We start from the raw sequence: 71,938 nt of genomic DNA on the forward strand, positions 1-71,938 counted from the left end.
CAACATGACATCACGGACATTCCGTTCTCAAACGTACGGACAGAAAGAGAGAGGGGGACACAAAACTGTGCATTGGAGCGGCTGCACTGCTCAAAAATAGATACAAAAAAGTCAGTTACGCAGGATACGCTAGACCTAAATGAGGCTACATGTATAGGTCTATCAATTAAAAACTGTCCCAGAATGTTTGGAGAGTGGATACCGATAGGATACACAACTCTACACAATTCTCAATGATCAAGTTCTGGAGTGATCTGTGATGATATGAACAATCTAAAAATCCATTATTCTACTAAATAAGCCCTCAGGCTCAGATGCAGAACTGTATATGGCAAACTTTTAAATGTTCTTAACAATCAACATGAATGCAAAATGTATATTTGCTATGTATGTGATACTGTCAATACTAAAACGCTTTTTCAAGTGCAGCATTCTTTTATGTCAGCACAGGACACATGACAATATTCACACAGGATATTTGATAGAGCCCACAACAAGTCTAGTAGGCTGATGTGAGCGAAGTGCAGGCCATACTGTTGACGGCAGCTGTAGAGCAGCTATTTCCGTTTATACTCAAGATACATCTTCTCATCTGAGACAGGGAGGGAGGCCCAGGCCAGTATAAAATCTTAACCAATTCAAGATTTAAAAAAAAGTGGACTCTGGACTATCCATTAATTGATGGAATAGGTGCTAACCAATGGACTCTCACAAACCATCATTGGCCAATGATCAAATCTTGTGAAAGCCTTCTATGCTACCGACTAGGCGACTACTGTACAAAGTTTCAATCTAGATTTGTACTGCCAATCATTTTATTCACTGGAAAGTAGAAGGGGAGTGCACAGCCAGATAGAGGTAAAGAAATATGAAACACTGGACTTATGGTGACTAAAGTAACTCAGTGTTTCAAATGGACTTTGTCCCGTATGTCAGCCTTAGTGAGTAAAACCACCAGCCTCAAACCTGTTATTAGCTTATTTCCCTACTACATTTTCTTATCAATATCTTAATAATCTTATTAAATGCAGCACAAATAAAAAAGATTAATGAGATTAAGTTCCCAGGTTCAGCAGCACCCTCTCCTGTGTTCAGAGTGATGACTGTGGGCTCACTTGTTGAGCTCTGCCTGGTTATCTTGGGAATTGTTCACTAGCTGTGTTTGCACTCCTGTATTAAAGTTACTTATTATGCTTAAGGAAGATAAATATAGCACTCAAATATAATTTCTGCATATCCAATATATTTAAATCACTCACGTATTCTATTCTTGTTATCTGGTAGACGTTCTATTTTTGGCTGCTGATGTCAAAGAATTGACATGCTGATGTCAAATGATGTCCCCCAAAAATAAATTAAAGTCGGCCACGCCCCTTCCTGGCCTTGATGATGTCAAACGATGTCCCCAAAATGAATTCAATCGGCCACGCCCCTTTCTTGGCCTGACTGCGTGTTGATAAACACACGAGCACGGTTATGATGTTGCAAAGAAAACACGTAAGTCGCAATTATTATTATTTTTAAAAGAACACCCCAAACAGATCCGTTTCAACCAATATATGCACAAACGACGAGCTAAGGCGTTAAGAGTTCATGAGGCAAGCTGCTAACGTCACCAAAACAAACAGTAACCTCTACTCTAAAATCCACACTACATGATTATGTTATGTAGCACAATTGTCTGTTTACAGTGCGCAGAATATATATTTTTTAATTACAGGCCAGGGTCTGTTTGTTAGCAGGGGATGCTCTGCTAACATGTTAGCTGTTTGGCTAACATGGGCTCCAGTGTCAAACAGGCAGTGATGAGATGAACGACGGCTAACGTCCGTTACCTTGTCCTCAGATTGCTGCTGTTGTAGTTCGCTGTCTGTCGTACCACGGTGCCTTAGCTCTGTCATCTTAACGGCTACTCCCGACCCAGTGATGACAGCAAAGGTCCAGTGGTTTCAGAAACCGTCGTGGTTGTTGATTCACAGGATGTATGTCTTCGCTTGTCACACAGACACTTTCCCCCAAACACGTACTCTGCCTGAGATTCCGAGATTCCCCCTTCAATGTTGACTCTCTGACTCTGACGTCAGCTCCCATACCATACTACTGCTCTGTACTGTCTGCACTGTAACCCCTCCCTCTTAAGTGCGAGGATAGAGATGCATTCAACGATTATTTGCATGATATAACGAATCTGGCTAACTAATATGCAATTTAATAATAATAATAATAATAATAACAATAATAAATAATAATGATGATGATGATGATGATGGTGGTATGACTGCTGGTTGCAAGAGCAGAAAGCTGTTCAAACATTACAAACATTACAGGGTCTATGGACCCTGAGCTTGGCCCTCCAAAAATGTGTAAATGTAAATTTGTAAATGTTATACCGAATATCAAAGGTGTTTTGTATGCCATGTCATCTTCCAGCAAACCAGCACTCATCAATAAACACCAATACACCACACATTATGGTAGACAGATAAAACGTGAATTTGTAATATCACATTATATCATTTAATAATAATAATAGCCTGTTGTTAATGTTAGTCTATTATTGTTGTTAAACACGTCCTATGTTTTGTATGCCTACTCACACAGACAAGAAGAATGAAAGAATACTGTACCCATGATAATGGCAAGTGCAAGTTTTAAGTGAAAACTTGTGTCCTCAGACAAGAGAGACTGGAGTATACATTTTGGTTTTGAGGGATAGGGAAAGATAGCTGTGCTGTTTTCACCTTCGACACTAGATGACAGCAAAAGCCCACAAACATTTTTGAGTCTCAAGTCTCAAAGCATTGTGTTTGTGTGTCAGCTTGTCATGGACACCATTTCTGACCTTAGCAATTAGCATCACAGTTTGTGGACTAATTTATGTTGTAGTACATACTTTGTTGACTAATTGATGTTGTAGTACATACTTTGTTGACTAATTGATGTTGTAGTACATACTTTGTTGACTAATTGATGTTGTAGCACATACTTTGTGGACTCTGTTTTTCTCCTTCCCTCCCCCATTTCTGCATGCCTGGCTGACATGTGGATGTCTTCCCACAACCTCAAGTGCAATGCAGAATAGAAAGAGGACACTCCTTCCTGGTAAAGTCCTGCGCCCTGCAGGACCTTTCCATTTCCATCAGCAACACCAAATCCCATAACCACCAAGCTGTATGTTGCTCAGCAGGTGTAGCGGAGGCTGGCCCTCCATTATTTGCCCATGAAAACAAAATGCCATCCCTCTCAATGGCATTCTGCCCTGTGGAGCTAGCTGTATAAATATTTAATTGCAACAGCCGGTATAGTAAGAGCAAGAGAAGGCACTATAACATAACTGGGTTTGCCACCTACCACAGTTTTATTTGTATAGCCAGTTTATAGCCAGTTTTACATAAAGTTGACTGGTTGGTCACCAACACAAATTAAAACATCTATAATTTATGTTTAATCAAGATGAGGAAAATCACCAAAGAAACCACTCTGCAAAGCCAATGTTTTTCAATCAAATCAAAATATGTTTAATGTAAGAACCAGAACCCCTTTCCGCCGTGAATAATAATAGCTGTGTGTGTGTCTCTGTGTGTGTGTGTGTGTGTGTGTGTGTGTGTGTGTATGTGTGTGTGTGTGTGTGTGTGTGTGCGACTGTGCGACTGCGCGTGTGTGGGAGAGAGAGGAGGGAAGGGAATTGCTGCAGTGCTGCATGCATGACTTTGACTTTGCCTACTCATACTATCTGGCATGAGTGTGTAATACAACAGTGTTTGGTTCAGTCGTGCTGTGCTTGCTGTTATCTGCAGTAGTAGTGTGCTGTTCCCTGTATGTTCAAATTTGGCCGGAACTCCTCATATGTTCCTCCGCAAAGCTGGGACATCTGCAATGCAGAAGTCTATATATAGTAGCGAGAGAGAGAGAGAGTAACAGAGAGACACACTGTGTGGGGGTGAAAAGAGTAAAGGGGGGGGGGGGGGGGGGTGAAAAGAGTAAGAGGAGGGGGTGGCAGACACGATAGAGAGGGAGAAATAAAGACAAAGTTGTGAGGAAGAGTCAGAGGAAGCAAGACCAAAACAGTCAGAGAGACAGGTGCAGACAGAGACAGTGGTGGAGACAGAGCGGGCAGTGTTTTAACAGTGTGTGTGTGTGTGTGTGTGTGTGTGTGTGTGTGTGTGTGTGTGTGTGTGTGTGTGTGCGTGTGCGTGTGTGTGTGCGTGCGTGTGTGTGTGTGTGTGTGTGTACACGTGCGTACGTGCAGTCGCGCACACAATAGAGGTATTTGTATAAAACTTTTCAAGATAATAATTTTAAGGGCCATTATTTGCCAATGGCCTACCTCTTATACAAGACATCAAAACATGTCTATTTGCCTTTAACTGACTTGTAACTCCATTTAAAGCGGAAATTTAATTACAGGCTTCCGTTGGACCGTCAGACTCAGCAAGGATAGTGAATGGTAGCTGCTGCTGTTGATTGCTATTTATTGCTTATACGTGTCTTGGGAGGGCAGTGAAGGAGAAGAGTGGTTCAATTATGTATGCAACCTGCACAAACCACTAATAGAGGTCAGCCATGCTACAGCATGACATGGAAACCTGCCTGACAAAGGATTGTCTGTGGTCATCAATGGTGATGCAGATTTAGACTGTAATATGAGAGTGAGCTACTGGGGACAGAAACCCTCAGATGGGGATGGGGGCTGTGTAACATGTTTGTGGCTTAAAGGGATAGTTCAGAATTTTTTAACTTAAGCTGTATGAAATATTTGCCATTAATATAGTGGTTGCAACTGTATTAATTGATTGCCTGAGTCCTGTGGTGGGAGTTCTGCTCTGGGTTTGGTGAAATATTTGTATTGTTGACCTATTTCTACCATATAGTGCAACTTTCGTTCATTTTTGACCCCACTATCACACAGAACTATGTTTTTTGTGTCCATATCACTATGCCCAAAAAATTATGTGATAGAGGGGTCAAAGTTGAACGAAAGTTGTGCAAACATTTTAGAAATAGGTCAACGATTTAATGTGTGGCCCCAGTGCCCCCCACAAAATGACTGGAACTACTTAATATTCACCAATACCAGACCAGAACTCCCACCACGGGACTCAGGCAATCAATTAATACAGTGGCAACCACTATATTAATGCCAAGTATTTCATACAACTCACAAAATTGTGAACTATCCCTTTAAGGAGAGACATCCCCAACATGCCACAGGGCACATTCACACTTCATTATTGCCTTATTAAGCCCCAGTCACAAAATAGTCAGACACGATATAGCCAACACATCTGAAATGCATGTGGCGGAATAAGGCACCTCAATTTCCCATGATGTCTTGTGGGTTGTGGACAGTGCCAGCATGAGTGCCGTTTTTCCATTCGTAGTTTGTTTTACTTACATTGGACTCAAGTGTTGGCTTATTGAAGGAAAACTACAAGCGAAGTGGCTGCCAAGTGGGGTCAACGCACTGTGCTTCTGTCCTATTGGCTAGCACCCAGTCAAAGATCATCAATGTTGAACCCGACACTTCACTTAATGTACGCGCTTCAGCGCTATTTTAGGGCGCGTTCGGAAATAGCGCACTGAGCACACTGTGCAATGCAAACTAATAGGCGAGTGCGCTCTGGTGCGGTATTTCCGAACGCGCCCTTAGTTTCCGTAGGAGGCGAGACGTTAGGGAGCACTTGTTTTCAGGACCGTGGAACTGCAATGGAGGCTCACCGTCTCAAGCGAACTTGAGCCATGAGATGCACCGGCGAGGTAGCTAAAGCAAGTGAGTCGCCGGGCCGAATGTTGCAAAGTTCGCTTCAGCTAACTCAGCGCCGTCCGAGTTATGTTCCAATAGGGGCAAAATCGTAAATCCTCTTTCCCTCTAGTTTCTGTACTGCCGCCATGTCTACACAGTCTTGCGCGTGGTCCAAGTCTTGACACAGCGGAGCGCTCCCTATACCCATGTGACACAAGTGGCGTCTCCCATGACTCGTCTCATCTCCTACAGAATCAATAGTCACCTACCGGACACAACTAGGCAACTGGATTCTCAGCCCCTTTTGTTATTCTAGAATTGAAGTGAATGGGGAAGCTGCTGTATCTGACGCAGACCGATGCAAAATCTGACAGTAAATCTTATAGGTTGTAATACAAGGGTACCGCCATACGGTTTTGTGGTTAGTCAGATAGGCGGTTGTCGAGAACCACATATATGCCCCTATAGGCATATATGGAGATCCACTTGTTCAGTCCCATCAATCCGACTTCTATATGCCCATATATTGTCATGCGCATACATGGAACTGACCGACTTCAAACTCGGCGCATGCATCAGTGAGAAATTTAAGGAGTGTGGTGCCTGCCGTCGAATCATCTCTGGGCGACCGATATAACCATATATGGTGATCCGGTTGTCCAGATTAGGCATATACCGTCCGGTGACATCAGGAAACTCCATAGGCATAGAAGTGACACGGACAGATGCAGCCCAACAACCACGTCAGTATAAATTTAAGAAGAGTACATCCACGCACACTGCAGGCACAGTAGGACAGGTCACTCGTCTAAACAAAATGCTGTCCATGCGAGTTGCAGGGGCTCTAGCCAGAGCCCTTCCCAGGAGTACTGGATGGGTGTCAAAGACACTGCCTGCTTGCTTTGGGATCAACCACCTGCACACACACAGACCACTGTTTGCAAAGACAGGCACAGCTGAGGTGTCTTCCATCCTGGAGGAGAAAATCATGGCAGCAGACATGTCTGCTGACCTGGAAGAGACAGGCCGTGTGCTGTCCATCGGTGATGGTATTGCCAGAGTGTATGGGCTTAGGAATGTCCAGGCAGAGGAGATGGTTGAATTCTCTTCTGGACTCAAGGGTATGTCTCTGAACCTGGAGCCTGACAACGTTGGTGTTGTGGTGTTTGGTAATGACAAGCTGATCATGGAGGGTGACATTGTGAAGAGGACTGGTGCCATTGTGGATGTTCCTGTTGGTGATGAGCTATTGGGCCGTGTAGTAGATGCTCTGGGGAACACCATCGATGGAAAGGGTCCTCTAGGCACCAGCACCCGTAGGCGTGTGGGTCTGAAGGCACCTGGCATTATTCCCCGTATCTCTGTGAGAGAGCCCATGCAGACTGGCATCAAGGCTGTGGACAGCCTGGTGCCCATTGGTAGAGGTCAGCGTGAGCTGATCATTGGTGACAGGCAGACTGGCAAAACCGCCATTGCTATTGATACCATTATCAACCAGAAGTGATTTAACGACGAAACTGATGAGAAAAAGAAGCTGTACTGTATCTATGTGGCCATCGGTCAGAAGAGATCCACCGTGGCTCAGCTTGTGAAGAGGCTGACTGACGCTGACGCCATGAAGTACACAATCGTGGTCTCTGCCACTGCCTCTGACGCTGCTCCCTTGCAGTACCTGGCCCCTTATGCTGGCTGCTCCATGGGAGAGTACTTCAGAGACAATGGCAAACATGCCCTGATCATCTATGACGATTTGTCCAAGCAGGCTGTTGCCTACCGTCAGATGTCTCTGCTGCTGCGTCGTCCCCCTGGTCGCGAGGCCTACCCCGGAGATGTGTTCTACCTGCATTCCCGTTTGCTGGAGAGAGCCGCCAAGATGAATGACAACTTTGGTGGTGGCTCCCTCACTGCCCTCCCTATCATCGAGACCCAGGCCGGTGACGTGTCTGCCTACATCCCCACCAATGTGATCTCCATCACAGATGGACAGATCTTCTTGGAGACTGAGCTGTTCTACAAGGGTATCCGCCCAGCTATCAACGTGGGTCTGTCTGTGTCCAGAGTCGGTTCTGCTGCTCAGACCAGGGCCATGAAGCAGGTGGCTGGTACCATGAAGCTGGAGCTGGCCCAGTACCGTGAGGTTGCAGCCTTTGCCCAGTTTGGTTCTGACTTGGACGCTGCCACCCAGCAGCTCCTCAACAGGGGTGTTAGGCTCACTGAGCTGCTCAAGCAGGGACAGTACTGCCCCATGGCCATCGAGGAGCAGGTAGCAGTCATCTATGCTGGTGTCAGAGGTCACCTGGACAAGATGGAGCCCAGCAAGATCACAAAGTTTGAGAAGGCTTTCCTTACACACATCCGCAGCCAGCACCAGGATTTGCTTGCAACAATTAGGGTGGATGGCAAGATCTCTGAGGAGGCAGATGCTAAACTGAAGCAGATTGTGTTGACCTTCCTGTCCAGTTTTGAGTAACTGCTAGCACTTACTGTTTGATCTTCAGTGTGCATGTCCTTCAGTGTACATGTCCTGTGAAAAGGGACACACCCAGATGGGTACAAACAAATATCAATAAAAAACCACAACCACTCATTTCAGCCAAACAGATCAGCTCAGTGAAAATGTAAGTTATCTCCGCCAGGCCGAAAAGCCGTGAGGCAGATGTGTTTGTCTTTATGTGAGTATTTGGACATATTAGTTAATCTCGTACACCGCTGGACTGATTGGCATGCTTGCACACTCCCAGTATAGGCAGAGGAAGAACCCACCCATGACCCCAATCATTCCTCATCAGAATCAGATTTATTTGTCACAACAAAGATTTACAGTTGTAGGAGTAGGTCAAATACATTTTTTATGCTTATAACAGAACGCTTCACATTTCTGCCTATAACTTTTGAATTGAAACTAGATTCCCTAGAGTCCTTGGATCATGCATAACTTGCTAAATTGGCCAAGGGCGCCTATTCATGCCTAGTTCGATCTGCCCTGTGGCCTCCACCCAGTGGGACATGGCCCTATAGGGGATGCATCCCAGGAAGCATCATAGATGCCTGAATGAAACTCTTGGACAGGGATGGACACAGAAAAGCATCAAACTATAATATGTTTGTCTAAAGCCCTAATATAACCACACCAAAGGGTCACCATGCAACTCCTTGGGTCCAAACGGTTGCAAGTGTTAGGGTCTGTCTCTCCACAGACCATGTCAGCCCTGGCCACTCCCATTTTTCCTTTCCACTCACTCAGTCCCTTCACTCACCTGTCTCCAACTGCCTCGTCAGCCCACCTGTGAACACTTTGCCCATTACCTGCTCCCTATATAACTGGACTCCTCACAAACACAAACTGTCAGAACATTGTCATTCTTCCCTGTCATTCTACCCCGAGGTTCCTGGTTCTTGATTTTGTCTTCTCGAGAGGTTTGACTTTTGGACTATGGTTTACTGCCTTGTACTATGTAGCTTTTCTTACTGCCTTGAACTCTAGAGTTGTGCCATTTTTGGATTCCTAGTTTTCTTTGTATTTTGGAGTTTTGGAGATGCTACTTTTTGATTATCTGCCTTGGATATCAATAAATACTCTAATTTTGAACCTTCCTGGTTTGTGGCTTGCATATTGGGTTCAGTCATTCTCATACCGTAACAGCAAGGAGTTAACGCTAAAACCGTCTCGACCCTTTGGTGTGGTTTGAATGCGTTGAATCACTATGGTCAAGGTGGGTCAACGTGCAACAAGACGCATCACACCGCAGGGACAACGCTAAAACCGTCTTGACCCTTTGGTAACCACATCCTGGACCTTACATCTCCAAGTAAGGTCCAGGGAGTCCCCAGACAAAAAAGAGCTTGTCGGATATTTCCAAGATTTTTCCAATATTTATTTATTTTTTACATTTTGACCCCTAACCCTAGTAACCCAATCTTGTATGGGGGTCCCTGGCACAAAATATTTTCAGATATGGGTCTGTGGCCAAATACATTTTCATCCTTGACATGAAAACATTTGACCGCACTAGTCTAAGATGTCCATGAATGTGCAATGTATTCTCATTACACTGGCTCCCCGTTTTTTCAGCCAGGATCGACTATCTGCTAATCACTCATAACTGCATAAACAGGGCGCACGGTGGCACCTGCCGCCTCACAGCTAGAAGGTCCTGGGTTCGATTCCCACTCGGGACGCTTTGGGTGCGTCATCAGTGCCCATACCCGAGGCGGGGTTGGTGAAAGGGCCTTTCTGTGTGGAGTTTGCATGTTCTCCCCGTGTCCCCTAGGGTAGGTACCCTCACAAAAAAGATGCAGTAATCCTGGTCTCTAAACTTCCTCCCCCTGGCCAGCCGGGGCGCCTGATGGAGTGGATAGGAACTGGTTGGAATAACGTGTTCCTTCCACGCGCTACGTCCAACCAGGGAAACTCCCACCTTCCAGGTGTTAAGGAGCAACTTGGACACTCAGGCATGAAGGAAGCATGAGTTCAAGTCCGTTTCTCTCCCCATGTCCCCCATATATGGGGACTAGGTTGGTGGAGGGTGTGTAGAGCCCAGGATCACATTAGATAATTGACACAGGGGTGAAAAATGGGTTACAAAGATCGTGGGGAAAAAAAGAATTATAAAAATCTGTGAACAGAGGTCCCCAGTAGCAAGTGGTGCACCATGGGGGACCGGGCCTTCTGCTCGTCAGCACCGTGCCCATGGAATAGCTTTCCTATCGATTTAAGAGCACTGCAGACCATGGCATTTTCATGTTCAATAATTGTGTAACCATTGTCGGCAATATCCTTTTGTGCTTGATATTGTTTTAGTATTTGTTTTAACCATGTAGCACGTGAATTCCTTTTGAATGAAAAGTGCACAATTTATTATTATTAGCATTAAATTATCACAACACCCATTGAAATGTCATGATTTAGCAGAATTGTATTTTTTCTCACAATGTGTTGATTTGTTCTTCACCCAGTAGCTTACTATGAGCATTGATATTAGAAGTGTTGTGGATTGTTTTAGCTTTAGGCTGCTATACCAGCCGCTACACTGTTTGAAGAATTGTAACATCATCAGAAATGTCTAGGTTGCTGTGAGACTTATCTTTTTCTTTCATTTAAGAAAAATCACACTCGTGTGAAGTGAGGGGCGCTCTTATCATCACACATTTTGTGCTCAGCCAATCAAATCAGCACATTCCGTGCTACGGACACAGAGACACACAAAGCTGTTGTGATGTAAAGCACAGATACATGTAAAGCACATCTTTACATCACCACATCATTATACTGTACAACACATTCCATGCTCAGCCAATCAAATCATCACATTCGTGGTACACACAGACACACAAAGCCCGGCATAGGAGGGGCTGGCACGGCGGCACCCCTAAAAAAAAAACTCTACCAATGCAAATGTAAAACAGCAAGATGAAATGACTAGTTAAGATGATACAGACTGTAGACTTCCCAGAGTGTGTTCAGTGTGTGTCCTTGCTGGTGACAGCTGGGCAGACGAGCTTCTTTGGACAACAGTCATCCATCAAATCACGGCCCCATCCTATACCTTTGTGTGCAGACTGAGAGGCCAAGATGAATAGATGGAACTATGAAGCTATGTCTGTTAATGACATGGTTGGTGGCCCAAAGGTTATAGAAACAGGCTGACTGGAAAGTCACAAATTCACATTCTCAGCTGAGCTGGCTGATATAATCTGGCCAGGGAACAGAATCAGCAAGTGTGAAGGTGACCTGAGCCGAGCCCACACACTACTCCAGCAGAGCTGCTGTGCTGCTGTAATATTGATATACAGGTCCATCCCAACGAATTAGAATAATCTGAAAAAGTTCATTATTTGCCATAATTTAATAAAATATTGTTTTATTGATGATTGATGAAAATCAAAAAATCCTATCTCAGTGAATTAGAATATTTTACGAGACCACAAAAAAATGATTTTTTTTAAACGAGAAATGTCGACCATCTGAAAAGTATATTAATGTACCGGTATGCAGTTACTACTTGGTCTGGGCTACTTTTGAACAAATTATTTCATCAATGGGGCGTGGCATGGAGGTGATCAGTCTGTGGCACTGTTGAGGTGTTTTGGAAGCCCAGGTTTGCTTTGATAACAGCTGTAAATTAATGTGTATTGTTCAGTCTTTTGTCTCACACCTTCCTCTTGACAATACAACCAAGATTCTCTGTGGGGTTCAGGTCAGGCCAGTTGGCTGGTCAGTTAAACACAGTAATACCATGGTCAGTACCAGTTACTAGTAGTTTTGACACTGTGGGCAGGTGCCAAATCGAGCTGGAAAGGAAAATTAGCATCTCCATGAAGCTTGTCAACATACTGAAGCACACAGTGGTGTAAAATATCATAATAGATGGTTGTGTTGAGACTCTGGACATGACAAAACACAGTGATGATTTAGGCCTGCATGTTATCGGCTGGTGTTGATCCACAGTAGTGGTAGTAGGAGGCTGATCACCTCCATGCCACGCCCCATTGATGAAATAATTTGTTCAAAAGTAGCCCAGACCAAGTAGTAACTGCATACATTAATATACTTTTCAGATAGTCGACCATTCTCTTTAAAAACATTTGTTTTAGTGGTCTCATAAAATATTCTAATTCACTGAGATAGGATTTTTAGATTTCCATGAGCTGTACGCCACAATCATCAATATTAAAACAATAAAAGGCTTGAATTATTTCAGTTGTGTAATGAATCTAAAATATATGAAAATGTATTTATTTTTATTACATTATGGCAAATAATGAACTTTTTCAGATTATTCTAATTCGTTGGGATGGACCTGTACATGTGTACTAAAGAATCTCAGCACTTCTTGAAATGTGTTTTAAGTTACTTCTGTCACTTGTCATTTCAAAATACATGTACTTAATCACATTTTATGTGAAGTGTTTGGTTAATTATACTCATGCTTTGCTATGAACCTATATGCACAATTGTGACATAACAGATGAAAGACGGAAAAACCTTTCTTCAAAGGAAAAAGGACACCTTCAAAGGTGTCCTTTTTCAAGGGTACAGCTACATATCATATTTGAAATTGAAGACACATAAATAGGGAGCATTTGGTTAATAAATGTCTTTATTTGGCTTTGAGAGAAGAACATCACTGCATGAGACAGCAGCACATACAGTCACAGTTTTATAGCAGGACAGTCTTGTAAAGTGTCAGCGCTCCTCATCCACCCCAGAAGAATGTGAAATGCGGGTGAAAATGCAGTTTATAGTTTCAGTTAAGGCAAAATGTATTTTTTACATTTTCTAACACTCAACAAGCAAAATAATCTATCCCATCCCCAGATATTCAGGCTCCTGGAGTCAGACCATGCATTCATGCCCATTGATTGATTCATTTTTCAACAAAAGCTAGGGGGGTGAAAAAGGAAATGTAAATTAGAAAAGCCTTCTACAGCGATATATGCTTGGATCTATGTTTTAGGCTACACTTAATTTCATGTCCCTTCTCTGGGAGTTTACAAAATGTAAACTTGAGAAGAACAGGTCATTTTATTGCAGGATCATAGTTAATTTACAAATGCTTAGAAGAATGGAATGCCTGTTTTCCAAAGTTCAGTTTGGTAAACATGACCAGATGTCTCCATTCTACCCAGTACATATCCTCATATTATAGCTTGCCCCTATCTTATATGCTCCCATATGTCTTGTACTCCATTATTTCCCAAGCAGCTCAATCATTTTCAGCTCTTCCTAAACACTACTACATACAGTATACACCTATCCTTGCAGCCCCATTTCTTTTAACCTACTTACAGTATAAAAACTCTCTTGCCGTCCTCGTGCAAGGCAGGCCATGAGTACTTTTTTCCATCGGACTGCAGAGACAGTGAGGGTGATGATAAGGGGGTTTGGGGGCTAGGAGGGTTTGTACGGATTAGGGGTTGGGTGTGGAAGTGGGAGTTAGGTGGGATTCTGGTGATAATAGCCCTTACAATGCAGCGCCATACATAATGCCATATGTGACAAGTGGCATTTAAACCACCCCTGCCATCTGCAGTCTGGATGGAGTGTCCTTCGCTGTCACAAACAGCTGCGCTTGCTGACTGCAACCATAGTTATAATTCTCTCCCTTTCTCTGACTGACACACTGAAACATTCTAAGTACACTATTACAGCAGATAAACTAAGAGACAGTTGTCTGACTATATGTAAAATGGCTAGTAATGACCAAATATAAGGCTTTCACTAATAATGGAGGTAGAAGGTAGCCATGCAAGCAGGTTTGTAGACAATTATTCAATGCTGGCAGGTTATTTTGGGAATATCCAGCTCATCGATAAGTGAATCAATCCATGGGGGTGAGTATCCATATACAAAAAATAATTATGTGATACAAAGCAGCATTTAAAACTACAGTTTTCTTTCCCGGTGCAAAAAATCCCCACAGAGGAGCTGCAGCATCACGTGCTCCTCTAACAACAGAAAATAGAGGTCCCTCCTATTTTAAAATATACAATTTCTCTGAGTTGCCATTCTTGCCGTGCTATGACTTTACATTGACAAAAAGAGGGACAGAGCGAGCGATGGAGGTGAATGGCTTGGCAAGTTTTTACATTTCCTTATGTCATGGACGTTATGGCATGAATGAAAGAGATGAGATATGTATCAGTGCATATACAGCACAACAACACACCATTTTCACTCATGAGAGGGATGAAGTCTACCTTCTGACTTTCGTTTTCTGGCAGCCTTAACATTCAGGAATTTGCAGACAGAGCCGATTCTACAATGAAATCTATACTTGCAGTACTTTCCAAACAGGAAGTTGGACTTGTAAAGTTGTGTCTTATGCTTTGCACCTGTGTGTTTATCTGAAAGTGTGTGTGTGTGTGTGTGTGTGTGTGTGTGTGTGTGTGTGTGTGTGTGTGTGTGTGTGTGTGTGTGTGTGTGTGTGTGTGTGTGTGTGTGTGTGTGTGTGTGTGTGTGTGTGTGTGTGTGTGTGTGTGTGTGTGTGTGTGTGTGTGTGTGTGTGTGTGTGTGTGTGTGCAATAGCAGAAAAAGGCCTGCCAGAGAATGCCTGGTTGTTAAGGTTAAGAGAGAGTTAGAACATTGGAGGACTGACAGCAACCTAAAACTCCTCCCCCTTCTATGGTATATACTGTAAATCCAAACCTCTCTCCACATCACATAAATCATACTGTTTTGTCAGATAGGAATGATGTTAGAATCTCCTTTTAGTGTAATTTCTCCAAAAAAGGCATATTCCTCCTTAGCCACTAGTAACTTGTCTCTCACCATTCCACAATTGACCGCAATTTAGGTTTCTTTCGGGGTTTTTTTTCATTGCACATTTTGACCATTAATGGAACATTTACTGTAGATTATATATAGGCAAGACATTCCTGACACGGAAACCATCTTGGATTTATAAGGCATTCTGTTCCATCCTGGCATCATATCTTTCATGTTCACGTACAATGAAAAACCATGAGAGAAGCTATTGAGCACCCTGTGCATGAAATATCACTGGTCATCATGATACATCTCAACCATACTACTACCATCTACTAATCTGGCCAGACTATGCTAGAGTGAGAAAGCGGGGAAAGTGTGTGGCATCACATACGATCGATGTACATATGCTTAGTGTGTGTGTGTGTGTGTGTGTGTGTGTGTGTGTGTGTGTGTGTGTGTGTGTGTGTGTGTGTGTGTGTGTGTGTGTGTGTGTGTGTGTGTGTGTGTGTGTGTGTGTGTGTGTGTGTGTGTGTGTGTGTGTGTGTGTGTGTGAGAGAGAGATAGAAACAAAGAGGATATGGATGGAGAGGTGGTAATATAAACATGGACATTATTGTGTGATTTGCTGTGGTGAGCAGGGCATTGTTGGCGATGGAGATAATGATGACAATGACATTTTAACAAAAGCAGTTTAGCTCTTGCTGGTCTTGCTGGACACGTCTCCCTTCTTCTTATCCTTCTCTTTCTCTTTCTCCTTCTGCTTTTTGTCATCTTCTTCCTGATCTTCTTCTTCATCCTCCTCTCCCTCCTCCTCTCCCTCTCCTTCCTCCTTGTCATCTCCCTCCTCACCATCCTCTCCCTCCTCCTCCTCTCCCTCATTCTCCTCGTTCTCCTCATCGTCATCCTTGTCCTCCTCCTCCTCTTCTTCCTCTGGCTTGGCGCTGGATTTCCTGTACGCTCCCAGGGTGTAGCTGCGGCTCGACGAATAGGAGAAGCCGGGGTAGCTGGAATGGAGCATGGCTCCGCCCACTGTGCTCAGACGACACTCCTCTCCCTCCAGCAGCTTCCTGTGAAGATGGAGAGAGAGAGAGAGAGAGAGAGAGAGATAAATAGTTAGTTGGTAAATAAGTTTAGGATTGAGAAAGAGACAAAGAGAGGCAGAGTTAAAGTAACAATTTATTTTACGGTCTAGGAATTCAAGGATTCAGACCTGTAGGCAGCGATCTCGATATCCAGGGCCATCTTCACATTGAGCAGGTCCTGGTACTCACGCAGGTGACGTGACATCTCTCCCTTGGTGCTGCGTAGAGCACCCTCCAGCTGCTGGATGGTATCCTACATACACACATAAAAACACACACACACACACACACACACACACACACACACACACAGAAACACACACACACACACACACAAACACACACACACACACACACACACGGAAATGAAATTCTACCTTTCAAACATTTTGGAGGGTTTTGAGCTCCCCTATGTGTTTCATGACATCATGTGTCATCCTAAATTCATTCCACAGGCCACATACCTGCATCTCTCCAATCTCGTTGCTGTGGCGATCCTCCATCTCAGCGATCTGCCTCTCCAAGGCCTCGTTGTGACCTCTGAGTGCATCGATCTCTAGGGTGCGTGACTGCACCTGCCTGCGGTACTCGCTCAACTCTTCCTTGGAATGTTTGATGGCGTCCTGGTGGCGGGCGGCCGCCTCTGTCACGTTGGCGAACTTGGAGCGGTACCAGTCTTCAGCCTGCACCTGGTTCTTGGCTGACAGCGTCTCATACTGAGCTCGGATGTCTTTCAGAGCCGTTGTCAGGTCCGGTTTGTCATGTCTCATGTCCATCTCCACAGAGACCTGGAAGCGAGACAAACCAAGAGGAATGTGGTTATTGTGTGAATTTGAGATTTATTTGTATTTAAAATATTGTTTTGATGCTCACATTAACCTTAGGAAGTATTATTTTATTTTTTTAGTTATGTTTAGGTTAAGATTGTTTATTGTGCCGGTAAATAGTGGAAATAATCATGAATTCAGCTTGTATTTTCTATTGCCTTTATTTGACCCGCAATAAACATAAGATGAATATGACAAAAAACGGTTAATATGAGCATCAAAACAATCGTTTTTTGTTTTTTTGGTTTTTTTAATTAGCACATATACATTCCATATGGTTGGAGTCGGACCACACACATGGACAAATTACACCATCAACTTGCCAACCCCTTGAGTAGGCTATAGGCTATTTCTAAAATAAATAAAATATTTAAGGTGTTTTTAATTTTATAGTTATAGAAGGAAATTAACATGTATTATGGCATATAAAGCCATGGGATCCTAAATCCAAAATAAGAAATCCACCACGTGAAATTATGTTGATGGTGATGATGATGATGAAATGATTGCTGCATCACCAAGGTGTCCTAATAATGTTTAGAATTATCTGAAGACATTTCTAAACAGCATGTGTTTGTGGGGAAAGAATGTTTTAGTTATAAACATTTTCGATTCAGTATAAGTGGTGTCCTGCTGTGTTGCAGTAAGTGAGATGCAATGCTGAAAGGTGCATGGTGAATTGACACTGTCAGTCTTCTCTGCCTTTCTCTACTGGTCTCTGCTGCCAATAGCTTACATATCAATACCATTACAGAGTACTGCAACACAATCATTACATTCAATGTAAGGCATTCTCAAGATGGGTTTGAAAAGTGTGGCCACTTTAACTCCAAATATACATTATTAAATAATGTATGTGTTTATGTTGCCTTAAATAATGTTCTTCTTTGTGAAAATCAAAAATGTACCTTGGTTTACGCTTTATTAGTTCGATTGAACCCTTAATTGCCTTGAGGGACTAATTTAAGTCAATATATAATTCAATAATATTGACAACTTGAAACTGAAAGAAAGGTTTGTGTGTGTGTGTGTGTGTGTGTGTGTGTGTGTGTGTGTGTGTGTGTGTGTGTGTGTGTGTGTGTGTGTGTGTGCGCGCTTGCTTGCTTGCTTGAGAGAGAGAGCTGTATAGTGCATGTTTTTGTGTGCAGCAGCAGCACTATACACTATAGTGACTATACCCTTGGTTTCCAGAAGAACACAAACTGACCAGAAGTCTATCAAAGCCAGTAAAGTATACGGTGTGGAGGGTCCAAATGAGTCAAACAGTTTGCCCCACAGAGTTTGCAGTGCACTGCACTAGACTAGACCACACCCCAAGATTATGCGCTATACTTCTCCGCACCTCTCTCTCTCTCTCTCTCTCTGCCACTTTCCAGACCACCCCCTCCCATCTCCCACTATTAGGCTCTCCTGCAAACAGACTATCCTCCTCACGCACGTATATGCGACACGCGCGTATATCACCTGGCTGCCTGCATGCTTAACAGCTGCAACACCCACACAACTCAAACTGCAAGTTGTAAACATAAACATTCTGTGCATGGGACTCAGTCTGTGACGTCGCAGACAAGATTCGCCAGTTTAGGGGCGGGGAGGGACAGCTCCGTGGTCCTGAAACGGAACTGCAGTGTCATAAATTCTCCCAGCTGTCACTAATCGCAATGCGCAGTCTGTCGTGTGTCGACGCATAATAATACGTGGATAAACTTGACTCACAATGTCTCCATACAGTCAGACATCAATCAAAGCTGAAATATTAGCTATAACTGCCTTATGACAACACTAACGACAAGAATTGCCACACATTCCCAAACAGAATGGCGTATATTGCAACATGAAATATGGGCTACTATAGTGAAAAGACCGTGGAGTCGTGGACTGCATGTCATGCATGCAGGTGAATCACAACGGTATAGGGTATAGGCTATATACTAATATAATAATATTAGTAAAGTGACGAGATGGGCGTTGATGGATGCAGCAAAACTTTATAGCCTGCCCTATATTATTGTGTATGACGATATAACTTGTATTGATGGGTTTTGTGGTAGCCTATAGCCATATGAGTTGGGTATTGTTGGGATATGTGTCAGTGAGAGGAATAATGTTAACAGGTGTAAATGCGCTGCGATGTGGTGTGATAAAGGTGTAACCAATACCTGTGTGGATTGCAGGGAAGCCTGCAACTCCAGCAACTCCTCCTCGTGAACTTTCCTGAGGAAGGCGATCTCGTCCAGCAGCGACTCTACTTTCTTCTCCAGCTCCAGCCGCGCGAGCGTGGCGTCGTCCACGTCCTTGCGGTAGCCCTTCAGGGAGTTCTCCGCCTCCTCGCGGAGCCTCGCCTCCTCCTCGAGCTTCTCCTTGACGTGCTCCAGCGTCTCGCTCATTTGCACGCAGTCCACGTGCATCTGGCTCTTCTCGTGGGTCAGCTCCTCCACACGCGCCCGCAGCTCGCGGATCTCCTGCTCGTACAGGTCGTGCAGGCGGGAAGGCTCGTTGTGGCGCTGCCGCAGCAAGGTGACTTCGGCCTCCAGCACCTTGTTCTGCTGCTCCAGGTTGTGCACCTTCTCGATGAAGTTGACGAAGCGGTCGTTCAGACCCTGCAGCTGCTCCTTCTCGTTGGTGCGGATGATTTTCAGCTCGTTCGTGACGGCCGTGGACTGCGTCAGGTCCACGGAGTCCGGCACGGACGAGAAGCTGCGTCCCGCTCCCACTTTGCGGTAGCTGGAGGATGTGGGCATGGACGGAGAGCCATAGGCGCGGTGGCCGCTGGAGCTGCGGTAACCCCCCGGGTGGCGAGAGGGGCTGCTGCCCAGGGACATGCGTCCAGACCGGGGGGCATCTCCGAAGATCTTCCGATAAGAACTGCTGGAGTACATGTCGCCGGAGTACATGCTTTCAGAAGTGAAATGGTGACCGGTCCGTTCTCACTGCGCTGTGGTGCAAATGTGTGTGGAGTTTGGGAGTGTGAGAGAGAAAGTGTGATGCGAGTGGTTTTTGGCTAAGTCAGGTGTTTTTATAGTGATGGCGGGGGCGCATCATTTGACGCAGGGACAATGGGAGATGGGGAAACCTGCAAGCTCCTGCAAAAACCTTCATTCCCAAGGGGCAACGAAGTCACTCATGCAGCTCCTGCTTGTAGCCATAACGCATCCTCGCCCATGCACTGCCTTAACATCATTTAATTAAGATGACGGTTATTTTAAACCTTTGCCGATGTCTTTCTATATCATATACATCTTGTAAGGCTATTCAAACGTTCATAAAGCTGCAAATTATTATAGTGCTATGGCCTATATGTTCTGATATGATTTAGGCCTATACGCGTCACGAATAAAAATCACATGCATCAAAGCATGTAGTTAAAGTGGGCTGCGCATGCACCTTGATGGTGGCGGTGATGAAGCACCACAAACTTTGCCACACCCCACACTCAATGATATTTTTTTAAAGGTTGAACGCTGGCATGTTAACACTTTACACCTTGTTGTGCAGTTTATGTCGTCTTTGCAGTCCTAGCAGAATCATGGCAGGATCGATGTACATATGCTTATAGTGTGTGTGTGTGTGTGTGTGTGTGTGTGTGTGTGTGTGTGTGTGTGTGCGTGTGTGGATGCTGCAGTCTGCATAGGCCTACTTCCAAATACAGCCATCCTCACGCCGACCTCCGCAATATCGGAATACTGGATGAGACAGTCAGAGACGCAGGTCTTATTGCGAGTCCCCTACCGATTAAATGTAAAACCTAATAGTAGGCTATAGCCTATATCAGTGCCCAACTGCCCATGTAGGATGTAGGCCAATATAGCCTTAAATAGAATAAACTAGCATGCATTGCATGCAGACGATGCAGTGATATGATACTTTATTGTGTTTATATCACCATATATCATGCGCGCGCGAGTGTGTGTGTGTGTGTGTGTGTGTGTGTGTGTGTGTGTGTGTGTGTGTGTGTGCGTGCGGGCGCGTGCGTGTGTGGGGCGCGCGGTTGGGTTGGTTTGGGTGTGTATTGTGCTGCGGCAAGCAGTCTCCCCATCTCGTTGCTCTGGCTCCGTTCCAGTAGGACACCGACCACGCCCATGTAAAGGATAAAACCCCCACACGCCCATGCCGTCAGTGGACTGCAGGTTTTTTCTCACCGTTCAGTCAGCACATCCATCCAAGCATTAAACATCAAGCAAGGCGTCTCCCTAGCTCTTCATCTTCAGCTCTGTCTGGACAACACAGACATGGACTTAAATTATCATAAAATTAATCCCAACTCAGAACTCAACTCAGGAAGCATCTCATATTGTCGAGTAGGAGTAGGACTATTTGTTTTCAAATAGTCTACACAAAGAAAATAACCAAAAACAATTAAAATGTTCAAATGCAGAATTAATAATAATTCATTATGCTACATGAACTGAAATTGACCGGGCAGACCAGACAGACAGAAAAATAAATATTGGTGAAAAAGACAGACCGTCCAACAGACAGAGACAGACAGTGACAGAAAGTGGCCAGAAATAGACCAGGGCCGTAACGCCCATGAGGAATCACCTGAAGGGTTAACCTTCAACTTCCTTACACCATGTTGATGATGTTTTGTATATTATTGTATATCTTTAAATGTTTTGATGAATTGAATACAGGACCACAATGGAAACAAGCCTTTAGGATTTTTTTTTGTGTTATCCTTTTAGGACATTGTATGATTGTACAATGATTTTATAATGTTTGCAAACTGATAAAGTATTCAATCATGCGGGACTAATTGCAAAACTATTGTGATTTTATTTCGATGTGGGAAATGTGTACAGTGTACGTAACGGATATAGTAAAACATGTGACATTGCTGCTGATGCAGGGCTCTATTTGAGCAACCACGTCAAACAAGAGGTGGATGCTGGCAAATACTGCTGCATGCAGGTGCTGGACCTCCAAAAGGTTTTTGACACTGTGAACCATGCACTCCATACTGGTTAACAAGCTAAAAGCAATTGGTAGTTGATAGCATGCACAACATCAGTGAGCTGGATGCAATCCTATAAGGGGAGAGAACAGATGCGGTGGAGGTGAACGGAACACTGCATGCTCCCCTCTCCTATTGAGCTGTGGCGTTCCACAAGGAAGCATACTAGGACCTTAACTGTTCCTAATATATGTAAACGACTTGACATCAGCTTGTGACTATACAACTTGTTCCTGTTCACAGATGACTTGGCAGTGCTGGTCTCGGACAGGAACAAACTGCATGTTGAAAAGGCCCTCAACTCTGAACTCGGAATCTGCACCTGGCTCGCTGATAACAAACTATCTTTACACCTGGGGAAAACTGAATCCATTCTCTTTGGATCAAATAATAATCTCAGCAAGGCCTCTTCTCAGCGGCAGCTAGAGGCGGGATCAAGGCATACACAATCCCGCCTCTATAGCTGTCGCTGATTGGCCAGGCCGTTTGGTGGCCGGTGCATTGACTGCCTGAGAGTTCGCAGATGGGAGCAGGAGGGGGGGGGGAACCCTGTGTACTCTCTGCTGCCCCATCTGGCGGAGTCAGGTTAAAAATGGCCACCAACGTAATAAAAAAAGACAAACCAAAGAACAAGATTCCTATACAAAAAGTATACAGGATCTCTTCACTTGTATCTCCTCGTACAAGGTTTCTTCAACTATGCATGCACCTCTTGGTACCACAGCACCTCAAAGGCCCTTTAAACAAGGCTCCAGACTTCTCAAAACAAACTGGTCAGGCTACTACTTGGCCTCACTCCCACACACAGAGTACAGCTTAAGTTGCAATGGGTCTGGTCCACAAGATTTGATACACCACCAAGATAGCATGTACCTGTCTAAATAGTCACTTTCTTAATGTCAACAAAGTCCACACCCACAACACCAGAAGGAGTTCAACAAGCAATGTGCAACCCAGATTTGGCACAAACAAGGGATCTAAATTCCTTTCGATCCTATGCCACCAAAATGTGGAACGCCCTACCAACACACATTAAGACTTCAAATCCCTTGACTCCTTCAAAACCGCTCTCAAAGGGCACCTACGGACGGCTGCAATTTCAAACTGTAAAATCTAATTTTTTTAGACTATATTATGTAGACTATATGTTTATTTTTTTTATTTTTTTTACCTCCTCTATGATAGGCTATTATGGTAAATGGTGCATTATTATATTGCACCTTTATCCAAGGTGCTTTACATAGAACTATCCCATTGAGATAGAATAAGCACTTCTGCATTAAATTGTTACAATGGGTAAGTCAACGCTGGTCAACGATAGTGTCGCCACTCTCTTACTTTACTCTGCTCTGGGGGAGCCCAGGTTCGAACTGGCAACCTTGTGGTTACCATCCGGCCACTCTACCCTTGAACTACCACCGCCCCAGATCCCAGATGAGTATTTCCTGTTTTGGGCTAGAAGTGTATATTTGTATGTCTCTAAATGTTAATGAATTGACCATGGTGGAGCAGGTGGACTCTATTGTAAACAAGTGTAAAGCTTTATGGTGTCGTCCAACACTAAACAGTTTTGTCATTTTTGCTTGAAATGTAGGCCTGCCGCCTACTGTAATTCTCCAATCTTAAATACTTCAATCAATCAATCAATCAAAGCAGTGAGCGTGTTATATTGCGTTTTCTCCAGCGCATTAGACATAGGCATTAGAGGGCGCTGTGACGAAAAACGCACCCGGCACTTCCGGAAACCTCTTTCCCACAAAGCAACAAGAACAACAAGAACAACGACACGAAAGAAGTCAACGTCTGCTAACCAGTGTTAGCTGGAATTGTGTTTATTAAGTCTCCAAATCTATACATTTTTCACTTTATTGATCAATTTATTTACAATACCCATTTCCTGCTAAAATGGGTAGGAGTAGGAGTAGAAGTCCGCCAAGACGAGGTAAATAACTAATTAGCTATTGATGTCGCTATCAACCTGGGCTAACGGCACAGTGTTTTGCTAACGCAGATCAGATAATTTAATGGTATTACATTTTGCCACGGGGGAAATTGGACTACATCGTCGAAACTGAGTGTCAGTCGCTGGCTGTCGTTGTGAAACTCTTCAGCTTCGTTGTGAAACTCTTCAGCTTCGTGGTCCAACCAGAATTGAATTGTGGTGATATGTATACTTTTTGCGTTTTTTGCCTGCATTAGGTGAATAATTTATTGTGTCTGCAGAGAGACGACGTTCTCGCTCCACTTCCAGGGACCCGGTCCGAGAGCGAATTCGGCGCAGGGAGAGGGAGCGTTCCCGTTCACGAGACCGGGACAGGCGGAGGAGCCGCTCGCGCTCTCCTCACAGGAGACGTTCTAGGTGAGACAAGACAAGAGAGTGAATTAAAGTGAATTGAGGTTTTTTTCCCAAGACGAGATGAAAAATGTTTTTCACACAGAGTGCATATCTGTGGTCAATAGTCATAAATAATGTTGAAAATATTACATTTTGACTGTCCCTAAAAGTGAATTACTTCCTGTCCAACTAAAATGTAATTCGTGATTACATCTAGGTCTGGATGACTAGCCCCTTTCCAATTACAAACCCTGGGCCAGAGCGTAGGGAGGAGTTTCGCTCAGAACGGGTTATTCTGGTTGCCATTTTCCTGCCTACCAGTAGGCTATAGTAGTAGGCTGCTGCTTAATTATCAAATAATTAAATACAAGCTGTATGGTTTCTTTGATTTGGGTGTCAGCTGACAAAATAACATAACCTTCAGCAACATTCCTAAACACATGTATGCTCTGCTGTCCTCAAACGAGCATGACCGTGTAATCAAAATAATAATGGTCAGATCGCATAGCCTACAGACAGATTATTAATTTACTCTAGAATGAATAAAGAGGATGGTGCCCGGAGGCGCGGCATAGGCTCCTGCAGGAGGTTTGCACATGCTCAGTGTAAACAGGAACTGCGATGATTAAGTGTTCCAGCAGAGGTGCTAGATTAAAGCTCATAACTTGTGATGTAAATAATGAGATCCAGAACAGTTGAGAATTAAACAGCAGCCACCCTTCCCTTTTCAAATGTTTTGTATCATCCACAGCACTTGAATGAACAGTATCCATGTTGCTTTGTCATTTCACAAAAAAAAAAAGTTTGACACATGGAAAATCCACAAAAGAAAATATACAAAAACATTAACATTTAGTGAATGTACGTGTCCTTTATCTTTCAGTCTGTTATACACAACATTTTTTCCACAGTTATGAAAAATTAAAAGCCCCTAAAAATGCTCTTTTTGTGATATCCTTTTTATTATTTCAGTTCCGGGTCAGCAACTCTCATGCACCTTAATACTCTATGCTAGCACCTCTGCTGGAACACTCCATCATCGCAGTTCCTCTTTACACTGAGCATGTGCAAACCTCCCGCAGGAGCCTATGCCGCGCCTCTGTGCACCATCCTCTTTATTCATTCTAGAATTTACTGCGGAGAGAACACATGTTTGACTGATCACTCGTCACTCTCGTGGTGTTTTTCCCCCTCTCCCTGGTTCCATTCCATAAGGATAAATTGTCCACATGTCTTCTCGTCAAGTAAGATGTAAACATTGAGAACTGTTTTGACGGGAGGGGAGGCGGCTATCGGATCAGAACACCCGAACATTTTCTAACGGCGAATAATAATACCACCGTCGATCCAGAGCCATATAATTAGCCTGTCGCTAAGTCCCACCCAAGCCCGTTGTTGGCCAATACCACATTAGCAACGGTTACTAGGTTAGGAAACTCGGTCAAGCTTGAAATGCTGGTCAAAATGGTTAAGCAGTGTCAATAAATATATTTGACGTACAGCATGTGTGGGTTTGTTTATATAGGACATATTTGAATGTTTTTACTTCGAGTAGAGGTCTTCAAAGTTTTTCAGGCCAAGGACGGCCTAGATGACAGATGACGCAGGGACCCACCACTACATATTGCAGGTCATTGCGGCTTAAGAATCCACCACTCCTGAATGGAGTGTCTGGTGCTGGGAGTCTGGTGCAACACACAGGGCCTGGAGAAAGCAGGAGTGGACCTGGTGAGATGTAGGAGGGGCCCGGACAGGAGTCGAGTCAACCCACCGAGCCTAGTCCTTCCGCGCGCCAGACCTCCCAGTCCCGGCAGAGTAGTTTGGGAGCGGCGGACTGTGCATCCCTGGTCTTTCCCTAATGGGACTGTTCGTGGGTAGCTACTGTGACGTAAGTCGGGACTTGATCACCCCGGCTGGGACACCTGATTGAGGGGTATGATGTTGCGTAACCCGAAAACCTGATGACCTTGGGTTGGGATACATCACCGAGGATACGTCCCAGGTGCATCCATGCAATGTTTTTTCGTTCTATAAACTTGTGTTCAGATTAAAGGAGAATTCCATACTAGAAGGCTTTCTTACCTTATTTGTAGTTGTTACGTCCCCACCAAAGAGGTCCAGGTGTTATTTTGTGCAAAAGTGCATTATTCCCCTAATATAAGCAATCAATGGGGTTTTTTTTTTTTGCTAATTCGCTTATTTCCATCGAAATATGTAGTAAAGTGTGCCGCTTGGGATACTATTTACATTATGAAGAGAGGAGATAGTTTTTTTTTTGGCCAATAATGCGCTTTTGCACAAAATAACACCTGGACCTCTATGGTGGGGACGTAACAACTACAAATAAAGGTAAGAAAGCCTTCTAATATGGAATTCTCCTTTAAACTGTGTAAAGGCAGCGCTGATCATCACTGTTTTGTGATGTGATAACTATTATATTAATGTTTTCATTTCTGTTGACTTGGCTTTTCTATTAATACGTCATTTTATACGTCTATTTTCAGAGACTATGTGAACTTGACCATTCTCTCTACATAATCTGCTCTTTTTTTCCCTTTAAAGTCTACACAAACCTCTGGCAGATCTACAAGCTGGTGCAGTGAGCTTGTAGATTGGCTATGTTGTTCCACTCACAATAGGGATGTTTGGGTTCAAGTGATTCATGTAGATTTAAAAAATCCTATCACATTTGTGATGGCCCTGTAGATCCCTCAGACCCCTGAGTTGGAGTAATACATCTAAATTAAATGGTAAAGGTACAACTTGTAAGGGTTGTGCATTTGTGGAATAAGCAACACAGCTAACCGTGTGGGTAGCGCCGCCCTAAAATGCAGGATTGTGCATTTGTCGAATGCACAATCCTGTCAAGTTGTACCTCATTGTAAAGCTGACTAATCAAGCTTTCCAACAACATAAAATATAATACCAACTAGCATTATTGAAGGGGAGAAAAAATTAAGTTTCAGACCTTGAAAACATATATATATATATACAGTATTTGTTATATAATATAAGTGTTCTTTATTAATGTTCTAAAATGTAGTTAATTTAGTACACATGCATGAAGAAACAATTGCTGTGTTCTCCTTTCTTTGAAGTAATCTGTATGAACCGAGATGTTGCTCAAAGATTTAGTTTTGCCCCAAACCGTGGATTTTGAGAATCATTGCATTGATTTGTAATGTAGGATCAGGTAATGTAGGATCAGGATTTGTCTCTTATTTTTCTTGATGACCCTCCCTCCAGCAATCTGTGTGTCCTGTGTGCAGGTCTCCTCCTCGCAGAGCACGCTCTTCCTCATCCGTTTCCCCTTCGAGGATAAAAGATGGGAAAGAAGGGAAAGACAAGTCGGTGAAGACAATTCAGATCTCAGGTGATTAAATGAATAGTGATCTGTACTTAAGTTAGGGTTGCAACTTAATTTTTTACTGTAATTCAATCCATCACTTAACTAGTCTCTCGAGCCAGATGACTCATACACAATCTTCAAAATGATATGCTACTTAAATGTTCCACACAGGAAATATACATTTGATTGAATATTTTATTGCACAGGTACAGTAAGAGATTTAGGCTAAAGAGATAACACAAACAAGTCATGGGGACTCATTTCCATTGTGTATTCAATTAATCAAAATGACATGGAATATTACTAACACATTAATACATGTCCACAATTGCAAGCAAATATATACACAAAGGAAAAACAGGCAGTGAATAACATGGATATTAAAAAGAAATAGATGCCTCATTGGCCGCTGCAGTTCGTTGGAGCGATGTGTGTTGAAGGAGGGGTGGAAGAATTTACACTGGGAGAGGAAGGACAACGGAAGTGTGAAAGGCACGTTACGCCACGCTGCCACTCAAGTGATTACTGGCCAATCACAGCGCATCTTTAACGGGACTTACAGACCCACGCACGCTCATGCTTCCGCAGGGCTTCGCAAGGAATCTCGTGAAAGTTTTTCCCTCCCTTGAGCACATACACTCCAGAGCCGGAAAGGGCGTCTACGTTTATGTCTATGGTGAATAACACCACCTATTGGTGGGAATTAAAATTACCTGTGGTCTTTTATTACATTTATTACATTCCTTTTTCTCTTTTTTTCAAAGAGAAAAAATGATACAAATTGAGGAACAAAATCACTGAACAAACATTAACAAATTTTAGATAGATCATCTGACATGTTTCTGTTATGAAAAGAGAGCCAAAGCTAGTTTTCTATACTTGATTTATTTTCATTACCAGAATAGAAAATCTGCAGTATTCTTGGACTGTCCTCGGTATTACAGCTGAGAACCAATATTATAATTCTAAACAAATTTCTAAACAAATTAAAAGCATCAAACCCTTTTTAACAGAGGAAGATATGGAAGGTAAAACAGAAGAGGAGATCGAGATGATGAAAATAATGGGATTCGGCGGCTTTAACACCACGAAGGTGAGAATACCATTTTGTGTCTGACAATATACATGCACCCACTAGAGGGTGCAGTTTGTCCATGTTGATCCTTTTTGTGTAGTTGAATTGAACGGCATTAGTTTTGTTTTGCAACAAGAATTGTTTCAATTTGTCTTTTTTCAATCAATTTATTCTGAATGACCATATTGTGGGGATATTGAAAGGGTTGGAAACGGCCATCACACCCAGGCTAGTTGTGAACAGACTAATTTCCAAATACCACTAGGTAATGTGTAATCTAAATAACAGTAAAATCTAACTTATCCATATGGTAGTTCATTTGAATCATGCCAGCATTTGATTCAATTAAGCGTTTGTACGTAATTGCATATCTATTGTGCACAATTGAAGGATTCATATTTAACATAGACAACAAAGCAATTTCATGTGACGTTTGCAATAATGTTTTCAAACAGGGTAGGAAGACTGATGGATCAGTCAATGCACATGCTATCAACGTATCCCAGAAGAGAAAATACAGGTATGCTACCCATTGTTGTCTTCCTCAGTTGAATGATGGTACTGTATACACATATAGAAAAAGTACAAAAATACAGAATCTTTTCCTAATGTTTTTGTAAAAAATAAAAGTTTGCCATATACTAATTGCTTTGCTATGTGAAATACCAACTTTTTGACACTGGATATGAGCAATTCTCTATCGGCCTCTATTCTGGCAACCTGCCTCCGCAGGTGTTTCTATGCAGGGAACTTGGCTCGCCCATTGGTGGTTGATGATGTAATGTGTGTTGCAAGGGTAACGCTGTAATGTTATTTATTTATTTTACCACAGGCAGTATATGAATAGAAAAGGTGGATTCAACAGACCACTGGACTTCATCGCTTGAAAGGAGGAATGAGTCACATAATACTTCAGAAATAAACCTTTGATAGCTTCTCCTCGTGAAAGTTGTTGTTTTTTTTGCTTTATTTTATTTTTAGATGGCATAAACTCTTGTATATACAGTACATTACAACTGAACACAACAATGTAAATATTTTGCTTTAGAAGGAAGCCACAGGCATTGTAAAGGTTACTGAAACTCACCTGATGTTATTCCATCAACGTCATGCAGGGATCTGTATTTTGTTATATTCAAATAAAGTTTTACATTTCTGTACCTTGAATCCTTCATGACTGAACACAATACATTTGTAAACCTCAGCATTGCTGAAGGCAATATCATGCTGTGCAAGAACATTTTTATATTTATTGTCATATACACTAGTGTACATCCATCCCTTACATTTCTAGATAGAAACATTATTTATGTTTGAACTCACCCAGCACAAGCCTGCTAAATATATATGACTGTCAGTTTATTTTTGCATGCACTTTGATTTTCCTACATTATGTCTAGTAATGTTTGTTACTGTGGGATTAGTGATAGCACCCTATGCAGCTGCTTAAGTTGGTAGTACTGTAAGACATTCTAAATTTACTTTTATTTTCGTGTTCGATTCTGTAAAAGGCCATTTACAAGAATGTCCTTTTTGAAGCAATGGTCGTAGCCCTGAAATAATGCTCTACCCCATTGGCGAAACGAGACTCGCCAATCGCAAGACGGCATGTGAATTGGGCCAATCTCTAGCCTCGAAATAAGGCAAACAACACCACGAAAGCCAATCACGGCCATACACCGCGAAACAGCATGGCACTAAGGCGTGGCTTTTAGTTATAATAGGCGGTGCCACGGCAGCTCGTGGGAGGATGTTGGCAAATCACTATCAAGTTCTGGAGAACCCAACCAATGAAATCACGCCAATAAGCTTGTACGGAAACACCGTCCATTACGGCTTTGCACGGTAACCAATTACAACTGTAGATTGGAACCAAGATGGCCGAACAAGGAACGCAGTTGCAATCGACGCCAAACCTCTGTTTGATAGACCGCTCCAACGTCCAGTAGAAACGTTGCTTTTTATTTCCAATACCCAATCACATCGCAGTACAATGTTTATGGCAAGTACAGTAGCAAGCTGTCGTTCCGATCAACAAGCCACTATTTTGGAAGCAGATTTATAAACACTCTTCCTCCTAGTTGATGTCAGTCGCTATCTGCTTTTCCAGCCGAGACGTATCACGCGTGATTAACTCAAACCAGCACAAAACCAGCCAGCCACATAGCTCTTAATTGATACGGTTGGATGTCATCGATTCTACGGTGGAAGTTTTAGATAGCTGACGCTCATTTTTAATACATTTACTTCGTGCAGGCTAATGACAAGTGTACCAGCCAGCGTTTAACTTTATTTAATTCGCATATTCTTAATCAAACGAGCTGTCATCGATCATCTGGCAAGTTCTTTTTAGCCAGCGTTTTCTTTCCAAGCAGAACAATAGCCTACTTGTTTTTTTTAAGAACCGTCCAACCTGCTTTTAGTTTGTCAACAAGCTGTTTTTTTTTATAGCTTTGCCAAGTACATAGGCAACATAGACTACCGATATCCTACTGCTAAATTGTGATTGCCCAGCTGCTTTACCATTTAACCAACCTAAAATAATTTTAATTTATCTACATTGCTCAGTTAATTGTGCTATAACACAATCGTCCGACTTTTATATTAAGCTGATCGTTTCCTACATTGCAAGCTGTCTACATATCTCACGTTTAGTCTGACCAATTTCCATGACTATTAACTGAGTGGCAAGCAACCTGCACACAAGGCAATCGAACAAGCTGCAAGTTGGAATCCGACACCGGATTGTTTTAATATCTGTTATTTGTTGAAAATGGCGGCGATCGAAATGGTGCAGATGTTGATCGAAGCAGCCGAATACCTTGAACGTAGGGAAAGAGGTACAGTATGATTGCATTGTTGTGGTTCATTTTATTCATGGATATTATATGTCACCCTTCCCCCAATTACACATAGCATTGCATCTTCCATTGGAAAAATACATTTGTTTAGTCTAATATATGCGATTTGATTATCTCTGGCCTACAGAATATACCAAATGTTTGTATTTATTATAAATAAATGGGTCATGCATTGAAGCTAGCTGTGGATTCTGCACAATAGAGCAGAGCGTGTCGCACGTATCGCATACAGCAGAACGGGTTATGTGTATTGAAACAAAAGAGGTAGCCTACATAATGAAATAGTATGCATTCGTCATTAATGAGCATGTCAAATGAATGGGGTGTATGTCTGCCAGATGCAATCATCATATGTGTGTGGGTGTGTGTGTGTGTGAGCGACATTGTTTTCGTGCTGGGTTTGATGCAGGGTAGGGTGCCCCCCCCCCCCCTTTCTTCTGTTGTGGTTCGGCTACTGGGGTTTACTCCAGTTCAAGATGACATCATTGTCCGGGCTTGCAGAAAGAGGAAAATATGTATAAACACATTGCAAAAAAAGAATGCATTTGCACGCTTTAAAAACTTGCATTGAAAATGTTATATATTATATACTGTAATAACTTTAGAATATAGATCATGCTCTGATCACCTTTCCCTTTCTCCTGTCCCTTAGCCTAGATAGAATATGTTTGACTGTTGTATTTCCCAGATGGGGTGAATTGCAGTAGGGTCTGACTGATTTTTCTTTATTCGCTTGCAGAAGCTGAACATGGCTATGCCTCAATGCTACCCTTCACCAGCAGTAAAGAGAGAGACAGCTTGAAACGGAAAAGCAAAAGCAAGAAAAACACAAGTAGCAGGTAAATGGTTTGACCCAATTTTTCAAACCAGGTTATTGGCTTACTGGGCAAATTGTAGCTCAAGCGAATTAAAATGTTTTTAAAATGGCAATTTGTGCACTGGATTAACAGCAATTCTTGGATATGTCTCCAAATGTGAACACAGAGGGAGGACAGGTAACCTCAACCTGTCAGAAACACTGCAGTAGTTTATGTATACACCTGATTCATGCATCCGTGCCTAAAACTCCGGCCGGAGGCCGACCCTGGCCCATGGCTTTCATGCCTGGCGTCAACCCAACAAGAGTCTGCAATTTATTACCCTACCTGAGACCCAACACCAATCTCTCTCTGTGCTTTTTGAGTGGTACAACCACTCCAAGGAACAGAAATGTCCGTCTTCACCTATGTGACTATGAGTACCATCTTCACCTATGTGACTATGAGTTCCAGTAGGGGCAAAAGTGGCGCTGTTGTGCCAGAAACAGAGAGAGAGAGAGAGAGATAGTGTTGCACTGTTGCCTGCTAATTACACAGAGAGAGAGAGATAGTGTTGCACTGTTGCCTGCTAATTACACAGAGAGAGAGAGAGGCAGGGGGAGAGGGGAGTTGCACCACTCAGTTTACACGGGTGTGATTTTTGTGTGTGTGTGTGTGTGTGTGTGTGTGTGTGTGTGTGCGTGCGCACATGTTGTGACTTCGTGAATTCTCTGCAGTTTGAGCGACAGCAGTAAACACCAGTCTGACTCCTAGTGAATGGCCACTTTTACAGTATCAAGGCCAGGTCAATCCAAGGTGGTTGCAGGTGACTCGATCTGTAGTGACAGACAAGACCTGACTACCTTGTGACATTCATACACACTGTAAACACACACACACACACACACACACACACACACAATCGTCCACCGTGCACATATAAACATGCCTCGGCGCTGATACAAAACAAATGTCACACAACAGCAGAAGTACCTAAGTAACTTACCCAGTAACTCAACCACATACACCCATTGACGACTGTATTATCCAAATTACTAGACATGCAGAAATGTGTAACCTAGCCAGCCTGTTTGTGTGTGTGTGTGTGTGTGTGTGTGTGTGTGTGTCAGTGTTGTAACTCTAGATCATTGGATATTAAAGCTGGATAGACAAGAGGTGACCAGGGGTCATGTGCCTATATATATGCACCTAAGCCTGCCTTGTAATAGGAACCTGATGTTATTCAAATATTTGGTTTAGCCTGTTTGCCAGACCCTGTTCTTTCCAGTGATCATTGACGTTGGATGCATTGACAAATGCATTGTGTCGGATTTAATAGAAATTATTACCTACTACTCCATACGAACTTTTAATTCTTCCAATTTTACTGAGGATAATGTAGCTGCTGCTAACCACAGCAGTACCGCCCCTGTTTAATAACTCATATAATCTGTCTATATTGTTGGATGCAAAAGCTTCACAAGCAGGCACACACTTTAAACAGCACTGATACTGATTGTATTTCTCAAGCTCTCACCTCTTGATATTCCGTTGTTATTCTCTTTTTGGTCCTCCATTGCCTTATCTCATGTTTTTTGCTAATCACTTGATTTACGATGTATCCTATAATAATGATAATGTAAATTTTTTTATTTTATCCCAAGAACCCCAATTTGTTATTAGTTAGGCTCTGCAGCAAAGATGACTGCATACTCTATGGTTTTTAACCCTCAATGACCAGTATGCCAACCAGCAAAATGGCACAGTGAGTGATTTGGCCCCTTTTTTGTGAAGGGAAAGGGTTGCATTTCGCCTGGGAGAGATAATTATAGGTGAAAAGGCATTTATTGGGTTTTTGTTGTTGCTGCCAAACCTTTGTGAAATGTAGGGCAGGCAGTCATGTGACCCAGTATGTACATCCAGCGCTAGAGCCAAGCCTCCATCTCCTGTTGTTTCCACATGGCGTGATGATGATGTGTGAGTGGTGGGGGGAAGGGAGGGAGTCGCTGTGTTTCTGGTGTGTCAGTAGTAGTGCTAGTGCCTTCCCCCTCACCTCTTGTCCTCTTCTTTTCTACACCTCCCCCTTCCTTTCCTCTCACTACACCTCCTCATCCCTCGCTCTGGTGAGGTCTCACTCTTGGCAAGCAGGGGAGAGCACCAGCTCTCCTCCATTACAGAGAAGGAAAACAAGCCCCCCCCCCCCCCCACTCTACCAAACCCTACACAGAGCATGCATTTGTGGTGCATTATGGAATGAATCCATACATTATGCCATGCTTGTTGTGCAGTATGCCATGCAAGATAATGTAGTGGTCCACCCATTAGCCCACACGTTTGTTCTTTTACTCTAGTGTTGCTGCCTTAGCTGTAGTTATAAAAGCCACATACAGTATATAAGGCTCCTCCTCACACCTGGATATATTCTATTATTCTTTCCTTCCTGATACATGAACTTGTGTGATTGTGACAGTTAATGCAAAGTATAAAAGGAATTTATATACTTGTGTGTGTGTGTGTGTGTGTGTGTGTGTGTGTGTGTGTGTGTGTGTGTGCGCGCGCGTGCGTGTATTGCTGTGTCTTCGACGCTCTTCGTGTGACTCATTACTCAACAAAAACAGTTACATTTAAACATAACAACAAGTTCAAAGAGAGAGGATATGTGTCAACATTGCTATGAAGAAGGAATCCTGTGTCTTCTGGGAGAATCTGAGAAGACTATTGGCTAGCATTACAGCAACTGTGCACTTTTTACAACTGTATAGGCCTACTATTGATGTGATATGGTTGCTATCATTATTGTATGGCCTCACTCAGGTTAAACCCTTTGTAAAACAACATATACAAATATATACAGAGAATGAAAGCCATATAATGATCTTTTGTTATCAAATTTGTCATTCATAACTGAAAAAACTTAAAAAAATTAAAGTGCAGGCACAATTTAGTAAAACAAGACATTTAAATAGTACAGTAAAGGTGTTTGCACACTGGTGCGTTTTTCCGGACGAAAAACGGAGTGAATTTTGGAGAAATGACCTCACTTTATGTCAATCACATTTGTGCACTGCCGCCAAATATTTTGTCTGTATAACGTTTTTTAGGAACAGGGTCGAATTTATCAGTTTTCCGCAGCTGTCTATATGTCTACTGTGTTGGTGACAGGCTGGTATTGGTGAAAGGCTCACAGCTAGTGATAGCCTGAAAATAGTTTAAAACTGCACCTGAAGCGGTGCTGGCGTTACATATAATACACACACTCGGAATGAGATATAAAGGGGGGAAATGGAATTGGTACTGTTTTGTTTTGTATAACTTATGTAATGCTACTAACGTTTGTGTGCAACACTCTTGAAAACAAAGTATTGCATTGTGGGTTTGAGCTGACAGGTCCTATTTGATGTCCCTGTACACTCAAGACACGCTTCATATATGGCCAGTACAGAATTAATTCCATATGTTGATCTGACCCCCCATGCTAAAGCGCCAGCGCTCGCCCAGCAGTCTGACCGTCACCCAGGCGGGTGCGTGCACGCAACCTCGCCATTTAGGGCGTCTTACTGGTGTAAAAGAAGAGTGTCAAATCAAAAGCAATCTGTCAGACGTTCTGCAGAAAAGGAACAGCTGTCAGCTTGTGTTCCTTTTCATGTTTGACGTCGTACAGTATTTGGTTCCCAGAACAAAACCAGTTAAAAACTTCTGGTCTATGGTGGCTTATTACAACGCTTGGAGGCAAGAAGAAGAACCCAACCTTTTGGCTGGAAAAACAATAAATACTTGAATTTACAGCTATGCCAGCCATCTTGCTTCCCTGCACAGACAGAGGAAATACAGTAGGCTACTATGCAATATGAAGAACAGTCCTTCGGTTTTGCCTGTAGAAAATTACATTACCCTAGTTCACTGATTCCACAGCTAGAATTAAAATCCCTAGAAATTAATTTAACTCTGGTCTGGTGAAGATTGTACCTTACACTTACAGTATAAGTCTCAGATCCTAAATATGAAGCCAAACTGATATTTCACAATATTAGATGCCGTGCAGTGGACTAGGGTTTCCAAACGGGGGCTCATAATTAGTCTACCTCCAGTCTAGTTTTTCAATTATGTTCTCAAACTAGACATCCTGCCACCCTGATATTGAAAATCAGGTTGGGAAATTTCAACCAGTAATCTGCCAATTGCTTTTAAACTTACATACAAATGTATATTCTTCAAGCCAATTTGCCAAATAACCTTCCAGTCTCTTTTCTTAAAAAAACTGTGAAAACAAAGGAGTGTTTGTATTGGGCTAATTGTTTTTTGTCTTGTTATAAAACAGCCTTATTGCAGCTCAATATTAAGCAGTACAGAAATACTCATTGCACAATATGACTGATCACACTCTTGTGATTATTCACTTTGGAGTGCCCTATATAGAAATATGCATTTCTTAATATTATTCACTAGAGTACCTAGATAGATTCTATACTCCCCACTGTTAGGTCATCAGTTATAGTTTTAGGGGTCATCATGTAGTGAGCATGCAGAAGAGAGGTGAGTGCTGGGAGGAGGTCTGAGCCTGTCCAACTACTAACCCTGATAACTGGGATCATTTCCCTGTTATGTCAGCAACGGCTGCCTGCCCCAGTGGAAGAATGTGTCCCTGGCTGCCGACGTGACTGAGAAAGGAATACAGACTGAGTGAGACAGACGACTGGAAGTGCGTCTGTCTCATTCTCACTCACATAGACACTGAGAGGGAGGGAGTGAGAGACAGAGAGAAAGATGGGAGGGATTGACGCACAAGGACATGGCTGAGGGAAGTAGGGGTGCTCCCCCCAGGCACAGCCCTCTCCTCGGACAGGAGGGGGAATTTTTTTTTTTTTAAATCAAAACAGATTTCTGTTACTAGGCCTAATAAATATGCTGTATCACAGTATTGGCACCTTATCCTGGTTAATTGCCTGTGTCAGTTTGCTCATGCGTGTGGAGAGGGAAAGTAAAAGCCACTTTCCCGCGTGAAAATGTCGCTCATTTTACGGCGCACGCTAACGCGCACACACCCCCTATTGAACGTTCTATCTTCCCGCGGCCATGCACAAGGAGTTCGGTAAGTGTTAGAGACAGTAGAGGAAAATGTTAGGAGAGTGACAGATAATGGAAGAGGCAAAGGGAAACAGACAGGGAGAGGTTAGTCCAAGAAATGGCGAGACACCCTGTTCCACATTGAGAGATATGTGTGTCTGGGACCTGGGTGGGGGGGGGGGGGGGGGGGGGGTGACAGTGCAGGGCAGCCTGACCTGAAGGTGCAGTAGGGGCTATTCTGGGAGCAAGAGTGTACGTATGTCCCCAAGGTGGTGTCCCCTCCTTTTTGCGTGTTTGTGTGTGTGTGTGTGTGTGTGTGTGTGTGTGTGTGTGTGTGTGTGTGTGTGCGCGCAGCTTACACTGCAATGCAGGAGTCAGGATCGCCACTGGCACACCTCTGTCTCTATCACCTTCAGCTAGTGTTGCTCTCTCGCTTTCTCTCTCTCTCTCTGCATCTGCTCTGCTGCAGACATGCATGGCGAATGATCAGGTGGTGTGTGTGTGTGTGTGTGTGGAGGTCAATGGCACTCCTGTATGATGTTTCTGGTTACTGTTGCTAAGTTTACCCATTGGACATTTTTGTGTGTGTGTGTGTGTGTGTGTGTGTGTGTGTGTGTGTGTGTGTGTGTGTGTGTGTGTGTGTGTGTGTGTGTGTGTGTGTGTGTGTGTGTGTGTGTGTGTGTGTGTGTGTGTGTGTGTGTGTGTGTGTGTGTGTGTGTGTGTGTGTGTGTGTGTGTGTGTGTGTGTGTGAGCATGACATGCAGTTACTGTCCATTGTTCATAAGCCTGGTTGCCTGGTGAAAAAGGCTGCCTCTGCTGTGCGTATCGCTACACATGCACGTTCATTATGTGCCTGCATGGTACTCAAAAAGCTCAAGATTGATCCATAGAACATGCCTCAGGCATTAGAATATCACTTTCTGAGGTTTTTTTACAGGCATTCTGATGGCTCATATACCGCCTCACACTCCACAGCCCACACACACACCCCTTCCTGCAACATGGCCTTATACTGCATGCAGTGATAGACGAGGATAATCTCAGTCACGCAGTGCTTCAGTGTTATTATGTGTATTGTGTACCACTCATTTGTAATGACATAAAATGTCTTTTGTGTGTCCACAGGTCTACACACAATGAAATGGAAAAGAACAGGTATGTTGGAATTTCTCATCCTGGTTTGTATGGTGCACTATGTGTGTGTGGTGGGTCTGTGTACTACTGTATGGGGATTGTGTGTGTGTGTGTGTGTGTGTGTGTGTGTGTGTGTGTGTGTGTGTGTGTGTGTGTGTGTGTGTGTGTGTGTGTGTGTGTGTGTGTGTGTGTTTGTGGTGCGTGCGTGCGTGCATGTGTGGGTGCGTGGGTATGTGTCGTTCAATAACTAACAACTATGTAAAAAACTATCAATCAAAAAAGGTAGATGGAAAATGTCAAGTGTCAGTGTGGAATTGTGCTTGTTTTCAGTTCCAAGTGACTTGTTAATTAACTCGTTTTCACTCGTGTATACATGTCCAATTGTCCATGATGTTCATCTTCATTTAGGTGAAATGCCAGATGGTTCAGAAAAGGAGAATAGAAACCTTAACCAAGGAAGTTGAAAACAGAGATAGGTCTACTATTTGGAGGACTTAGCAGTTTCATCATAGACAAAAGGATGAGAAAAGAGTGGCAGAAGGTCACTGCTGCAGTCAACATAAGAAAAATTCACAAATAATTCTGCACATTCTGTTTCTGTTCATTTAAAAAGGGTTAGTGTGTGTGTATGCACCATTTAACCTTATTTTTAATCTATTTATCTATTTATCTATTTAATATTTTTTCTTTTATTTCATTACAATCCAGTGTTATTTACTATTAGTATCTTGTTTTTTTAATCATATTCGTCTGAGGACGATGTAGAAAGTATTGTCTTACAAAACATACCTTACCCACATTTCACTGCTTGTACCTTTATGAGTGAGTGACAAATAAGCTCTTTTGAATCTTGAAATAAAAACGTACGTATGCCCATACCAAAACGTTTGGCTTCTCCAAGTACTGTTTCAAGTACTGGCATAAGGTGCACTATACAATTGAAGAGAAGCAGGTGAGTCTGAGGCTCACGATGTGCACTGCAATGTTATTTGTATAAATAATTTATTTATGATGTTATGCGATGGTTAACTGCAGATAACCTCCAACACTCTCCAAAAAAACACACACACACACACACACACACACACACACACACAGTCACACGAACAGCTGTCTCCTGCCCACCACCGTGGAAACTAGGATTTGACTTCTCTGCAGTGTCTCTGGTTTTGGCGGGCACTCCCAAGTCCAACTATCACAATGTTCGTGGGTGGGCACTAGTAGTGACTCCCACAGGTTGGTTGTGGCACTTGGTGAAACTCCTCCCTCTGTTAGGTGAAAATATATTAAGCGCCTGATAACTAACAGTAGGGGTTCGCAGTGAGTGACAAACATAAAAATTGAATAAAAAATAAACATATATGAATTATTGCTTGCTTGACAGGCATAATCCATCATTGCGGAGAAATGGTAATGACGTCGCTGTAAAATGCTAATATTGGCCTATGTTATGGGAAGACTGTTCCCTGCAGCATCTTTATTTTCTGTTGGACATTGAAAGCCAAAACATTTTATGGCAAAGTAAAATTTGTAACATGCTATGTCCATCATTTTGAATTTCATACTTTTGTATTGTTAAGTAATATCTTGTTTAGCTTGTGTACACTGCTGCTGAACAAAGTAGTGCCAATTGACCCTCCAATGTAGGTTCATGGATTATTGGAAGGAAATGTGTTGAAAGTGTGTGTTTTGAATCTTCATACGGTTGATTCATTTGATTTGGCCCTATACAATTGTGTTTAGATAACAGCAGTGATTCAAGTCTGTGAAACTCAACATTGAAAAGAAGTGAAAGAAAGGTATTGATTTATTATTTTATTGCCATATACCAGTACCTCAAATGAATACATTTAAAGTGACAATCGTTATCATAGCTGACCCAAAATTAGGCCCAGATTGGAAACAAAAAGCAGACTTACTTTGTCTACAAGCTCCTTCTCTAGACCGGTTATGTACCTGGGTTAAGTGTTGGTTCCGGATTGTACTGTCTCTTCCTGTCCTGTTTCTATACTCCTGCCAGTGTGTGCTAGTTGATTCAAAACAGTGGCTCAGTGGGCAGGCTGTCAGAATGCCTACAGCCTGAATAATGCATGGCACTGAGGCCTGGGACATGAGAGAGAAAGAGTGAGTGTACTGTACCCGTGCATGTGCCCACATGTGCAGAAACTCCTGAAAAGTCATATCCTACTTAAGAAACAACACACTCCTTCAATCATCACTATAATTCACTCATTGTCTGAATAAATGTCTATCTGAATGTCTGTCTGTCTGAAACACCCACTTTACATTTCGTCTTATAACTCTTGAACCGTAGGTCGTAAAATCAAAATCATGCTGCATCTCCCCATATAGGCCACGCCCATTTGTGTCAGGATAGATTAATCGCCATTTTGACATAAAAACACACTTTTTGTTCTTCCACCTACAGCTTTTGTGCAAATCTCACAAAATACACATGATCTCTGGACCTATCTGATTAAAACACCACAGGCAGAATTGTCATAGTCCGTATATTTCGGCTGTAATCGTCTTCCAAAGTTATAGTGAAAGGGGCCTGTGTCAATGACACAAATCACGAACGGAATGTCCAATTCACCCCAAATTTTACTCACATGTTGAGGGTGGTTTATCAACTGAGAGCCCAAAGCAATTCAATTTGCATCCATAGGGGGCGCCGCAAATGCAGAATTTTCGTATCAATTTTTTTATTGCAAAAACTTGCTTTTTGTTGGATACATCCGCTATGTTTGCGTTAGCGTAGCCTACGTGGCCTTGAACCTTCCTCGCAAGCTACAAAGTAGTGTTTGGTTGCATTGCACTCGCATGATTCCAGCCCTTGCCAAGACCCTGTTTCATGCAAGTTTACTCATGCCAGTCAGGGGGGGTGGGGGTGCGTTATTCCTTGGGGTCAAAGGGCCAGAGAGCTGCCACATAGGTCACAGTTCAGCATGTTGGCCTAGTTGTAGTTTTTAGCAGCTAGGAGGCCAGTGTGAAAACAATTTGGGTATGTGCACCCCCACGCCCTCCCCCTCTGCAGCGAGACACTCGCTGTGTGATGTAACACATGTTGATGTTCCACTTGCACGCCTTGCCCCAGTTAAATAACTGAAAACACTGTTGGACAAAAGAGGTAGTCTAGGGCCAATGCTGCATGTTCAAATACATGTAGGGCCCTGAGGGGCAGGAAAGGTGGGAGATTTGGGACACAGAAGTGTAGACTCTGGCCGTGGGCCAATAACACATAAATACACCACATAGGCCTACATACTGTACATACTTACCTATTGACACACTAAACTACAATCACTCTGAACAGGAATAACCTGGCGCTAAATTAGCTGCGGTCTCTCTATATATCTCTGCCCCTTCTCGTATCTCTCACTCTGCCACACCACTCATATCTCATCTGCACCCCTAGGAGACACACCAGCTGAGGCTGAGGCTGGTGTGTGTTGACTCCTCGGTGTCTAACAGACATTAGCCAGCCACAGTGATCCTGTATTATGTCAGAACATTTTCCTGTTATGTAATAACAGTATTTTGCCCTTTAGACTGAGTCAGCCGAGGAAAAAAGCCACCTGGTCCCTCTGCACCAGACTACTTTGTCTCCGTGCTAAGTGTGCACTTCGGAAGTGTGCGTCCCCACAAGTATATTAGAACTTGAGAAATCAACCTTGTGAGGACCATTTTCCTAGACACCACAAGATTAAAAAAAAAGTTTAAAAGGAACATTTCTGTTTTCATCTTCATATAATTGGTCCTCACTAATGCTCATTACATTATGGTACCATTTGTTTGTCTACTAAATCACTCTGTCTCAGAGGAGAGCCTGTCTCTGTCTCAGAGGAGAGCCTGTACGTCTCAGAGGAGAGACTGTTCAGAAACTCGCCTACCAGTGATATCGATTGGCAATACAAGCTAATAGAAACTGCAGCCTTTCTATTTCTGGAAAGTTAGCAAACTATAAAGTAAGTGATTGTTCTTGCGTTAATAAAAAACAATGATGTCACTGGTAGGCGGGTTTCTGAAGTGTCCATAGCCCGAGACACATGCAGAGTCGTCTTTTTTTTACCATTGTATCATGAGCATTAGTGAGGACTAATTATACGAAGATAGGTTTTTGTACTGTTTTTTTATTGTGGTTTAAGAGTCAAAATGCCATCTAACGACAAATTGCCAATGAATATCAATGCGACTGTGAACTGATTTGTTTGCTTGCCTTTGGTTTTACTTGGGGAAGCTGTGTTCCTGCTTTGAATGTGCCTGTGTGAGTTGCACTGTGAATGTATGTGTATGGGAGGGTTGGAAATAATACTTTTAGGAGCGTGTTTGTATGTACTTTGTGAGCACTGAGCGGACACCAACACACAAGGCAGGATCAGATTGGGCTACCACGGCCATTTATTGTGATAAGTGCGCTTTTAGGCGCACAGCATTAAACGCAAACTCAAAGTCAAACTCAAACAGAACTCCACCTCTTCTCTGCCGTCTGTCACACGGGCAGGATAGGGCGGTTAGTTAGGGTCCTTTTCCCTAACTGGGCTTAGTGCGCCCTAATATATAAATCACACTCTGTCCCCGGGTTTGACAGGTACTTCTTTCCCTGCGTCAATATTCCCCCGGGGAAGTGGAACTCTCGTCGTTATAGATTCGTCCGGGGAAGCGGGTTACCTATAGAGGAGGAGAAATAGACTTTTAATATGACGCTCATATTAATATGGATATGCCTGGTGTGAGAGGATGGGTGAGATATCACTTACCGCCGAGCATGCCAGAACTGTCCCTGTCAGTAGTCAGTGGGGAATGAGCACAGAAGCAGTCAGTCCTTCCCTTTTAACCTTCCCTGGAAGGTGGCGTAGGCGCGTACACTTGGCCTTGAGCCAATAGGTAGGCGGGGTAGTACGTCTGTTGAATGACGAGGCCGAGTAGGCGTGTTCTTCTTGGCTGCGTTCTGCATCCTCCCCACTGGCTGTCTGGGCTATATGCTCACCTGGCGGCTGGTTGCCTAGCGACACCCCACAATATGTATATGTATATGTATATGTATATGTATATGTATATGTATATGTATATGTATATGCGTGTGTGGGTCTGGCTTGTGTGTATGTTAAAGAGGAATGAGAGTGCACTTCACATACTTGCATTGCATATGGTGCCTCTGCGAGTCTGCCCACAAGAAAATCACTCCCTCTCCTATGTCCTTTGACGCATATCGTCGAATAAACCTTTTGACGGTATGCGTACACCATTTTCCTGCACTACTTTAGTCTACGTTTAACAGTATTACTCAGAGTACACAATAAATGAACAACCTTTAAACCTATGGATTGCTGTAGACAGAAATGTGTGTGTAACAACCACACACATACGTAGTATGATCACTTCCAATAATGCTGCACTGATGCATATAGACATACACTTGGAGTTGGAGGTGTGTGTTGTGTAACAGAGTGGTTATGTGGTCATCAACACCCACCATACCCCTGCAGCTGCCAAGGCTGTCCGTTTTAGAGTGGTAAAAGAGAACACAACAGAGCAATTTTCAGGAAGAACAGGGCAGAGGAAATAGTGACTAGTGAGAGAGATGGAGTGAATGGACCAAAATAATTCACCAGAGGTCATTCATAATAATATAGCATAAAAAAAATATATATATATATATTTTTTGTACATGCAGCACATCACACTGCAAAGGCAGTACATAGGAATTAAACTAGTCATAGATAATATAAAGTTGGATCCACTGCCTCGTCCAGAATTCAGATCTGTTCTTTGGGAGCACTAGAATCAAGCTAATAAGTGAGCAGATGGAAGTTGTAGTGGGTCAGCCATCTGTACTTATGCAAATGTTCTGGATAGAAATCTCAGAGCATTCCAAATGTTGGCCAACAAGCTTGATCCTGAAGGTACTAGAGCCAACGTCTACTACACTGAGGTCAGGAGCATAATGCCTTTCAAACCACTCTTAAGAAGGTAGATAGAAAATGAGGAATGTGGATGAGGACTATGCCCCAATGCATTATCCCACCACGTAAGCTGTGTCATTGCAGAACATTTGCTGCAACAACTGCTCTTTTCAAGAAACTCCCATGTCCCAGGTAGAACCAAGGAAGATTAGAGAAGGAAGTGACATGGTCACATGACACTTTCATGGGAGCCAAACCTCGCACCTACATGAATACAAAGCAGTGAATCGAGCAAGCTTGACCAGCTCATAACAAACATTATTTATGAACCATTGAGACCTGTGTCATATAATCGGTTCAGGCCTATAAAAGAAGACATATCACAGTTTGTTTTCTAATCACCTGCTTTTCGATGTGCACAGAGTGCACAGTACATCATTTTATTTTAGGATTTAAACAGCAGCAGGTATCATTTCTATTCCGGGTGTATCGCGAGATTTGGCTGCCAGACAGGAAACGGTGGACAGTCTCGCGATACTTACGCGAAACTTACTTTTTGCTCTTTAGATACCTCTATAAAATTACACAGTGTACACATCGAAAAGCAGCACAGCAGTCATTCAATCAGAAATAGTGTTTGTTCATGAGCTGGTCACGGAGCTCTCATTGACTCCAGTGCATTCTGCCGAACTTCCGGGTGCAGTTTGGCTCCCATGGTGCGATGAATCTGCCGTCTGGAATTGCGTGATAGCGAAGATTATGTTGGTGACTTTACCTCCATGTAATATACCTTGGGTCGAACCACCCTGAGGTTACCATCAAACCATGCCTTGTCACTTCCTGGTGTTAGTATAGTATCAAATGCCTTGACAGGAGCTTTTTCCCCTGCTGTTTTTGGAGACATGTGCATGCATTCAAGAAGAGACTGAACAGATATCTCCTCAGCATGAGGCTGAAATCCTAAAGCTCAAGGACTTCTAAAAGTAGACAAATTAACTGCAGAACAGTGGCTCTGAATGATATGACATTGCTTAAAACATGGTGTGTCATGTTTTTTACATACTGTATGGGGAGCGTACCTATGTTAACAAACATTCTTTGTTCTGTACAAAAGTACAAAACACTGAAGTCCTTAAGTCCTGGAACATAGAACCTGGGGAACATAGGGATGACCCCTGCACATTATGCCAAAATAAAGTAAAGCAGTGAACATAATGAAACAAAATATAGTATTAGTAGACAAGTATAGACAAGTGTAGACAATTTCATTGCCAACATTGTTGCTACTATTTGTACTATACTATTATACTATACTCTATACTATTTGTGTGACAATAAATACCCTTGAAATGAGTAATGTTAACAGTACCTTTCATTCTTCAACCAGCTAAAATGACTGGTTGAAGAGTAAAAAGTAAAACGCCTTTTGCCATTATTATTTATTTATATAAATAAATAAAACTCTCCAAACATTGGTCGGTTACCTGTACAAATGACGTGCATTTTGAATTCCCAATGTGTATAAGAAAATGGAGTCTGTCTCTCTTCTCTCCAGGCGAGCCCACCTACGGCTGTGTTTAGAGCGCTTGAAATCCCTTGTTCCACTTGGACCAGACGCCAACAGGCACACCACTCTCAGCCTGCTGATGAAGGCCAAAGAGCACATTGCGGTGTGTGTGTGTGTGTGTGTGTGTGTGTGTGTGTGTGTGTGTGTGTGTGTGTGTGTGTGTGTGTGTGTGTGTGTGTGTGTGTGTGTGTGTGTGTGTGTGTGTGTGTGTGTGTGTGTGTGTGTGTGTGTGTGTGTGTGTGTGTGTGTGTGTGTGTGTGTGTGTGTGTGTGTGTGTGTGTGTGTGTGTGTGTGTGTGTACATGTTTGTATTTGTACCAGTATGTGTGTGATGGGAGCAGCCTAATCAGTGTGAAGAGGGTAATTTGCTTGACCGCTGTAGAGGATAAGTGTGTAAGTGTTGCGTACCAATGACTGACCTTAAAGTTTTAGATAAGCTGCAAAAGTAATACGTACACAAAAACACTCACACTTGTGCACTTATGAACACAGCTCCACAACTACACACACTCACAGAGCCAGTGAAGGTACATTTGAGTATTTATTTAGGATGCATTGTCCAAGGAGAGGTCTCAACAATATTCTATCAGTTACACAGGAACTTGCTGTTGACTGTGAAGCTTGCATTTTTCCATCTTTCTCACTTTAATTTCTGTTACAAGGCAATTGGCTTTGTCACCCAAAGAAGGCAGATGATTGCCCACGAAATGTATCATGGGAATTGTAGGAACACAGAGAAAGGCCAAAACATATAGGAAAATGGCTATATCTATAGTTCTTACATTGTAAATATTGTTTCAATAGCTATCACAATCACTGAAATGCACATAAAAAGCAATATATTGTCCCTTTAAGACCCCCAAATCTGAACTAACACTAAATGCTGCTTTTCTCTCTCTCTTTTCTCACAATCTATGCATCGGCTATGTAGAGGTTGGAAGACAGCGACAGGCGAGCCCTGCACACCCTGGACCAGCTGAATCGGGAGCAGAGACACCTGAGGAGGCGCCTGGAGCAGCTGGGGGTGGAGAGGATACGCATGGACAGCACAGGTTCCACCCGTTCCTCAGATAAATCTGACTCCGACCAGGGTGAGTCCTGCCTGCTGGCCTCATACACACATGCGATTTCAGGTAAACCACATGGACAAAATATTTGGCCATGAATTACTGTAGGCCTCACCAGGTGTCCGGGTAAAATATCCATCCAGCACCACAGTGGTCTGACTGGGAGACTAGTGTCTCCTACTGGTTGGTCTAGGCGCCTGTTCAGAGTGGAGGAAACTGGGAGAAAATAAATGGCTGGTGACCTCGAGCATGTGCTTGTCTACATCCTCCCAACAGTGGGCTTTGTGGCATGACAGACACTGCAGTACACATGGGGGGAATTGGCAGGAAGAAAATGATAATAGCAATGGATTTTGAGCTAGAGGGCTATGAGCTGAACCTCATGAACAGAAATACTAGAACAGGAGGAGGGACTGCTCTGTATGTGGACAGTAGACTCAAACATAAGGTTATAGATACAATGACTATATTGTTTGTTTTGTTTATATGTTGATTGTTAGGCATATCTTCAACAGTATTTTGGAATATGTTGAGATAAGGATAGGCACTAATAAGCTTTAAGCTTCTGCCTATGCCTATTTTGTGTAATGTCTCCCTCTGAAAGATCGAAATAAACTATTCATTCATTCAATGGCTTGTTTTATAATAACTAAGACATGGTCTAATAATGGCATGGCTTTCCTGTGGATCTCTGATCTCATGCCTACAGTGTATGGCGTCCGTACTTCCGTACTGTGATTCACTTCAAGGGAAAGGCTCGCTCGATTTTTGGTCTTAAATAAAAAACATTTGATAACAAAAAAAAAGGGAAAGGCTCGCTCAACTCAAGGACAGTGTGGAAAGGTTCAGGAATACACTGGGTGGAGTGGGTGCATATTCAGATAATAAGTAGAAAGGAATATATAACTCTCTGTAGTAGTTTTAGGAGTTTTGTTTAATAATGATTAGGATGCGCAGCAGTTGAAAGAAACGCGTCTGTTTGGTAGACTGCATTATTAGATTATCCACAGTCAGTACTGTGATGTCAGACATCTCCATATTTGTGCAAAGTTTCAGCCCAATCGTCCTCCTTTGACTTCCAGTCTAAAATGTTATACAAAAATCACACCCCTGTGAAATGAGGGGCGCTCTTGTCATCGTACATCAATTTATCTCTGCTGTCCGGAGGAAACCTCATAACTCCAAAATGTTCATTTTTCAAGGAAATTAATAAAACCTCATCAAAGTTGGTGTTATGACTTTAGATATTGTCAATTACTTGCATGAGAAGGAGAGAGGTGGTGGAGTTAGTTGCTTTAGCAGACAGTTTGAGGGTCCAATGGAGTTGGTTATTTTCGAAATAACACACAGATGTAAAGGGTGTTCAATAGCACTGATTTATGGAAAAAACCTCAGAAATTGAGTTATGAGGTTTCCTCCGGACAGCAACGTTATGTCAGCGGGCAGTTGACATTGCTACGTTTCAGTAGGAGCTTTGTCCCCTCAGCCATCGCGGCATTAAACAAACCCCGCCGATAGGATGGTTCTGTACACAGTTTTTGTATTGTCTTGGTGTAATGTTTTTCTGTACTATGTATTGTTTTTGTTGTTGGTGCTGAACAGACCTGTGAAGATGAATATCCTTCAGGACAATAAAGATTATTATTACGAGTAAGACGCGCGAACGCGGGAAGCGAACGCAGATCGTAAATTGCAATAAGGGCACAAAGTGTCTGTGCCCTTTGTGCCCATATATGGATCTGAGTGATTTGTTGATGCAACACACTCCATATTTGGACGTAGCTCCATATATGGGCAGAAAGTGTCTGTGCCCTTTGTGCCCATATATGGAGCTGAGTGATTTGTTGATGCAACACACTCCATATTTGGACGTAGCTCCATATATGGGCACAAAGGGGACACACACGCACACACAGACATGATCTGCTAGGTCTCATAGTAAGTGTTCACTGCGTTCGCAATTATCAGCTCTTATCATCATACATCATCATGCATCATCTCATACTGGCCAATCAGAATGCCTGTTGCCTGTGATTGGTTAGCTGATTTACTCCTTTACATACTGTATGACATACATTTTCCCTGTCAATGTCAATGGTGTTAATGTTTTGATTTACATCATATTTAGTGGAATTCTGACGTCATTTCTCCGTTCATTGATGTGTGGGGACAAGATTTAGAGGACATTTGACCTGAATTCCCCTTTCATTGTCAATGGCAAATCTTGAGACGTGTGGGGACAAAAGCTGTTTATAGAAGGGGCTAAAATTGGGAATTTACTTCCTTGGCCTACTTGCAGCATGCATAAGAAATCTGACACTATATCATCGTGGTTTACGATAACTGTGGACACACACCCACATACTGTAGACCCTATTCCACACTAATCCATGTAGCATTTAGAAAGAAACAACAGCTGAAATGTATTGGGAATTTTGGACACATTTTGTTCCAATACAGTACCTGGGAGGGACGGCCTCTAGATTTACTAAATTAGTTGGTTGGTTTTAATGGAAAGACCATCAACAATTATGATTAATTAATTTTTGTATTTCTTCCCCCAACAGAAGACCTGGATGTTGATGTGGAGGGGACAGACTACCTGCTGGGCGACCTGGAATGGAGCACCAGCAGTGTGAGTGACTCGGGGGACGAGCGAGGCAGTCTGCGGAGCAGCTGCAGTGATGAAGGCTACTCCAGTGCCAGCCTGCGCAGACTGCAGGACTCTCAGGAGCCGGTCAAGCAGCTGGGCTGCAGCCTATAGAAAGAGCAAGTAAATCCCCACTGAAATCCATCTCCCGCAATCACCCAGGTGTTTTTTTTTCCAAGATTGTACCACTATTTCCTGGTTCTAAACCTCCACCGCGACATCTAGTTTCTGCCAATCACGTCTCTAGTTTTACGCTCCATCCTCTCCAGCAGGAATGACCAACTTTGAGGCCTTTCCTTCCCGGCCAATAACATGGCATCTGTTAATTTCCTCACACCCACACATTGACTTTTGTTCAGACCGGAAACACCTTTCAAGAAATCAAGACACCTGCCCGCCCAACGTCTGTCCGTCCATCTGTCAGGATCTGAGGGACAGTCCTCCAAGCATTGCATCTGCTCCTGTGCTCTTCTCCAATCAAACAAGCAGGGCCTTAGAAGAAACTCTTCCCCCCTTCGGTGCTCATCTCTTCCCTGTCTTTCCCCAATCCTTCGTCCATCATCAACCTTCAGCCAGAGAATGTTACCACATGATACCCCACTGCCTCTTTTTCTTTCTAACGCCTCAAAAGACATTGAAAGCTGTTATGAGATTCAACACCATACACACACCTCCCCCTTCTTCTTTCCTTGTTTAGCAACAGAGAGCGGAATCCTAAAGCAGTGACACACACCTGCCCCTGGTGACTGCCTGTTGACCATCCATGGGTGGTATTTTGCACTTAAATGGGAAGAATCCAATCCAATGTCCCAACACTGTCTTAAAAAACAACTATAGGGTCCCTGACTCAGCCTATTATGGCTGTTCGATTATCAGGCGAGAACTACCAGTGACATCATCAGTGATCAGATTAGAAACAAAATAATAAGTCAGATGTATGCCTGCATTGTCCACTACAGGCCTCTTTTTTAGGACATATATAGCATGAATGTGGAGATATGGATTGTTATCAAACTGTGGTGGTCAGCAGCAATACGTCCCATCTTTTTCATACCATGTACTTGTGTTATGTCCCACACCTAGCGTACAGAACACTTCTGAGGAAAATAACAAAAAAGTACCAAATAATTGTGTGCAGCATGAGATTGTGAAGGAGTGGGGATTATGAGAGTAGTTTGCCTCTCTCTGACGACGGTGGCAATTGTACAGCAACTTTTAACCTCTGTGTGTGTGTCTGGGTGTGTGTGCGTGCGTGCGTGCGCACATGTTCGTTGTGTGTGTGTCAGTGGTCCTGTCTAAGCTGAGCTGACTAGGACGTGGGTGTAAGGGGGATATCATTATTGGAGGATGGGAAATTAAACACCAGCTACTGGCCAAATGCTGGTGAGTTTTTGGCCATGACTGGGATGTTTGTGTGTACTCTCCACCAGCCTCTTGGCAAGTAAACGAAACACCAATTTTTGTTAATACTTATTTTGTTTGGTGAAATAGTTTCACAAGCCACTGTGGCCTATGGTAAAAAACAAAAAAATGCTAAAGTTTCATGGCCATTGGCTGCAATATATCTGAGAACAGTCAAATGACTGGAGCACATTCCACTAGATCTGTGGTGTCCCATCATGTGTCTTGGAGGGCAGAGTATATTCAGGTTGCCATCCACCTAACCTAAGCACTAATAAGCACACTTCCAACCAGAGGGGCAGAACCAAAACGGTGAATTCACCCTTTGTAGTGTTGGTTGGACATTGGACATTATTGTCCAACTAACACTACACAGTAGTGTAGTGTTAGTTGGACTCCGTGCACATTATTGGACACCACTGCACCATGTAGAGGAGAGGAAGGTAGGAAAGAGAAAGACACGTTTTCAGGAGTGATTGTTGTTGACCATTATTAATGAAGAGAGTACACTTCCCTTCTGGTGTCCCTGAAGCCGAGAAGCAGAATTAGCTGACTAGCTTTTTGCCTTTCGGGAGTAACATGCTCAGTAAGGACAGTGTCCGTCTCTTGCGTGTTCCAAGCTGAAAACGCTAACTGAAATATCCTAACTGCAGATTCACTCTCCTCCTTCATAGTTATTTATTGTTTCAGCAGAAATGTAGGTTGTTTGTAAATGGGGAAAAAAAATATTTCTATGTAAAACAAAAGAAAAAAGTATTTATTAGATCTAATATAATGAATATATAGATGAATATATATATATATATTTAATTAGTAATTGGTTATGTTCTTCCTGTGAGGTTACAGTATATTGAGATTTTAACTGTGTAGTTTGTTTGCACAACATAGTCCAATCCATAGCTTTTTAGAAACAGTCTCTTGTGCCTCTAGGCTTTTGGTGCTTTTGGTGCTGAATTTGGCACAGTGCTCCCTGCAAAAAAAAGTTTTATTCTTTGTTCTTTGTGGTTAATTCTGACTTTTATCTGTTTGAGCTATCCTCCTTGTTCGCAGGAGAATAATAAGACATAAAATAAAAATGATAAAAGTTGAAAAGGGGAGCGTATGAGAGGTGGGGGTTTGGTGGCAGTGCGCAAAGCCACTGTGTTGTGTTGCTCATTGTTTGGCTCTTTGAGCTTCAGACAAAATGATGGCTCCATCTGTAATAGATTGGCCTTTTTTAGGAAAAATCATGGGCACAACAACTTCAACTTCATTTTATTATCACACCAAGTTTACTGGTGTAAAAGAGTGGGTGACATTATTTGCAAGCTTCCCACAAATTGCATTTACATCTTAAGTAAGAGTACAAAATATCAAAACAAATATCAAATCTACATAATGTGTGAAATAAAGACTTCAGTGTGTTGTACAAATATGTACAGTCGTACAGTATATACTGTACAATAAAGTGATAATACCAATGTAAAGGCAACATGTACATTTGGAGGGGGTGGCTGTGTTTTGAATGTAAATATCCTCACAGTACACCCTTGTGTTTTACAGTGCAGTGCTAAAGGAACCTTCCACCTCTCAACCCCACGCCACACAAACACAACAAATCCTCGTTAGAGCATGAAGATGGTACACCAAAAAAACAAAAAGTCAAGAATAGGTTTAAGATTGTTTAGTCATTTATTGTGGAATGCTGCCCTTCTGTGTCAAATTTCAACCTATCCAAAATGGAAAGGGACTATGTAGCCACACTAGAAAGGAGCGTTTGATGAGAATTGTACAGAAGAACAGGTGTGAGTGGGCAGGTGCATGTTTACGCACCAGAATGCCATCTGTCAAATGTGTGTGCTTGACTGTGAGTGTTTATTTCGTCACTGTCATCAGAGAGAAATGTCTTGGAAGAGGGAGGGTGGGTACTGTCTAGATTGAAAACAAAACGAAAAATGCCAGGTAAGGCTATGTTTTTTGTTAGTTTGAATTAATTTGTTTACAAGTAAAAAGGTGCATCAAAAAAAAAGTCCATTGTACAAAGACCTCATGTATCAGTGTCTGTCTGAGGGAGTCCATGCCTATCCACAACTCCATTGCCTTTTCTGTCTTCCACGACTCTGTGCGTGTGTGCACGCTTGTGAATGTGTGTGACTCCCTCCTCCACATGCTATGTTGGCAACTATGGTGCAGAGGGGCTGGGGGCAGTCTCAGCCAGAATACTAGATGAGTCATGTGATACATGAACTAAAATCGCTCTGCCCCGGCCCTTTCTCTCTTGTGTGCCCCCCTCTACAAAGACCCGGTGCTTTCAGCATCTGCCTTAAGAGAAGCAGGTGTGGAAATCCTCAATGAACAAGACTTAAGTCGGTCTCTTGCCTAGTCCAGTTGTTTAAGCTATTGGTTTCAACATCAGGAGGAATAATGACTCCCTTATTTTCATGTGTATATTTGGGTTGACATTCATCATTTTGGTTGTACAGCGTTGGCTACCTGCCTTAAAACATGCAGAAACAAATGTATGACATGACAGAAGTATATTATAGATATATATGGGTGTTTATGATATAGTGACATATATCAAGTTCATTCCTTTTTCATCGGGGCTGCCTCAGATGTGGTGCTCATGTAAATGTAATACACAACACAGTGCACTCAGTGACTTTTAACACCTCATTCTACTCCTGCACATAAACAACTATTATCATTACCACATCACATATTGCCTTTCACCACAGAAAGGACAAGTGTCTATTGTTGAACAATGAGGAGAATAAATGGTGGACGTTTTGTGCACACTTTTTAGAATTGGGAGAATTTGGACATTCACTTCTAAAGACATTTTACTTCAAATGTGGTTAAAATAAATGAGAAATGATTGCTGTAACAGTAATTTATATTTGCCAGTGATACAAAAGGAATAAAGCATTTGAAACCCTTGTTTACCTATTTATCAACCTTGTGTTTGTGTTTATTGGTGGCGGCGAGTGCTGTTATCTCTGCAGAAAACGTCTGGGTTTCCGAGGCTACGTGTAGCAAGACAAATCTGTGGAATAATTAGATTCTAAGAAACAAGTTTCCTTTGGCACAGGAAACCAACGCCCCTAGTTTCTCATAATGACTACACTTTATGTGCAACCTTCAACAGGCAATAATGAGGAGGGGGGTTTCTGCCCTTGGAGATAAAATAAATCCTCCATGGGTGGGTTGATCCATGCCAGCCATCTCTGTGTGTTTCTCCAGATTGTAATCTGCCCGCCAAATCCTAGGTTTGCATGATCACAGCCATCTGACAACTGTTCAATAACTAACACACACAAAGCCTGGGATGGAGAGGAAGGGGGTAGGGGGGATGGGCATCTTGAGCATCATCCATTCCTTACATCCTTTCTGGAGCTAGCTGACTGCTAGGGGGAGGGGAGTGAACAGGAGTGTGGTAGATATTCTAGGACAGGGAAAGAGCTGTGCAACTACCATACCTCAGTACAATTCCATTCTATAGGCCTTGCTGTTGTGCTCCCAGAGGAATGCACTTGAATTTGAGAAGAGTAATGTAATATACCTCGTAAATTTTCTATGTGGGACACACCTCTGGGATTTTCAAGCTGCTACCACCCCACCTTCCCTCCTCCATTTGCTGCCATAGTGCATGGGTCTACAGGGCTATTACTGTAACAGAACATTGTATGTTCTGTAGACATTGTAGACATCGTATACAATGACATAACATAACCTACCTGGTGGAATGTATGTATACAAAAGCGGCATTATCAGCTGAGTTATGCAAGTGTCTGAATGCTTGTGTATGTACACAGTTACTGAGAGGGGTCAGACCCCAAAAAAATAAAAACTGCCAGATTAGTAGACTGCAGATTGTAGGTTTATCCCAACCTTGCACACCCTGCTCACAACTGACTATACGCATGCACGCACGCACGCGCACGCACACACACACACACACACACACACACACACACACACACACACACACACACACACACACACACACACACACACACACACACACACACACACACACACACACACACACACATGACATGACATGCACTATGGAAACTATGGGCATGCACTACTATGGTGTGTGTGGGAGAGAGAGAAAGTGCATGTGTGCACACATACTTTTGTGTATGAGAACTAACAGATAGAGAAAACGTTCTGCATGTGGAATGACGATCTCAAGGGATGAGAGGGAAAAGTGCACATTAGATAAGATTAGTGCATCCCAAGTTGGAGAGAAACACTGGCTTGCATGTGACCCATAGTAAATAAACAGCTTAATAGAAGTCCAGAACACGACCTAACATATCTCAAAGTAGCCTTGTAAAAATGAATTTCAAAGAAGGAACTTTACTGGTCGTGATTGTGATGGGAGGGAGATGGGGACATTAGGCACTATTGGTGGATGATGGTGTGATACACACTCATGGATTGTGTGTCAAATACACATAAAAAGAGATGCCAGCAGTGCTAAACTTAATTCAGCCCCCCCCTCTTTACAATTCAGTTAATTACAGACATCATTCTAGGACAGGTAATTCAATTCAACTCAGCTCAACAGAATAATAGTCAATTTGTAAACAGAACGTTCAATCCCTTTGTATGTTTTATTTATTGAAACAATAGGAATGTTGAGAGAGACATGAAGCTTAGAAGAAGTGGTAAATGGAAAAATGGACTACATTAATATAGTGGATCGCTTTGCATTACATGAATGTATACATTCACCCATTCACACACTGATGGCGGAGAAAACCATGCAAAGCAGTGAAGGCACCAACCTGCTCATCGGTATCATAGAGGTTCAGTGTCTTGCTCAAGGATACTTTAAGATGGCCGCCTTACCTCCTGAGCCACTGCCGCCCTGTGGCTTTGGTTAGATTCAATACTTGGCTAGCAGGGAGGGCCTTGTTGACAGAGACAGACAGACAGACAGACAGACAGACAGACAGACAGACAGACAGACAGACAGACAGACAGACAGACAGACAGACAGACAGGAATATCTGCCTATACCTGCATGTCAAGTCCTCTATTGCCACTCCTCAATAGGGCCTTTTGTTACCTCTCCTTCTGCTCCCAGTCTGCTACAATCCACTTCCCCCTGACGCCGTCAGCCAATGTGAAGTGCTTGCTGCAGTTAGGCGATATCACACAAACTACTCTCTCACCTAAATCAGTCTCAGACAATGCTATTTTTCTTTTCGAAGATGGCCTCTGTTCACTTTATTCAGTGTTCTATTCTATTCCCTCATCTCGTGTGTGTGTGTGTGTGTGTGTGTGTGTGTGTGTGTGTGTGTGTGTGTGTGTGTGTGTGTTCGTGCATGCGTCTTTCTGTCAGCAAATGTCACTGTGCATGACTGTGTTGGGTTCAAGTATAGTGAGATTGAGAAGCTAAGACTGCATTGATTAAATTCAGCTCATGCCTGCTGAGTATGAGCCTGTTACAGTGTAATATGAATGTGAGAGTACTTCACACTATCTGCATTTTAACCTTTATTTATCCAGGAAGCTGAAATGTCTAGCCATATGGTGGTGAGGTTGAGATTTTGTAGTACTTCACCCTCCAAAACAAGTGGAGAAACCAGTCATCATTATTATTATTATTATTATTATTATTATTATTATTATTATTATGTGGCGCCCTCTAGTGTTTAAATATCAAAAATTAAATTGGAGCAATGCGTCAAGAAACAATACTCAATGGGGCCGCCATGTTTTGTCCAGTCAGGTCAAGACCACCTTAAATATAAGCCCACATCACGTCACTGCGTTTTACTGGGTTTTATAGTTTTACTGAGGTTAGGGTTAGGTTTGAACCATGCTTAATTGGGTCGTCCACTCACAGTTAACAGTCTTTGTATTGAGTTTGTGCTTGAAATGTAGCCTACTGTAATTCTGAAAACTGTTAATAAATATTTCAATCGATAAAAAAAGGTTAGGTTATAGTTTTACTTTTTATGTATTTTACTTGCATTCAAGCAAGAACAACCTTTTCTTTTTAACCGAATGTGTTCCCACTTCCCAGATTTCAAGTGCCCAACTGAACTGACATACAGGAGGTGAACTTCTTAAAATGATGTGGTTTTATTTTGTCAGTATTTACCCTCATGCACATAAGTATGAGAACGGACGGACATTCGGCCAATGATATTTGGCCACATGATGATGACATGAGTGACACATGATCCACATTCCACAGCAAAGAGAATCTCTACATGCTGATGCTGTTTCCTCCCCAAATAAGAGCACTCGGACTCGGAGAGTCGGAGTATGCATGGCAACGGTTATGGACCTATCACCTATGGACGCTATTCCTTGTGTGAGAGTAAAGCATTCCGTTGAATGAAACTACATTAAAACAAATATATATATATACCGGTATATCATAAATCATGCTGTTTCGTGTTTGGCGCCGAGAGAGCGCACCGGTTGGCTAATATTGTTTCCGTATGAGATTTTCATATGAGCATGCGCATTAGCGCTAACGCGTGTTGGGTTTGTAGCCGACTAGCCGTAGCTAGTAGCTACAGCGTTAGCGTAGCGGAGAAAAAAAGGACGATTGCGCGCTCTGCAACAATAACATCTGCTAAAACTATTGCTTCATGCGTAAAATGTACATTTTAATTGACAAGATCTTGCCATTTTAAATGTGTTAGATAAACATTCCCACGTACCGGGTTTGTTTTGTTAACAAGCACGTTATTAACTGAGAAAGCAAGATGTTTTGGTTCAAATAACAAATAGGCTAACGTGGGTGAGTATAATATTTACATAACTCTAGTATGGCTCTTATTGTGTTGTATGTATTCAATTATATATTATACACCATTAAAAAAGTCTCAAGGCTCGTAAATCTCGATCGAAGAAGAGTTTTCCCACTAAAGCAAAAAGTAGTAAAGTAAAGGGCATTGCGTCTCGAGTCAATTCCTTTTAAATGTATTTCACTGCGCTTGAAGCTTAGCAGCAGCCCTAGCCCTACAAGCAGAACCCAATGGTACTGCAGTTTCTGACATTTTGTAGACCCAGTTACCTAAAGCGATATCCAAATTTCAGAAAAGCTTTATGGAGGGTTCCGAGAGGGGCTACAGCAGCCCCAACATGGGATGTGACACCAAAGCCGCAAGCAATTTAGACGCTATCTGCAATCTGCATATAAGTTTAATACAATCATATTAAGACTTCCGTGTTATGAATGACATGAAAGGGCCCCCGTAAATCTGAATCACCCACCCACGCCCTCACTGTATATGTTTTTTCCCTCTTCCTCGATGATGACTTCCTGTTTTGAGCTATATAGAAGTTATATATAGTTATGATGAAGAATTGAACATGGTGGACCCTATTGTAAACCAGTGTAATGCTTTATGGTGTCGTCCACAGTTAACAGTTTTGTATTGAGTTGTGCTTGACATTTACTTTAATTCTCCAAACTGATAATAAATACTTAAATCAATCAATGGACTGTCAATTTTAAGTTTCTTGCGGCTAAGAACACTTAGATTACATTTTCGTGGAGGTATTAATTCATTATCGGCCGTAATCCAATAAAATATCTCCACTTTCCCTCCACTTATTCATTTACACTCTATTTATTGAACATTTTACCCTTTCGTATGTTTATTCTCCATGACCTTTACCCTGATCAGGCATATTTTTAGTTGCTCAGTCTGCTAAACACCTGATTTGAAGCCAAACCTAAACATATGCAGTGTGTGTTACAGATTGGGAAGATTTCTGAGCAGCAAGATTCACTGAGCAATTTAATCCACATCATCTCAACCCAACCGCCTTGGATTAGGAGTCAGGTGCCAGTTTGTCACAAATGTTACAGTCATGATGGAGGGTGATGATAAGTTGGTTATGACTCGAGAGGAGCTCCGAAGATGGATCAAGGAGAAGATGAAGGAGAAAGGGAAGGAGCTGTTGGACTCGTCAGTGGTGCAGGGCAGCCGGCTACAACCCCTGTTGGACAGGACAGAGAGGCGGCAGAAAGAATATGACGATGTCCGAAAGTGAGTGCCATGACTGACACACACTCTCATGCATAGATTAGATATCTATCTATCTATCTATCTATCTATCTATCTATCTATCTATCTATCTATCTATCTATCTATCTATCTATCTATCTATCTATCTATCTATCTATCTATCTATCCATCTCTCTCAAGCGTAAGCGATAGTTCATTGAGGCACGGAAACGGAAGGCAGAAGGTTATTAGTTCCCCTCATTCATTCCCCCTAGTAATTCATTCTGCTTCTTTAAATCAGCTCCCTCTCCACAGGCCATCTCCCTTCTCACTCATTCGCTACGAGCTATCTCATCCACGCCCTCATTCCCACAGTGCAATTCAGCACTTCTTAAGCAGCCTCAGCTCAAGTCACTACTCATTCTCCATGCTGAGCTGTCAAAGCAGCTCATGCAGCGTCTGCATGAAAGATTTCCCCACCTCCCCGGCCTCCTCCCTGTAGTTCTTAGTGCGATTGTGTAGATTCACTATGTTGAATCATGTGTTGATGTGTTATTACTGTGTAATGTTGTTCACGGATTATTGTATCTTTGGCTCTGCTCTGGGGGGTCGTTGATATCAGAACTGTGTCTCGGTAAACAGAAAATCGGAGATATCAAATGTGATATCAGACCTGTGTCTTGGTACGCAGATTATCTGATATCACATGAGCAGAGCCACACCGCCATACTAACATGCAATAGCTTTGCAATAAATGGTTTATGGTCAATCTGAGCTGAAGTGTCTCAATGAAATGTATAGAACTGAATGGGACAAAATATTGACATCCTTGATTGTGCCTGGCAGGGCAGTGGACGAATGTGAGGCTGTTGTGAAGAATCTGTACAATACAATAGATTTGGAGTACAGAGACACTGACTCAGAGGATGAAACACTCCGCACAAACACTGATGGCGCTGTGGTGAACAGACTCGACGATGATGATGCTGTAGACCGCAGTAAGGATGTTAATAAAAAGCTTTTTTTGTTACGAAGAAAATGTATCAAGTTTTCAGATACCTTTCTGTTATACAGTATTACAGAATAATGTATGTGTAGAAAAGAGTCATCCTCAACAGCAACCAGAGACGAAGAGTTCTTATTCATTTAACCTTTTATTTACATTCTCGGAGAATCAATTGAGGGAGACCCCCATTTACAATGATGCCTTATAATTGTCACAGTGCTGCCTGTCCCTTCAGTCATTTGTTTAGCAGCAGCAAACTAACCTAAAACCTAGAACTCTACCTAACAGTATGTTTGAGCAAATTTATATTATAAAAAAACAATCTAGTGTTTCAATTTATCAAATTGCGGCTACTGGCTGCCTATGTCAGCTTTTATCCAGCAATGTATTGGTACTCCAAGGCAAAGGCCATCCAATTGATGACATGTTATGATTTCACTAACAATCCAAGTGATGACATGTGAGTTTATTTTTTTCTTTTCTTTTTTACATTAACATTTATTATATTTTCACTTTTCTCCTTCCTAGGTGGTATGCCTCATTTAACGCCATATGACGTTATCCCATCTGAGAGCCTGGTGACTTCTGTTTCTGTTTCCAAGTCACAACACCTACAGACTACCGGGGTTCAGAATTCACACAAACCCCCACAAAGAGATGAACCTTCCACCTCAGGAGATGAAACACTCCACACAGATGATGATGATGATGATGATGATGCTGCTGCTGCTGCTGCTGCTGCTGCAGATAAGAGTAAGGATGTTGTGTCGACATGTTATTACTTCACTAACACGAAGGCATATAATACTATGATTTCAGTAACATAATCAAAGTGATGAAGTGAAAAAATCATGAAGTGATTTCAGTATTTGAGTATATTATCATTTTTCACATTTTCACACTTTTCTCCTTCGTAGATGATATGCCTCATTTGTCTCCATCTCAAGACCCAGAAAGAGATGAAGCTTCCTCTACTTCACAACCGTTGATCACTCGCCGTTCTCTCCGTACCCGGGTGCCAGTGAAGAAAAGCACCTACAAGGAGGTAGACGAAGAGGACAGTGACAGTGATGATTCTGAAACGCAGTGGGAACCAAAAGAAGACAGCAGCAGTGGCTCTGATTGGATCGACTCTGACTCCGAATCCCGGTCAAAAAAGAAAAGAGACGAGCAGACACTGATGCCAAAAGTGAACACCAATATCACAAGACCCTACACTGCACGCAACGTGACTCTTTCACAGACGAATATTGTGACAACCAATGAACTAACAACAAATACATCCACCACAACGCCAAAGCTAAATGGAGGTAAACAATGGATTTTCACTTTTCATGCATGTTTGCAACTACAGTGCTTCAAATATAATCCTCATTCACTGTAGTCATATTGAAATGCTGCAATGTTAATGTTTTTTTCTTTGAGTCACTGATGTATTCACTGATGTGTATTTAAAGCTGTTGCTTTATTAGAGAGAAAAAAAATATATATAACGGCCAGATACAATGCATCCCTGTGAACTCGTATCATATTCCAAATCACAAACGGAATATCCATTCCACCCCAAATTTTATTCACATGTCAAGGGTGGTTTACTCAACTGAGAGCCCAAAGCAATTCCATTTTCATCCATAGGGGCGCCGCAAATGCAGAATCTTTAAATGTTTATTGCAAAAACATGCTTTTTGGGGGATAAATCCGCTATGTTTGCAATAGAGTAGCCTACGTGCGCTATAGCGAGACAGGACACTAATGTGATCTATTACATCACAGTTGTAAAAACTAAAAAGACATTTGAAGGCAATACAATTATTATTTTGCATTGTACAGTGATCTCGATGAACAGTTATTTTTAACCATCCATGATTTGTGGTACTCTATGTTGCAGTAACTTCCTGTGCACGGGTGGATTCCTCCAGCCCAGACACAACCCGCCCCAACCTCCCAGAAGAGGAGATAACGGTTGGCATGGATATCTTAGCCAGGAGGAAGTCCAGCTTCTGGGATAAGGGAAAAATATCACAAATCATAACAGAAGGTGTGACAATGTTTTCAGCAGGACTTATGCTTAATGATTTAGAATGGAATATTGCCTGGTTTATGGTTTTGACATGTAGGCTATAGGGAGAAAGGTTTCCCAGTAAAATACTGTACACAGTGCAACATGCATTTGTTTGATTCAGACCTCTCTGTGATTTTTAAGTTGTAAAGGTGATTTTAGTAGATGTAGGCTTATCTATCCAAACTAGATCTTCAGCCAATATGCATTTCCTTCAAATTCATTGAAGGGACATTTCACCGCTGGAAGAAACTGCACTCAATGTTAATAGTATTTTTAGTAGATAACAGTAGCACAAGTAGAAATTTGCACCCTATGGCCAGAAAAATGAAGTCTGTGTATTTGACTAGATTGCTGGATTACTACAGTGCCTATAATGCTTTGTTGCACTACTCCTGCTTGTGAAGGCTGGGTGAAGGTGTGACTTGAAGTACAGGAAGGAAGTGAGAACACATTTTCATGAGAAATTTCAGTCATGAACATGGCACGATTACTAAAATATCTAAACACAAAGTACACGTATAAAAACTCCAAGAAAGTGTTTATTGTGTCCTAAACATCATTACAATAAGATCTGGTTGCAAAAGGGGGTGAAGTGGCCCTTTAACTGAGTGTCAACCTGAAGTGATGCCCATCATTTGCACACTCTCATTTCCCTCCAAAAGCACTTTCACTTCTGCCCATATATACTGTATACATACATACTACAAATTCAAAAAGGTATGCATGTTGTAGATATTGGTGTCGCTTGACTGAACAGATGGCGCCACTAGATAATATTTCAGAACATATCTACTGTACTGTGACAATATTCTAGGGCCAGGATGTGGTGAGTTATGCACTACGTGCCTACTCAGAGTCTCAGACTAAAGCGCTTTAAAGCGGCAAGCAGTTAGCCTGAGCTAACGTGTTAGGTTTCTGGTCTAGAGGGGTGGGTTGCGTCTGATTTGCGCACGCCCTGATTGGATCTCACCGATCTGTCCATCAGCCCCGGCCCCTCCTCTTCTCCTCTAGTGCAGCGCTACGTCACATCATTTGGAGCGACGCCCACCCGGAAGGGTTGACTCCCTCTTCTAGACCAGAGCGGCCAATGCGTTCCCCCAGGCTTTCAATGAAAGGAAACGAAAGCCTGGGTACAGAGGCTAGCAAACAGTCGATGCCAGCGTTCCCACATTCACACACCAATGGAGGCAATGTGGGGTTCGGGTCATTGGACGACCTGCTCTACCTCCTGAGCAACAGCCCCCTTTTTGCGTTTGCTCTAGTGATAACTGATAACTTAACTGCTACCCTGTACTACTGTGACCCTCACTGTTGTCATAAGACATTAATCAACTGGTCCATTTTAAGCGTTTCACACAATCAACACAAGGTCAATTCCTCATTCACAGATGATGTGCAGAAGTACGAGGTAGATTTCGGCGAGGAGAAGATCCTGTTGTCTGGACATCAAATTGCGTTTTGCCACACAGTGGCTGTGGACCGGCTGTACGTTGGTGCTCGCGTGGTGGCCATGTATCAAGAAGCTGATAGGTCCTGGTATGCTGCTGGTGTCCTGGTGGATCTCCCCAATAGAAAGAACCGAATGAGGTTAGTGTGTGTGGGTGGGTGTACATCCATGTGGTGAATTATCCTATCATATTAGATTTGTGTGTGTAATTTGACACTTAGTCTATTGTAATAATTAATAATAACGGCAACAAGGGTACACCTCTGAGACGGTTGGCCAATGAGTATAAGTTACAGTAGAAGTTTTTAGCTCAATTCCAGTTATGGGTTTTGACAAAAGAATGTTTCTATCTTTCAGGTTCCTGGTCTTCTTTGATGATCACACTCCCTCTTATGTTGGTCTGACTATTCTTAATCTGGTTTGCCGACCATGTAAGTTGATTGTAATTATTGATCAGGCAAGGCTGCCTGATGGCATATACACAGTCATCAGTAAGGGAATCCCAGTAGTTGAATGACAATTGTGTCCAACTATCTACCTTGTGTTTTGTTGCTAAATGAAACATGTGCAGACTGCAGAGGATCAACAACAGCATAGAGGTCTGTTGCAATCAAACTGCTTGATGATGCATAATTCTCCTAGCAGTGTTTTGCTCATTCAGTCATTAATACTAGGGCGATGCACTGTAATAAACGGGGAAAACTAAGAAAGCTAAAATGTGGTTTCTCAGAGTGGTAACGAATATCATTATTAGTGATATGTACTAGTAATTTATCATTACTTATTTCATTACTTATACAAATTAGAAGGAGCCTGACATTTATAATTAATCATATTACTGGGGTTTGAAATAATATCATTATAGCAAGACCCTACTAACAACGTGGTACTGCCAAACACTAATTAAAATATCTTAAATGGAATAAGAAATTGTATGTTCCTGTTAAGTCATAATAGGGAAAACAAAATCAAACCTTGTAATTTGTCTTTGTTTGTGTGTGACAGTGAAGGACGTGTGCGAGGATCTTACTGATGAGACTCACAGGAAATTTATCAGGGACTATCTGCAGGTGTATCCAAACTCCTCGTTGGCTGTGTACAGAGTTCACCAGGCCTTGAATGTGGACTTCCAAGGAGTCCAGAGGAAGTGTACTGTGGAGCAGGTTGACTGCCAGTTGATACAGGTGGCTTTCGAGGTGAGGTGCTTTCAACATGGTCCTGTAAATCATGATTATTATTATACATTTGTTCCCCTTCAAGTTTCTTTTTACAAAAACAAAACAAAAATCTGCCTTTTAGAGAGTATAATATTGTAGTCAGTCAATTTTTGCCACATATGTGGCAGGTATCAATCTAATTCCAAAGGAATAGCATACTCAGGGCATTCTATAAGTAAAATTGGGTGCAGATTATTGACAATATACGCAATGAAATGAGAGTGCTGATATTTCTTTCATTAAATAACGATAAAGCTAGACTAGAGTAAAAACTAAGATTAGCTACACAGGAATAATATTCTGTTTCTGCTCAATGTTTTTTTTTTGTAAGATTTAGCCATACTCAACTGTGATTTTGTTGTCAATAAATATACCTGGTTACATACATTTGTAATTTGTGTCATGTACACAGAATGTGTCAGAACATGAGATAATGGTGGTCTGCATGTCATCCTCAGGATGATGAGCAGAAGGAGTGGATATACCTGGGCTCCATACGGCTCGAATACATCTTCAATTTGAAGAAACGGAATGAGAAAGGAATGGAGCCACGCAAGGACAACCAACCCTCCATCCCCCCGCCGAGTTAGTATTTGTCCAGTGATGTAATAACAAGAAATATGATATTTGTCAGGTGAAAGAAGCTCTGTTGTGTTCTTGTCTCTGTTGTGTTCTCTCCCCCTTATTACTTGCGCAAGCAGAGCCTGCAAGTAATGCTATCAGTCAGGTGCTACGATGCGTATGTCCGGGGCCAGCATATGATATGACATAGGAGCAATGTTTGGAACTATAGCCCATAGCTTTGCGGCGAGATCAAAGCGTGTCGCCACTTACTAGATTACTCTGGTCCCGACTAGGAGCCAAAGTCGTCATTAATTCTTTCTTTGCCGGATAGCAGTTAGCATTTATGAAGTTCCCAGTGCCACCATCCGCGTTCACTTTAAGAGAAAGAGTTTAGGCTCTATATTCTGATAGTAATCATCGCTATAGTGTGTATTCTGTAAAATAGGTTTCCCTGTGTCCCTGTCTCTCCAGCTGTGTAGTAAACAGAACATGCATGTCACCAATTTTATCCAATCAGGAGAAAGAACACTTACAGGATACAGTATAATTGCAAATAATTTGCCTTCAATGAGCGCATAACATAAGTCCCGGAAAAGATGCGCTGTGATTGGCCAGTAGTCACTTGAGTGACAGCGAGAGACATGGAGGAGTCGCATGAGTGACGTCATTTGGGCATCGACACAGCGTGCCTTCAGCAAATGCCTTCAGCACTTCTAAATAAGAAAGCTGCGGAGAACTGTTGCTTTGTGTTCACTCTTTAATGTTTTCTGTTAGTAATCCCCCCTGGCTCTGATGTTGTATTAATAACTTTGTTGTTTGTGTTGTCTTGTTTTGTATTGTCATGACTGTTTGTTAAAGAAAAGAGGGGGGAAAAATGCCTTCAGCACTGCACTTCCGCTTGACTTCCTGCCTTCATTGGGAGACATGTCGCTCCAATGAAATGCAGCGGCCAGTGAGGCATCTATTTTTTATAATATCTGTTAGAGAAGTCACGTGACTGGGCTGTGCTATGACACTTTCATGGACACTTGCATGGGAGCCAAAACTCACACCGGAAGTCCAATGAATACATTGCAGTGAATGGAGCTGGCTGGATTAGCTCATAAACATTATTTTATGAACAATTGTCATATAATCGGTCCAGGAATATAAAATAAGACATATCACAGGTTGTTTTCTAATAACTTGCTTTTCGATGTGCACTGCACAGTATATAATTTAATTTGAGGATCTAAACCGTGTTTCTGTCTCGGAGGTATCGTGAGATTTGGCTGCCAGACAGGAAACTGTCCGAAGTCTCACGATACTTGGTACGTTCAGAAAGGTACTTTGTGCTCTTTAGATACCATACCTCTATAAAATACTATACAATGTACACATCGAAAAGCAACACAGCAGACAATAATGTGTCTTCTGTTATTTTCCAGAAGCGTTTACTTTAAAAGAGGTCTCAGTCATTCAGAAATAGTGTTTGTTCATGAGCTGGTCACTGAGCTCTCATTGACTCCAGTGCATTCTGCCAAACTTCCGGGTATAGTTTGGCTCCCATGAAAGCATCTATGAAAGTGTCACGTGACCATGTCCTTTCCTTCTCTAAGCTTCCTTGGGCAACCAGGAAGTGCAGCCGCCACCACACTACAGTGTGGCTTCACTCTAGGCTGCGGGGGATACACGAAGGAGTTGTTTTGGTCCGTGTGATGTTTAGATCATGGAATTATAGCCTCCCAAACACCAGATTCTGTCTCATTGTGAGCAGACAAATGAGTATTAAGTGTGCGTGCGTGCACGTCGGATCCATATGTAGGCTGTCTAACATGCAAGTAATAATAATAATAAAAAATATATAAATGTATTTTTTAATTATGGATTAATACCAATTAATGAAATCTTGTTTTGGCACAGTCTGTTACAATAGATATTCACATTTCACAAGATTATCTCGTTTCAGCACAGATTGAGTTATGTTAATACATTACATAGTCTATATAAAACCGCTCTGTGTGATGTTCCATAGCTGAGGGTTTAACCCGGGACAGCCCCTAATATGCCTAACTTTAACCTCACAGAAACTATGCCTAACTTTTACCTCACAGAAACTATGCCTAAACCTAACTTTAACCTCAAACTATGCCTAAACCTATCTTTTACCTCACAGAAACTATGCCTAAACCTAACCATAACCCTAAAACCATACCATATAAAAAGAGGGAGAACTCAATTGTACAGTTACTTTGTTGCAAAGTAAACTTCGATGTGTGTGGAAAGGTTGGGTAATTTCTTTGTCTCTTTCCAATTGTCAGTGACGGCAACACAGACCATCCATCCAAGCAAGCCAGGTCAGACCAGACCTGCTACCATACCAGTATCGTCAGCGAGCACCAACACCAGCACTAGCATCCACACCAGTGCTAAAAGGCAAGCACTTGTGTTCCAAGTTTGTGTTATAAACATTTCTTGAATGACGAATTAATGATTTGAGGCTGAATGTAGAATGTTAATCATAAGAAAAGTATTGTACAGGACATACATGGTGGACACAGTACTCACTCTGTCTGTCTGTCTCTGTCAATCTCTCTTTGCTAACTTTTTATTATTTTGTTGTGTACTTCATAACATGGCTCTGTGCAGGCCAGACAATTGGCTCAGGCAGGCTGCACCTGGGCCGATTATTGAATCTGAAATATGTGTACAGTATAATTGCGACTGCAGGTCAGTGACTGACATTATTCCCATACATGGATAATGTCAGTCAGTCATTATCCCCATACTTGGGAATGCCCCCAAATAAGCCCATGCAGGTCTCTTCCTCTTCGATGTCTCCCTTTTGACTGATACCTGTCCATTCAAACTTTGGGGCTTGCCCCAAAGTTATTAGTGCAGCCGCGCCCGGCAGCCGGCGAGTTCTAAACGGGCCCGGAAATTAAGGCCCGGCCCTACCTGTGTCCATATCAAACCCTGTACACTCAAGAGAATGTCTGCTACCACCCTTAGATCTCCATATATGGAGCTGACCTGTTCTGACATTCCATTATGTTGATCTGACCTCATCAAACCTTGTACACCCAAGACATGCTCCTTATATGGCCAGTACAGAATTCTTTCCATGTTGATCTGACCCCCCATGTCAAAGCGCCAGCGCTCTCCCAGCAGTCTGCCGTCAACGAGGCGGATGCGTGCACGTGACCTCACCCTTAGGTGTACCAGGTGTTATTGGTACTATGTACTGTAACAGTCTTGGTCTGTGACTATTTGTAGACCATGAGTGTGATGACTACATGCGGATGCCGTGTTGTGCCTTTTATATTGATACAGTTTATCAGTCCATGTTATAACGCAATTTTTCATTCATTGGGGAGGATATGGCCAGTCATTGTCGTATCTGGACCCAACAACGGCTCAGTCAGGAGGTCATAGCATGGGACAGACGCCACGCACTGACCCTGCACCGTCGCGCGAATCAGCCTATGGCCTCCGGAGCTGCAGAACCCCGGGCCAAGGGTTCTCCTACGGACCCGCCGGCCCAGGAGGGTAAGAAAGGCACGGGGGGGGAAACTCCTCCCGGCCAAAAAACGGGAAGAAGGGGGGGGGGGAAGCCTCAGGACTCCCCCCGGAATCCCAAGGCAAAGCAGCCCCGGGAAAACCCCGGGGCAAGGGCCCCCCATTCATCCCACCGAAGGAATGGATGAAACTCTCAAAGGAGGAGCAGGACGAGCTCCGCGCCCAGCTCTGAAAGCCCTCCCCCAACCAGAGTGAACGCGATAATCTCAGTGGATTCGGTAGCCCGGCCCCTGCTTGCGGCCTTGGCGACCAACACCACTGAGAATGGGCTGACGTCACGCTGCACGCCGACATGCCTGCAAAAGGAACGCGCATGATTCAGCTAGCCAATGGCTCGCAAACCCTGATGCCTACCGCCGAGTATGGCAGTATGGCATTGAGGGAATTGGTCCCGATACCGGACTTCACTGGCGATTGGGCTCAGTTCCAATCCCATGTTCTGACGGCTCATCGCGACCTCGAAAGGCGGGTCCCGACTGTGCCAATGGATGTCATGCCTTCGCTGAACATGGGAGGAATATCGCTCGAATGTAGGAACAAGAAGAGCCAACACCCGTGCCTCTGTCTGTCTTACAAGTTTTCGTCGGCAGAGATGAAGTTCACTGCTGAAGAACGAATCCTATGTGGGGCCTTCAGGTTCCTGAATGCCCAAGAGACCGGGATCTGTGTTATCACAGACTTCCCCACTCTCCAGACGGCCTCGAAAGGGACGATCAAGGGGTCCCGGACTCCCGGGTCTCGGTCCTGGACCGAAGGCGAAACCCTTAATGTCCCGGAGGAGGCGCTGGTAGTGATTTTAGGCCTAGCAAGAACCCTAGCATACCCCCAAACGCGTGTGCACTGGGAATATTCAACCCCTACCCTGAAAGTCCGGGAAGGTGGTCTGCTCGCGAACAGCGAATGGCTACCCTCCCGGAGCGTGGCCATGGATGCTCTCCCGCCTCCTCCTGCCCCCGTGCCGCCGCCTCCCGCCACACCACCACAACCGGCTGACCAGCCTGTCCCAGTGGCTCCCACGCCTGCGCCTACCCGCGCACGCGCAGCGAGAACCGTAGTTGAGTCCTCCTGGATCCCCAGCAGAAAGACTTCAGTGCTGTCGACAGCAGCGCCCAGGTCGCCCTGCTTGATCGTGACGGGCACCGGATATCCCACGCCAGACTCGCCGATCCCTACACCTGGGACAGCATTGTCAGTTATACCCCAGGCGTGAGACCTATGAAGACCCCATTTAATCCAATGGGCTGGCTTGCGAAGATGAACTTAGAGGAGTGCGCCGTGCTCAAGGCCCGGGTTAGCAATCGTCTGGAAGGTGACAACTGGGGTCTGGGGGTCTATGTTTGACACCCAGGTCAGCATATGGCAAGTCAACAGAGTCACGACGACCCAGTGCCCCAGAGTACAGAGAGTGCCAGGGCATGGTATGGGTTTGTGTAGCCGGGGCTACGGGCCAAGCTGGGTTGATGAGTGACCTCGCCATTCTGGGCCGCTACCGCGAACCCAGAGCCATGCAGTACCGCCAGGGCCTTGACACCCACAGGAAGGGCCCGAGAGTACCAGAGGCTTCAGAGGTCAGAGGGGGTGTAGTGTGCGCTGAGCCAGCGACGCCCCGGGTGACCTCAAGAGCCTCTGTCATCGCGCAGCAACACCGGCAGCCAGCCCAGGCTGCCCGCCAGAAAAAAAGGAGAAGCACGCGAGCTGAGGGACACCGACGGGCGGACAGGCCCCCCTCCAGATGGCCGTCTCCGAGCGAGCAATGGAACAACTGGGTTTCCCCCCCGCCAGGCCACACGTCCTATGAAGCAGAGAGGTACGGACCGGACGGGCCATACCGGCCTGATGGTATCGTCCTACCCCCTTCTGCAACCACCAGCCCAGCCAGTATACTATAATCCTGGGCCAGCCCGTGGGTCATATCCAAGCGCCAACGGCCACCCCTAAGTGACAATGGACGAGATGCTGAAATGATGTGACAGGTTATATAGTGCTGCAAGTTCCCCATTTGTTACAACTGTATTGAATAACTTATGTAACAATGTTATATTACATATGTTATATATATATATTCATAATACAGTGATCGTGGTATGGCAGTTGAAGGGTTAATGTGTTTATGTCATGTGTAAGTGTGATAAACATATGCATTCACCTTTCTATATTATTGTAGGCACAGTATTGTATGTGTCATGGAGTTTCTTTAGTAAACTGGACAAGATGACCTTGTACTGAGCCGTCTGTTCGGTGGGTTTACTCTCGGGCATTAGAGAACTTGAAGACCGAGACGCATGCACGCGCGGGCTCGCTCGTGCACTCGTCTCTAGACGTAAGGTTGGGATATACCTCCCTTATTATGACGCTATGTTTTCTAACTTGATATATACGCCTGTCTTATCGGCGAAGACCAGAGATGCGATTTTTGACTGAAAGGAGAACTTTTCTCTCTATCTCTCTACCTTGCTCGTTAGAACACTGATCCTTTGTGTGCTATCTTGTAGACTGCCTATCTGTTCTGTTTCTCTCACTCTGTGCATTTTTTTATATTGTCTTCCTTCATGCTACTTTGAGCCATTCCTGTGCAGATCTATATAGTTATACATTCTGATCACTTTTCCAGATCTCAAATTTGAAGGTGAGTGAATTAAAAAGTGAGTTGTATCACTCAACTCCCCCTCTCCATGAGCGGGCAAAGTCGGTGAGAAAGAGGCCCACGTAATAACGCCGGCTTCTAAGTGTACAAGTCAAAGGCTGTGAATAAATCGCCCAGACTGCCGCTGCTGTCAGAAAGCTGTTTGTGAGAAAGTTGCCTGCTTTTCTCGTTTAACCCTTCGACTCCCGGGCCTAACGAGGGTCCTGGATGAACGGTCAGACAAGACAGAGAATCGCATGGTACTAACGTCCACACAGCCTACAGACAACAGATCTTACACACAGTAAAAAACAAGTGTTCATATCCGTCTGGTGTTTAGTAACACTATTGATGGCCCCTCTATATAGACTGAGCGTCTCTGGGCTCTGAGTCAAGTGTATGGTATTATAGTTTATTATTAGGCATTTTTAATAAACATGATATGCATACTTCATATGACATTCAGTAG

General features: G+C 43.0%; 5 protein-coding genes and 1 pseudogene across 6 annotated transcripts in view; 4 read left to right on the forward strand and 2 right to left on the reverse strand.

Moving 5' to 3' along the window:
* The window catches only part of cds2 (CDP-diacylglycerol synthase (phosphatidate cytidylyltransferase) 2), a 17,603-nt gene extending 15,532 nt beyond the window's left edge, over window positions 1-2,071 (reverse strand). Inside the window, exon 1 of the mRNA XM_080766247.1 lies at window positions 1,836-2,071. Within this exon, the coding sequence (XP_080622373.1) occupies window positions 1,836-1,901 (66 nt within the window). The 5' untranslated portion in view covers window positions 1,902-2,071. The remainder of the gene's footprint in view (window positions 1-1,835) is intronic.
* Window positions 2,072-6,560: 4,489 nt separating this feature from the next.
* Window positions 6,561-8,215, forward strand: LOC308317211 (ATP synthase subunit alpha, mitochondrial-like; annotated as a pseudogene). The gene has a single exon. The product of its transcript is annotated as an ATP synthase subunit alpha, mitochondrial-like (transcript).
* A 7,430-nt stretch (window positions 8,216-15,645) lies between these two features.
* On the reverse strand, window positions 15,646-19,988 carry neff1 (neuronal intermediate filament family member 1; the record flags this gene model as incomplete). Its single annotated transcript, XM_080765181.1, is given in 8 exon segments — window positions 15,646-16,021; window positions 16,165-16,289; window positions 16,501-16,824; window positions 19,023-19,776; window positions 19,778-19,869; window positions 19,873-19,927; window positions 19,929-19,961; window positions 19,963-19,988. Coding segments are annotated over 8 exon segments (1,785 nt in total).
* Window positions 19,989-23,571: 3,583 nt separating this feature from the next.
* Window positions 23,572-29,736, forward strand: snrnp27 (small nuclear ribonucleoprotein 27 (U4/U6.U5)). The gene is made up of 6 exons (XM_080766085.1): window positions 23,572-23,759; window positions 24,041-24,176; window positions 27,422-27,525; window positions 28,515-28,594; window positions 29,032-29,096; window positions 29,409-29,736. Exons 1-6 carry the CDS (start codon window positions 23,723-23,725, stop codon window positions 29,461-29,463), a joined length of 477 nt encoding a protein of 158 aa, XP_080622211.1. The 5' UTR covers window positions 23,572-23,722; the 3' UTR covers window positions 29,464-29,736.
* An 883-nt stretch (window positions 29,737-30,619) lies between these two features.
* Window positions 30,620-53,952, forward strand: mxd1 (MAX dimerization protein 1). Its single transcript, XM_080765245.1, has 6 exons — window positions 30,620-31,416; window positions 32,177-32,276; window positions 38,424-38,453; window positions 45,894-46,008; window positions 46,836-46,995; window positions 49,539-53,952. The coding sequence occupies exons 1-6, from the start codon at window positions 31,350-31,352 to the stop codon at window positions 49,733-49,735; spliced, it is 669 nt and encodes a 222-aa protein (XP_080621371.1). The 5' UTR covers window positions 30,620-31,349; the 3' UTR covers window positions 49,736-53,952.
* Window positions 53,953-57,517: 3,565 nt separating this feature from the next.
* Window positions 57,518-71,938, forward strand: part of LOC308317540 (histone-lysine N-methyltransferase SETDB1-A-like) — a 20,791-nt gene continuing 6,370 nt past the window's right edge. The window contains exons 1-11 of the mRNA XM_080766627.1: window positions 57,518-57,776; window positions 58,744-59,034; window positions 59,839-59,990; window positions 60,527-60,751; window positions 60,916-61,308; window positions 61,887-62,036; window positions 63,449-63,647; window positions 63,865-63,938; window positions 64,513-64,703; window positions 65,183-65,309; window positions 67,589-67,703. Coding sequence (XP_080622753.1) covers window positions 58,856-59,034; window positions 59,839-59,990; window positions 60,527-60,751; window positions 60,916-61,308; window positions 61,887-62,036; window positions 63,449-63,647; window positions 63,865-63,938; window positions 64,513-64,703; window positions 65,183-65,309; window positions 67,589-67,703 — 1,805 coding nt within the window. The 5' untranslated portion in view covers window positions 57,518-57,776; window positions 58,744-58,855. The remainder of the gene's footprint in view (window positions 57,777-58,743; window positions 59,035-59,838; window positions 59,991-60,526; window positions 60,752-60,915; window positions 61,309-61,886; window positions 62,037-63,448; window positions 63,648-63,864; window positions 63,939-64,512; window positions 64,704-65,182; window positions 65,310-67,588; window positions 67,704-71,938) is intronic.

Source organism: Protomyctophum bolini, assembly GCF_963924005.1.
Source record: "Protomyctophum bolini genome assembly, chromosome: 6".
Taxonomy (NCBI): domain Eukaryota; kingdom Metazoa; phylum Chordata; class Actinopteri; order Myctophiformes; family Myctophidae; genus Protomyctophum; species Protomyctophum bolini.

Excerpts from the sequence above, each read along its gene's own strand:
- mxd1 (XM_080765245.1), top strand. The coding sequence starts at position 31,350 with ATGGCGGCGATCGAAATGGTGCAGATGTTGATCGAAGCAGCCGAATAC. Across the intron at positions 32,277-38,423 it reads AAGAAAAACACAAGTAGCAG|GTCTACACACAATGAAATGG; the intron begins GTAAATGGTTTG and ends GTGTGTCCACAG. Across the intron at positions 46,996-49,538 it reads TAAATCTGACTCCGACCAGG|AAGACCTGGATGTTGATGTG; the intron begins GTGAGTCCTGCC and ends TTCCCCCAACAG.
- snrnp27 (XM_080766085.1), top strand. The coding sequence starts at position 23,723 with ATGGGTAGGAGTAGGAGTAGAAGTCCGCCAAGACGAG. Across the intron at positions 27,526-28,514 it reads GAAGACAATTCAGATCTCAG|AGGAAGATATGGAAGGTAAA; the intron begins GTGATTAAATGA and ends CCTTTTTAACAG. Across the intron at positions 28,595-29,031 it reads GCGGCTTTAACACCACGAAG|GGTAGGAAGACTGATGGATC; the intron begins GTGAGAATACCA and ends GTTTTCAAACAG.